Raw genomic sequence first — 72089 nt, forward strand, 5'->3', positions numbered from 1 at the left:
AATAATTGTCTCACCCTCGACAACAAATTTTCAACCCAATTGTGATCATAAATTTTTTTCAAGTGAAAAGTAAGAAGTTCCAACTTGCTACGTGGATCAAGGAGAACTGCAATCAACAACAACAAATTCATCATATCCAATGAACCCCAATACTTATCAAATTTTATTCTCATGCTAATGACCATGCTCATCAAACAAGTATTCTCACTCTCACACAGTCTAACCAACTCTTTTTAGAGCCTACAAATCTCTAAAAAACTTGTATTTGTTGTGACATGTAAAGAACCAAAAAATCGACAAGTGACATCATAAAACATCTTCAAAAATTTCACAAAAACCCGCACTGTCTCCCACTCGTCAGCTCTAGGAGGCCCAATGTTTCCATCCTTAAAGTAAGAAAGAAAATTGTAGTCCTCACTCTCTATTTGCCTAAAAGTCTTTTCAAATTTCTCAGCAGCCTCTAACATCATGTAAGTTGAATTTCATCAGGTTTGCACATCAAGGCACAACATTTTTTTACAATCAATTTTTTCCTTTTCTGTACATCTCTTAAACTTGTCTAATCTTGCAGGGGAGGAGCGCACATATCTAACCGCATTTCTAACTATTGTAATGGCATCATCACACTCCTTAAGACCCTCATTTGCGACAAGATTCAGAATATGAGCACAACATCTCATGTGCATATACTTCCCCTCCAACATATTCTCTATAAAAAAATGTCTCAAATATGCAATTGCAATATTATTTGAGTTAACATTATCAACAGTAACAGTAAATATTTTATCAATGTCTCAATGAAGGAGGCACGATTCAACATATTTTTCAATGGTTTCCTCTCGATGATTAGGGATTAAACAAAAATTAATGATTTTCTTTTGCAATTTCCAATCACTATCAATAAAATGGGCAGTTATGCACATATAATTAAGATTTTGTACCGATGTTCACGTATCGGTAGTTAATGAAATCCTCATTCCCCCATCTTTAAATAACTTTTTAAGTTTGGCTTTTTCAGATGCAAATAGTTTCATACAATCTCTTGCAACCGTCACTTGACATGGCACTTTAAATCTAGGTTCAAGCAACTAAATCATCTTCTTAAATCCTTGCCCTTCAACAATTATAAATGGTAATTCATCGAGAATTACCATCTCCGCAAGCGCCATCCTCACAGCCTCCTCATTATATTTATGGGTTACAAGATTTCTTAAAGAATTATCAGTCTCTCCAAACCCCTCCGAGGATACCTCACCTGCCAATGTTGTTTCATATTTATCTAAAGGCCCACGTTTATGAAGATTTTTTGGACATGAAGGTAGATGGTTTTGCATGGTTGAAGTTCCGTTCCTCTTCGAGTGGCAAGCATATATATTGCCACAATAATTACACCTAGCCTTAGGATCATCTACGGAACAACACTCAACTTTTGTAAAATGATCCCAAACAATTGACGGATCATTCCCCTTCCGTTTCTTAGGAAGTGGACAATTACTACTATTACGGGCACTTGAAGCCGGAGGTTTTGGTATTTGGGAGTTCGAATCAAGATCAATTGGACTTGACGAAAAATCCATCTAACATGTAAAACCAAGAAGAACAAAAAATTACCATAATTGTCAATTACACAGCAGCTAGTTTGCAACGTGGCAAACATCACAAACCTAAGATTCTAATCTACATTTTAGATCGCTCATAAATCTCACAAATTATTTTACTTTCAATAAATTATGAACATTTATTGTCAATAAACATTACAAATTATTTATAACACATCATAAATTTTACTTTCAATAAATATCACAAATTATTTATAACACATCATAAATTTTACTTTCAAATTTCAATAAACATCACAAATTATTTTATTTTCAACAAAAGTGTCAATCTATAAAATTGATTCACTATTTCAATCATCTTCAATCAGTGAATGCACACTGCATCTTAAAAAACCACCGATTGTTCATTGTACAAACTACAAAACTATAAAACATTTTCAATCCGTGAATGCACCAAACCAAAAAACACAAACCCTAATCCACCGATTGGTCCTCTTAGTCTCTTATCAAAAAAAATTTTCAAGAAAATCACTAATAACTAATCAGACTTATAAATCTCACAAAATACTTATAAAAAAAATAAATGTGCCTCACAAAAATTAAAATCATATGGTTCATACCTAAAAAATAAAATTGAGGCTCTCGGGCTGTGCCGTTTCACGGAGGAACGTTGAGCGGTGGAGGCTGCACCGCTACTGGACGGTGGACTGCTGGGCGTCGGTGAGCCGTGAGTGGCTGGAGTCGCTGGAGCCTAGGCTGGTCACTGGAGTGGAGTGGAGGCAACGACGCTGAGAGTCTGAGTCGAAATCGAAGAGGGAGGGGGAAAGAAACAGGGCTGGGGATTAATATGCCCTACTTGGAATGGCGCCGTTCCCTTTATTTTTTTTTTCTAACCTGAAACGGCGTCATTTAATGAATGAATATATTTAAAATATATATATATATATATATATATGACGTCGGCAAATTTTTCGATTTTTGGATGGTTCAAACTGGGACCGAACCGGCCGACGCTGGTTTTGATAAATTACCACTGACGGCCGATCGGTTCCCTGCCGGTTTTGAGCTCCGGCGGCCGGTCTGAGTTGGTCCCGATTGATTTGCTGGTTTTCTGTACAGCCCTAGTTGTCAGAAAAATCTCGCCGCAAATAATTATATTAGATAATTTCTTATTTATCACGAGTTACAATCTGTGAAAATTAAAGGCATTTTCCCACCAATTAAGATCATCAGAAAAAGTTTGCACATTATTTTTTTTTTTACTTTTCCCACAAAATTAAGCTCATTAGAAAATGTTTGCAGATAATATTTTTTTACAGTGACATATGCATTCATTAGTGACGGAATCAATTAGTGACGAAAAATTAACAATTCCTGCGAATAGTATTTGGTAGCAAATAATTACATTTTACTACCAAATTCATGTCGTTAGAAAATTCTCATTGCAAATAATTATATTGGGCAAAATTTTATTTGTCACGAGTTTTAATTGGCGAAAATTAAAGATTTTTTTTTCACAAAATTAAAATCATAAAAAAAAGTTTATAAATAATATTTTTTTACAATGACATATACATTCAATAGTGACAAGATTGGTTGGTGAAAATTAATATCACAACTATTCATGGTATTAATTGTAACGCTCTAATTAGGGAGTTCCATTAAGCCACAATATCTAACCATTTATACTCCAAAAGAATTAGCTAACATACAATTAAAGTTAGTACCAAGAGTCGAGGAGAACGGAGTTGAAAGTCGTTAGCCGGAATGGTATATATCCGGTCACGTGCATTCCAAACCAAGTATAGTCATAGTTGGGCCCATCTATCGTAAGTGACACGATTTAAATCTCATATTTATAAATGAAATAAGTTCTAATATTATTTATAATGTATCAAGAGAGGTTCAAACCACATCTGGACACATATAATCTAAAATAACTTATCAATAATACAATTAAAAATCTATTAGAATAATTATAAAGAACAAGAACTTCTTCTCGCAGAATCCTAACTGCATACACCACTTACCATTAGCACTCAACGTGGGATTGATATCACATTAACACCCGGCCCTAATTAATTAAAAAAATGCTAATTAACAGCTAGCCCCTCAAATACACCCATGACATCTTCTCAGATTTTATCAATTTCCTATATAAAAAAAGTATACAGCTTAAAATTATCGATAGTGTATTTTTTTTTTTTAAATGTTCAAAAAACTATTACTAATAAATTTTTATTTTTTTTAAAAAATATTTAAAAATAATAAAAATAAACTAGTGGTCACGCCCAGGCAAGAGCTAGCCGCCGACTAGCAGGACCTAATAATTAAACGTGTAGACACGAAACTAGGAATAAAATCTATTTAAAAAGGAGCGCTAATCACGCCCAAATTAGTTTTCTTTGGAGCGACCGGAGTGTACGTACGCCGTTTATAAAATCCACATTAATTAAATATATGAAAAGCCTTCAAAATGCCTTAAAAAAATAGTGACCAAATTGACCAGAAAATTAGTCTGTCATTCGCCAAATGTTGGACGGCAAAGGGCCCCTGGCCTCTAGACGTTAAAAATAGATTTGAATCATGTATGCATGACATGCATACACACGTAACCTTAGGCAAACAAGACGTTAAAAGACATCCGTAAAAATTAAGATACTTAAAAGGTTGGTGTGAAAACCGACCACATCGGTGCGGTTTTTGATGAAAGTCGCCACCTACCGATGGGTAGGAGAAATATCGGCCGAACCGAATCTAACGGTTTTTTAGTGATTCTCAATGGTGTAGAGGTTCATTTTAGAGAGGAGAGAGAGAATGTGAGAAATCAATAAAGAAGAGGAGAGGATGAAGGGCCGGAAGGCGACGGGCTAAAATTAAAGTGACGCTGTTTGACTTATATTTTTTTTAATACGTTATATGTAAAATGATATTGTTTGGTTCATCATTTCACTTATATTTTTTTTGCATCCGTTACATGTAAAATGACACAATTTCACTTAAATATAGGTGAAAAGACGTCGTTTTATCTAAGATAAATATAATATATATATATATATATATCCAGTCGGCCGGTTCGACGATTTAAAACATGTTTAAACCTGAACTGAACCAGTTGACATCGATTTTGAGATATTTCTACCGCTGGTCGACTGGTTCCGTACTGATTCCATACTCTAATGGCCGGTTTGACTCGGTTACGGCCGATTTGGCCGGTTTTTATACACCCCTACCTAAAGGCATTCGTTGATGGGGATTATTCCACCCGGCCAGCTCCAGGCCAATACTGATATACAAGAGGTACTGAGGCATTGCAGCCATCCTGCAAATTAGGGGTGGGTCGTAAATTGTAATGGTCCACCCAAAAGCCTTCGCAGGCCGAGTACTGGTGCTTGAAAGGCCGACGTTGCATGCAATTCGGCCACCGGCCTGATTTGAAAACCAAATTTGGAAACATTCGAAAAAAAGTCAAAAACTTGGGATCATTTTAATTAGTATATAATTTAATCCAAACAAAAAACAATTGTTATTGTAAATCATTATAATTAATTACTAGGAATAACATAATTATTATAATTATTTAATTGTTTGATCAACTTTCTTTTTCTAAAAAAAAAAACTCAAAATTAGTAAAATCATGTGTCGAGCAACCTTTAGATCAAACAATATTTCACATGCATGAAAGTCAAGAGTACTAGTAATGCTATATACAGTCATGAAATGTGTAAGTATCGCATAATTTTTTTAAAAAAGAAAAAAATTTACTATTAAAAAATTAAATATTATTATGTTGGCCCTGCATTTATTCACTTTTTATAAAAGGATTGCGTGACGTTTATACAATTCACAATTGTAAATATCATTTTTCTTAATATAAATGGACGAAGAGGTCAAAATGCTTGTATTGGAAATTACGCATTTGAACTAAAGCTAATATTATATATGTATATAAAACTTCTTGGCTTATTTTTTTCCTGAAATAGATTTTTTTTTCATTAATTTGATTAATGAAGCTGCCGGCCCGGCCTGTATAATAATTAAAGGAATACTCTAGCTTTAGATTACTTCATATATATTGATGATCAGTCGATCATGATTAGCCAGTTTAAATAAAAATCAATTGGATTGATTTTCCCAATTATCCCTCATATATATCGTGGAATGATCATGAAGCTGCCGCGCGTCTATATATGGAGGAAGAAGACGTACGTGTTTCTCCTAATTATTTCCATTTATCAGATCACGGACTAATTAACTGTAATATTCATGTAATTATATATGAGATCGTATATATCTCATTATATGGAGATCATCATCATCATCACGGACCGGAAATCAATAAATTTGGACAAGATAAATCATTACTATATATTGACAAACCTTTTTTTAATTTCTTTATTTCCAAACCATACAATAAATCACACAAAGGCCGTGAAATATGGAAACCACACACAATTATAATCTTCTACGTATAATAGTATATTAATTGTAATTAAATGCCTAATCAACCTACAAACGACGAGTATTATATATGACTGTATGAGCAGGCCTTACGTACGTACACACCGGCCTAGCTTATTGATTTGAAGAGCACGTACACCCATTAAGCTGGATCGTAACTAAATGCACACGCCATATTAAAATGATGGTGCAAGCTAGCTACTGATCATCCCTTGGCGTACTGACTTCATTATTCATGCATGTCACGCACCTAAAATATAATATACTCTGTAATATTGCATGCATATACTATATATATATTGTTATAAATTTTTCCTCTAGAGTGGAGCAAGTGCTGGTGCAACTATTGGTGCAATTGTGAACTTGGCAGATTTCACGGGTCCTGGTGCAACAAAACCAGAGCTCCGGAACTCGGACATCCCTCTCCTTGGATTATTTGTTTGTACTTCACATAATTTGGGAAGAAACACACCTACGCAGTACCCAAAATAAGAAAGAAACTCATGTTAATAAATTCCTACATATGATTAAGCTGGTAGCGATAATATTGCTTATTAGCTTCGCTGGAAAATATAATTAATTTGATCTTAATTAATTACCTTCACCAGCAGCAAGATTGAAGTATAGATCAACAACGTTAGGGCAGCTCTCGTAGCACTGAGGTGAGCAAAGCTTTTCGGTGAAGCGAGACTCTAAGAGAGAATCCGATGAGATTCCAAGTGTTTTTCGGTCAAGCCCACAGGCTTTGATGCACTGTTCAGTCTCGATCAAGTCATTCAATTTGTCGGCGTCAATTTCCGATGCACGGCATGTGTATGCTTCCTCTCCGCTCCTTTTCACATGCTTCTCAAGCACGCAACGCTTGCCTGAGGATGACACCGCGAACGCACATGTTTCCTGGTCTAGATGCTCACATGTTATTCCTCCTGCATGCAAATTACGTACCCATGACCAGCATAATTAACTTCAAATTAGAATGAAAGAAATCATGCCTAAATCCAATCTTTGTAGCCGCGTTAAGAAAAATATCATGAGTGCCCATATATGTATATATTATGCGTACCTAGCGTGCCTTGCACAGAGAAGGCAATCACAAGAGCCAGGATCGCCAGGGTACTCTTCAAGCTAATAGTAGAGGCCGCCATGGCACAGTTGATCTGTTGAAAAAGTAGATACCGGCGGAGGCCTGAAATAAATATATAGCTCGATCGTTTTTGTAAATTAAGGTAGTACTGGCCAACTACCGTAGAGAACTTGTGCTAATTCTCTAACGTACGAGCTAGCTAGCTGGAATGCTGCGTTAGAAACTTCCTGGATAGTTAGGAGCATATTTATATATAATCTCTTCAATGAATATCGCGCGCAAGTACTGTACATGATTTGGAAAAGGGGAAGGCCGGGGGCCGCGAGGAACAGGCCCAGGAGGAATTCTCAACATAAAAGAAATAAATTAGGTCGCAATTATATTGAACCTTACTTTAGATGTTAGTGCAAGTTCTAGTCGGTGGTGTGACCCTAAAGATGGCCGCTGATCCCGATCAAATCAGGTCTCCGCAATTTGTAAATGACATACCCCACATGCAGAAGATGTCTGTTAACTGGTCAATGCATGACTCCCGCTATCAGTGGCGGATCCATGCATGTTTGGTTTGCATGCATGCAGTAGCATCCATGCATGCCACAGTGCATGCATTTGAAGACATATATGCAAGATCCGCAAATTAAAGAGCTAGCTTTTCTAAATTTTGTTCTCTTGATCTGCATCGCAAGTCGATCATGCAAATCGATTATTGGAGTTGATCAAATTTTCTACAATTTACAATTTATAACTCAAAGACTATTATCTACAATATGGAAAGATACTAGGCATAATATGCTGTCGTACTGGGCAATATATATATATGGACCTCAATATTTATCGTAACGGTATCTACATATTATATAGTGTTATTCGAATTGTTAAAAAAATATTTGAATAAAACAATTATAGAATATTTTAATCTATTCATTGGACTAAAAACTTTTCAATTCCTGGTAGGGATGTGTACCTTTCTTTAGATCAATAGGGCATTTAAGCTCCTAATTAATTAGAGCTGAATTAGGCCGTGAGTAGGTCGATCGATAGAGAGAGCCGTGTAGGACACAAATTATTGCATAAGGAAATTTCAAATGCTAGAGCTACAAGATGCTAGTTTACATCCAGTCTACTACATAAAGTTACGTCAATTTATAAATTTATTTTTATAAAATATTTTTATGACTAAAATATTTTTTTTCTATGCTATTCATAAGGTAGTGGGTCAAGTGACACATTAATTTGAACATGGATTTATATTCCCATAAACTCATGTTTAAATTATAGGATTTAAAATAGAGAGATTTGTAAAGTGTACATATAAGATTTATTGAGTATCTAATCATGTTTGATAGATTCACTCTTATAAATAATATAAAATTATTCACTTTATCATGTGTAGCTCTTTATAATAAGTCTTAATTAGTTTCAAGCAAGAAATGAATGCAAGAAAGGAGTGTCTTTTCTTGTCTCTCAATGACATATATAAGACTGGCCAACTTTAAAAAATTTGATAATAATTTAATATAGAAAACTTTTATATATCTGTTTCCTTCAACAAAGAATTAAAGAAAAAAAAATAAAGAGATTGTAAAATTATCACTCGTTCTAAAATTAAAAGATTATAGAGTTAAGATTTGAAATCATAACATTTACTTTGATATGATTATGTGAATTACTATTTATTTTAAAAGTTTAAGTCGATGAAAAGTGATAAATTTAATTATTTATATATTATTCTTAACGTGGCTGCAGGGTCTATTAATTAATAAGTAAATTATAGTGTTCTATGTACGTACGTACTCAATTCGATTTTTCATTCCGTTAATTGCGGGACAAAGCATATAAATGATGTCTTATTGGGGGGCATGAATAACGGCACGGAATTAGTCGTAAATAGACTAGACTTGTTTTTTATAGGATTTCAAACTTCGGCAGTTCCCACTATCATGGGATGAAATTACGTCGGTCATTATGCTCATCCTTCTACGTGATTTTAAAGAGAAATGATAGTTACAATTGTAATGAATATATACGTAAATATTACATAATTATTTTGAAAAAAATTAATAAATAAATATGAAATCGATATAAAAAAAATTAATTTTTTAATAATAGATCTCTCTTTTTCAAAACGAGAACATGACGGTTACACACTTTACGTATGATTGTATATAACATTACTTAAAAATTAAATTTTTTTTTTATGTGGAACTTGTATTTACTCTTTTTTTTAAAAGAATTGTACGGTGCTTGTACACTCACGACCGCAAATATCATTTATCAAATTATTAAGTGGTTGAATCAAATTGCTAGTTGAGAAACGCTTAGTAACTTTAGTTCACATAGATATTTCATAAAGGGTGATGCTATGTGCACCGGCCGATGAAGTGCACTTGTGTGTTTTTGTTTTTAAATTAGGTGTACGAGTTCTTGGTCTCCCGACATTTTCCTTTCATAAAATTACATTATTAATGTGACTTTGTTAGGAACCCAATGAAAAGAACAGTAATATAAATAGTAAAAGAAGAATCAAGAACAAGAGAGATGAAGATAATGGCTAAGCCTTGGGGTATTCGAGGTCCATAATTCTTCCCAAATGAAATTAACAAACTGTTTCAGCCAAATATTCTCGATCCCCACAATGATTCCCTCATCTCCCTTATATACTAGAAGATGATCTAATTCAGTACAATCAACTAAGGCCATGGGCCGAATTCTAACTAAACATTAACTAGGCCAATGGACCACTAAACCACTTTTTATTCATTGAGCCCAGCCCACTTAATGGGATTCACAACAAATTCTCTCCATTTAAAGAACCTTGTCCTCAAGGTTCATTTTCACTAAACAACTTATATCAAATGCGGTTGTGTGTTCTGTGGCACCAATTATAAGTTCGGAAGCTCGAAAGAATTGTGAACACATGTCTGACTTGTTAGCTTTGCCTTTCCCTAGCATTCTTGCACAATCATAATAGCAAGGCTTAATTTGGTGAGTGAGATGATCAACCAAAAGATTTTGAGGCTTCCAATCCTGAAGGCCAACTCCAGTACCCGTGTGTATATAAGCCAGCTTGCACAAAATCTGAAAGGTAACTCCCCTTGCATGACATATGTAGCTTATATTCGCACCAGATTTACCAATTACAGAATCGACATATAATAGAGGACTTTGCATGTCTTGCATAACCTTCGTATCCACTGGTTGTTATGGCCACCCAATTGATGAACGAAGCCCCACAAAAGCATCACTTCCATACGTAGGAGGCCCCTGATGATGCTTGCTGTCCGCATGAAGTATTTCAGCAGGATGGTAATAATTTTGATTATGACGTGGAGATTGCTGTATATATTGAGTATTAGGAGTAAAACCAGGTCCTGCACCATCACTAATTGGAAAACCTTGAGTAGGTGGGCCCTAGGATTGGTGTGGAGGAACCTCCTGATTAGCTCAGACATTTAGCAGTTTCATTTGAGTTTCAAAGACCCCAACAATACTACAGTCAACCAAGAACTTCCTAAGATGATTCAAAATCAGTTCTATTGCTTTGTGCACACCAGAGGGTTCCCCTTGTATCTCAATTGACTCTTTATCATTTATCCACTGGGCAGTTGATAGAGTTGATGTGAACTTTCCAATGTTCCATAGTCCCATGTCAAGCTAATTTGCAAAATAGTATCTTGTACCAGGAATATCTGTTGTATTTGGTGTGCAACTTAGATCAAAAGCATCCAAAAATCCAAAAGGACCATAATCAATGCTGAGACCCTAAATACTCATATTGTTAGTATTTAGTACACCATGTGTAAAACCAACCCCCTGCCAGCTCGCACTCAAGGTAGCAGTACGCTCAGCAACCTCCACTGCCCAAGTTGCATACATGTTTAATGTTAGATCCACAACCGAATGATCCTTGTGGTGTGTGCCAAAGGATAAACTCTCACTTCTATTCATGTTTTCCATACGAGGAAAATGGTGCCTGATTACATAGTCAGCCAAGGCGTGAATGATTCCAAGGTCCTTTTTTCCTCTAGAGATATGTATTTGGTATAATCCAAAGAGTATGAAGGAATGAGCGACTCTGCAAACAATTGCCCCAGATTCTTCCTTCGGATTGTCACCATAAAACATGTCTCTTGTCACATGTTTTCCTGTTGTGACAAGACACAGGGCACGAGTCATTGAAATTCCTAGACCATGCCTTGCTTCACTGCAAAGGAATTCCCTGATGCTAATACAGAGAATTGCAACGCCATCTACAACCTGACTGTAAAGAGTCCTCCCCACCCCGTCAAACTGTAGTTCCCATCTTTCAGACCTTGAATTGATTAGCTCTCCAAGCGTTATTGCCCGACCATCATCTAGTTGTCCAAAAGCTCCAAGAAGTGATGCCTCGCCCAAGAATAGAGGCCCTAGGTCGTTCCATCCCATGAGTTTTTGAGAGGGAGTAATAACGCAATCAACACCAAGCTTGCTTAAGTAACTATAAAAAATCTCCTCAGACATATCATCGAACAGTTGCCAGGCCACACGAGCACACCCAACAGCCTTACCCACATGGTCCATTATCGTTCCACCCTTTCCCGTGCGTACACCCAACTCTAACTTTGGAAATTCCTCTGGTTTGTATCACCAGTACCACTCCCCTCTGGTTTAATCAGACCATGAAAAGCATCCCAAAATTCCACATACCTATGGACCATTCTCTCAAACACAGTTCTACTCCCACTTCGAATCTTTGAGCAAGTAGAAGCAAGAGATCCATCAAAGGTCTCCCGTCCTCTATCAAAAGGCTCTAACACACACCTTAGCAGCAATACATCAAACAAAAGATGAGCCAAAAAATTCTTACCCATTAATCTCTTCATATCGATAACTTCCATTCGATCAACTTCAGCTAGCATGTCTTCACCATCTTCACAAACAACCATGACTTTGGCAACCCCATTGAGATCCAACGGCTCAACGTGATTGTTGGAAACAGAGTTGCTTCCACCGACGAAAACGTAAGAGCCGTCAACCCCGTTGTTCTCTCTATGTAGATCCTGGTAGCTACCCTTTTTTCTCAACGTCACCTTTTGGAACGTCACCAACAGCACACACATCCACATCTGCGGTCATTGTTACAAAATGGAATGATGTTGAAAAGCCCTTTGAGTCATCCTCAGAAAGAGCCACCACAAACTCATCGACCTCCATCGCTGTTGCCTTTTCTTTTCCTTTCTCCACAATTACATCTTCATCCTTTGCTCCATTTTCGGCACCATCAGGAGTTACAACCATATCTACACCATTTTTTTTTACGATTCCATTTTCTTCTTGCACTATCAATGGTTGTGAATCATCAATTGAAGCCGTAACTACTTCTTTCTCTTCCACTAATTTTTTTTAGCCGAAGTCTTCGCCAATTGTGACATTTCCTCCAAGACACTCAACAACAAACTTAGATTCTTCTTCGTCCACCTGGTATTCAACAACTGCTGACCTTCGTTTCCTAACCTTTAATCTCACTAATTTTTCCATAACATCGTACTGATTAGTAATATTGTTCTGCGTTTCCACCCAATGAAGCATCATATCTATCAAGTTGTTAAAACTGTTATTAAACCCCTAAAGACTCTTGTCATTAGCGTCTACCGTTTCCACCCAATGAAGCATCATATCTATCAAGTTGTTAAAACTGTTATTAAACCCCTAAAGACTCTTGTCATTAGCGTCTACCCGCAGCTGTAAGGCCTCTGGTTGCTGCTCGAAAAATAGTTCATCCTCCATGGATCGTTATCTCTAAATACCAATTGTTAGGAACCTAATGAAAAGAACATTAATATAAACATTAAAAAAAGAATCAAGAATAAGAGAGATAAAAATAATGGCTACGCCTTGGGGTATTCGAGTCCCCAATTCCTCCAAAATGAAATTAACATACTATTTCAGCCAAATATTCTCGATCCCCACAACGATTCCCTCCTCTCCCGTATATACTAGAAGATGATCTAATTCAGTATAGTCAACTAAGGCCATGGGCCGAATTCTAACTAAACATTAACTAGGCCCATGGACCACTAAACCACTTTTTATTCATTGGGCCCAGCCCACTTAATGGGATTCACAACAGACTTGTTGAAATACATTTAATTATAATTTTTCTTTTCGGTAAAATAGATTTAATGTATTATATTTAATTACATCAATTTGTGCATTTTAATTTTATAAAATTTCTTTATAGACATAACATTTCTTTTGATTTTAATATGTTCACGCCCATATGAGCATTTTTCTCAAGTCTAACGTTTAAAATGGGTAAATTTCGTATAAATATTTTTAAAAAAATAAGATTATTATTATTATTATTATTATTATTTTATTTTTTATAAAAGGTTGAGTATTTTCCCAATGAATTTTACTTTTCTTCGAAAGACTAATTATAAGGACAATTATGTATATATACATCTTGGATTTGCAAAACATGTTCCTCAACTGAAAAATTACATACGGACGTACGTAACATGCGGCACTGCATGATTAATGTTGAAAAAAAAAAAACCGAGCACCCGTGACAATATTGGACATCTTTTTTCCCCATGAAGTATGAAGAAGATGCAATTTAAATTGTGCAATGGCACACCAGTACTGGCAGAGTCGCCATAAGATAGCTAGCGACCGACATGCATGCTTCGACAAGATCTACTACACTAGCCATATGAATCTGCATATATATATATATATATAATATAGACAGTACCTCACTTGATGCACTGCTTTCCCATGGTTCGTTCATCATGTAATGTTTCGTAGGTACCCTGCTGTTCGCAGATGATCAATACAAAATAAAGACACAAAATAGCAGCATATATATTGGTTGACAAAGCCGCTTTGGAGCGGTCTGGCTGTTTTTATTAGAGAAGCAGCCCTCCTATTATTAGTTGCCACATCAGATATCTCACCAAATAGAGAATAGATGCACCCACAGCAAATCACAAACCTAGGTAACCAGATCCCCTCCCTTCCGCCTCGATTCGATTCCAAACTCACCATTGCACACCGACGTGGATTTTTTTGTTTTTCAATCATTGTGCATCATCGTTGTTTTTCTTCTCTTCCCATTTGAATTTCGCCTACATCCCGCGAAACCCACCCTCCTCCCAGCTTTTTTCTTTAGGCGAACAGTTAAAAAAGGTTTACCGCAAGTTGTTACCAAAGTTCTTCATTTCCTGGCGAGTCGTCTGTTGTTTCCTTTTGGGTTCCCAAAGAAACTGTGTCTGCTCTCTGAGGTTTCGCCGTGAAACTGCTCAGAAAGGGAGGAATGTTCTTAGGCGTCCGCCTCAAGAAAAATTATGCAAAGCTCAATCCGTAAAAATTCCCCAGCTTCCAAAAAAAAAAGAAAAAGAAGAAGACTGTATTTTGGAGAGGAAGTTAACATCCTTTTTATCCTAGTTTTTCGGGGGGCTTCAGAAAAAGCAAAGGTTTCGTTTTCAGAACTTCTTTTTTTTTGAAGCTCCTTGAAGAGTCTCTGGCTGCATATCTTTGATTTTAATGCTTCAGAAGGAGAGGTAGGGGGAGGGGCTTGATCTTGCTTCGGCGAGGAGAGGCACTGCAATTGTTGAAATTCACCAACTGGGTCTCTGTTCACTTTCTGGGTATCGCTTTCTTGTACATCTACGGAAACCCATATGCTCCTTCTCCTCCTCAGAGTATGGCTGAAGATTCTTCCAAATCCATATACGATTTTACGGCCAAGGTACTGGGTTTTGTTAATCTCTTTTTGGTATCTCAGAAACTGAGGAAAAGAGAAGGATAAATTCAAGTTCACTGATTTGAATGTTTTTGAGTAACAAAAACTGAAAATAATTTGTACTTTACTGTAAGTGAACAAAGAGTTTTTGTGCGAGAGGGGCTGTGGATGGCGAGGAATCAGGTGAAGTGCGGTCACACCATCACTAAGTTGTGAAGCCTACATGGCAACCAATTATTTGAGGGCTGTTATTTGTAGGTTATCAGCCCAACCGGTCCTAAGGTTTTCTCATTGGTTGAACTGTCACATGCATGCTAGCTCAAGGAAATTAAGAACCGAGAACTAGTACTATGATTGATGCATGGCTTTTGTCATTGATCATGATCATGAAGTCATTTCATGCATGTGATCAACAGTTACTCGTGAAGAAATTATATACGTGCCATATATATTATATATATATGCCATATATATATATATATAGGTTTTAATGGTATATTAATGTTGTTCATGAAAGGATTATGAGAGGAGAATATCAGCCGGAATCCATGAGAAGCATGAAATAATTACTTAAACAAGATTTTGACCTACCACTATGACTAGATCGAGTCCCAATCGATCATTGGCTGATCATGACCAGCACATGATTATGATCTATAAATTAGTCGAAGAGAAATAATATTTGCAGTCATGGATTGCGTAAGTGCCGTGCATTCCTTTTAAAAAAAATTGAGTTAATATGAGACCCACATAAAAAAAAAGGACTTTTTAATAGTGGACCTGCTCTTTTTTAAAAAGAATACATGACATTTGCACAATCCATAACTGTATCTAACATTATTCATGAGTACTATAGTATATTAATACAAGCACATGAAAGAATATTAACAGTCAGATTATGCATGATTAAACTAATTGATGAATCAACATATAGAGAGATCTAGAGTACTGTGTTGGATTTTAAATAAAATTTGATAACACCTAGATCTCTTGTCAAACCCATGTAGAAATATAATAAAAGTGCATACCGGTAGTCATTGGATAGAAGAGCGCAGCGGTATGATCTTCCACGTCCAATATTCATTTTCTAAAAAAAAACTCGCAATGATGGGATGTGTAGAGTAGAAAGTGAATCTGAAATGGGGACCATGACCTTATATAACACCCAGAATTCTAGTTTTTCCCATCATAAAACAATGGAATTATATAGATCTTTAATGAGTCTCTATACATGAATTGGGCTCCTACCATTTTACGCTCAAAACCTGACCAAAATCACAGGCTTCCAGAGATGTGTTGGCCCAATTATGTCACTTTATTGTTCACATTTATTGGGCCTTACAAATATTATCCAAACATATTAGACAATTATACAATGTGGAATTCATAATCTATATAGGTCCATTAATTTAAATAATACTAACAATCTCCCACTTGAACCACATAGATTTCTGAAAAGAAAAAAGTTAAATGCAGTCAGCGTGCGTAACTGCGGGGGAAGCGCTACTAATGTGAAACATGTGAAACACACCGTTTTGTGGGGTTTGCAGAACGTTTCGTTTCATTTGAGTTCATTTCTCCCCCACGACAACAAACAATTATTCCAGACCCTTCGAACTCTCCCTCCCTCCCTCAGTTTCACCTTCCCCCGCCCCCTCCCCCCTCTCTGCGTTTCTTCTGAAGCCTCCCCTCCCTCCCTCCCTCAAAGCCTCCCTCCCTTCGTCCGCAAACAGTCCTTGACACGAAGCTCTCCCTCCCTTCGTATTCATCTTCTTATTCCCACGAAGCCTCCCTTCATCTTCACCGTTTACCCTTCCTCAGGTATAGAGAAGCAGTAGAGGTTTTAAGAGAAATGAGGTCAGAAGGTTTAGTTATGGATCAATTTACTTTTGGTAGTGTCTTGATGGCTTGTGGGGGTCTTCTGGCTCTGGAAGAAGGGAAGCAGATTCATGTTTATATATTTTTGGTAGTGTCTTGATTTTGCTGTAATTTTATTGTCAAGATGTAGAGAAGGATGCGGATGCAGAGAGGGACGTAATTAGTATATAATTTAATCCAAACAAAAAAAAATTATTATTGTAAATCATTATAATTAATTACTAGGAATAACATAATTATTATAATTATTTAATTGTTTGATCAGCTTTCTTTTTCTAAAAAATAAAACTCAAAATTAGTAAAATCATGTATCGAATAACCTTTAGATCAAACAATATTTCACATGCATGAAGGCTAGGAGTACTAGTAATGCTCTATATAGTTATGGAGTGTGTTATAAGTATTGCGTAATCTTTTCGAAAAAGATTGGACTCCACTATTAAAAAATTAATTTTTTTCATATTAATCCTATATTTATTCACTATTTATAAAGGGATTGTGCAGTATTTATACAGTCCACAACTATAAATATCATTTCTCTTAATATAAATGGACGGAGAGGTCAAAGTGCTTGTATTGGAAATTAGGCGTTTGAACTAAAGCTAATATTATATATATATATATATATATATATTTAATTTATTGCCTTATTTTTTTTCCTAAAATAGATTTGTTTTCATTAATTAATTTGATTAATGAAGTATAATAACTAAAGTAATACTCTAGCTTTAGATTACTTCATATTGATGATCAGTCGATCATGATTAGCCAGTTTCAATAAAAATCAATTGGATTAATTTTCCCAATTATCCCTCATATAATATCGTGGAATGATCATGAAGCTGCCGCGCGTCTATATATGGAGGAAGAAGACGTACGTGTTTCTCCTAATTATTTCCATTTAATATCAGACGGAGTACGAACTGTAATATTCATGTAATTATATATGAGATCGTATATATCTCATTATATGTGGATCATCATCATCATCATCATGACGGACCGGAAATCAATAAATTTATGGACAAGATAAATCATTACTATATATTGACAAACCATTTTTTAATTTCTTTATTTCCAAACCATATAATAAATCACACAAAGGCCGTGAAATATTGAAACCACACACAATTATAATCTTCTACGTATAATAGTATATTAATTGTAATTAAATGCCTAATCAACCTACAAACGACGAGTATTATATATGACTGTATGAGCAGGCCTTACGTACGTACACACCGGCCTAGCTTATTGATTTGAAGAGCACGTACACCCATTAAGCTGGCTCGTAACTAAATGCACACGCCATATTAAAATGGTGGTGCAAGCTAGCTACTGATCATCCCTTGGCGTACTGACTTCATTATTCATGCATGTCACGCACCTAAAACATAATATATATACTCTGTAATATTGCATGCATATACTATATATATATTGTTATAAATTTTTCCTCTAGAGTGGAGCAAGTGCTGGTGCAACTATTGGTGCAATTGTGAACTTGGCAGATTTCACGGGTCCTGGTGCAACAAAACCAGAGCTCCGGAACTCGGACATCCCTCTCCTTGGATTATTTGTTTGTACTTCACATAATTTGGGAAGAAACACACCTACGCAGTACCCAAAATAAGAAAGAAACTCATGTTAATAAATTCCTACATATGATTAAGCTGGTAGCGATAATATTGCTTATTAGCTTCGCTGGAAAATATAATTAATTTGATCTTAATTAATTACCTTCACCAGCAGCAAGATTGAAGTATAGATCAACAACGTTAGGGCAGCTCTCGTAGCACTGAGGTGAGCAAAGCTTTTCGGTGAAGCGAGACTCTAAGAGAGAATCCGATGAGATTCCAAGTGTTTTTCGGTCAAGCCCACAGGCTTTGATGCACTGTTCAGTCTCGATCAAGTCATTCAATTTGTCGGCGTCAATTTCCGATGCACGGCATGTGTATGCTTCCTCTCCGCTCCTTTTCACATGCTTCTCAAGCACGCAACGCTTGCCTGAGGATGACACCGCGAACGCACATGTTTCCTGGTCTAGATGCTCACATGTTATTCCTCCTGCATGCAAATTACGTACCCATGACCAGCATAATTAACTTCAAATTAGAATGAAAGAAATCATGCATAAATCCAATCTTTGTAGCCGCGTTAAGAAAAATATCATGAGTGCCCATATATGTATATATTATACGTACCTAGCGTGCCTTGCACAAAGAAGGCAATCACAAGAGCCAGGATTGCCAGGGTACTCTTCAAGCTAATATTAGAGGCCGCCATGGCACAGTTGATCTGTTGAAAAAGTAGATACCGGCGGAGGCCTGAAATAAATATATAGCTCGATCGTTTTTGTAAATTAAGGTAGTACTGGCCAACTACCGTAGAGAACTTGTGCTAATTCTCTAACGTACGAGCTAGCTAGCTGGAATGCTGCGTTAGAAACTTCCTGGATAGTTAGGAGCATATTTATATATAATCTCTTCAATGAATATCGCGCGCAAGTACTGTACATGATTTGGAAAAGGGGAAGGCCCGGGGCCGCGTGGAACAGTCCCTGGTTGAATTTTCAACATAAAAGAAATAAATTAGGTTGCTATTATATTGAAGCTAATTACTTTAGATGTTAGTGCAAGTTCTAGTCGTTGGTGTGACCCTAAAGATGGCCGCTGATCCCGATCAAATTACGTCTCTGCAATTTGTAAATGACATACCCCACATGCAGAAGATGTCTGTTAGCTGGTCAACTTGCATGACTGCCGCTACCAGTGGCGGATCCATTAATGCTTGGTTTGTATGCATGCAGTAGAATCCATGCATGCCACGACACGTGCAATAAATGCATGCATTTGAAGACATATATGCAAGTTCCGCAAAAGATCAGCTAGCTTTAATTTTCTAAATTTTGTTCTCTTCTGCATCGCAAGAATATCATGCAAACTGATTATTGGAGTTGATCAAATTTTCTACAATTGATTATAACTGAAAGACTATGATCTACATTAATATGGAAAGATATGTATAATTATATGCTGTCGTGGACAATATATATGGACCTCAATATTTATCGTAACGGTATCTACATATTATATAGTGTTATTCGAATTGTTAAACAATATTTGAGTAAAACAATTATAGAATATTTTAATCTATTCATTGGGCTAAAAACTTTCAATTTCTGGTAGGGATGTGTACCTTTCTTTAGATAAATAGGGCCTTTAAGCTCCTAATTAATTAGAGCTGAATTAAGCCGTGAGTAGGTCGCGATCGATCAATAGATTAGAAAGCCGTGTAGGACACAAATTATTGCATAAAGAAATTTTAAATGCTAGAGCTGCTACGAGAAGTATGATCTAGTTTACATCTAATTTATCATATCAAACCACGTCAATTTATAAATTTATTTTTATGATCAAATCTTTTTACGGCTAAAGTATTTTTTTTTTTTATGCTATTCATAAGCTAGTGGGTCAAGTGACACATTAATTTTAACCTGGATTTATATTCCCAGAAACTCATGTTTAAATTATAGGATTTAAAATAGCTAGAGAGATTCATAATTAAGTGTGTACATATAAGATTTATTGAGTATCTAATCATGTTTGATAAATTCACTCTTATAAATAATATAAAATCATTCACTTTATGTGTAGCTCTTTATAAGCTTCTTATAAATTATTTTCAAGCAAGAAATGAATGCAAGAAATTGGAGTGTCTTTTCTTGTCTCTCAATGACATATATAATACTGGCCAATATTAAAAAATTTGATAATAATTTTTAAAAACTTGTATATATATATACATATATATATCTGTTTCCTTCAACAAAGAATTAAAGGAAAAAAAAATAAAGGGATTGTAAAATTATCACTTGTTCTAAAATTAAAAGATAATTATAGAGTTAAGATTTGAAATCATGACATTTACTTTGATATGATTATGTGAATTACTATTTATTTTAAAAGTTAAGTCCATGAAAAGTGATAAATTTAATTATTTATATATTATTCTTAACGTGGCTGCAGGGTCTATTAATTAATAAGTAAATTATAGTGTTCTATGTACGTACGTACGTACTCAATTCGATTTTTCATTCAGTTAATTGCGGGACAAATCATATAAATGATGTTTTATTGGGGGGCATGAATAACGGCACGGAATTAGTCGTAAATAGACTATACTTTTTTTATAGGATTTCAAACTTCGGCAGTTCCCATTATCGTGGATTCATGCATGGGATGAAATTACGTCGGGCATTATGCTCACCTTTCTATGTCATTTAAAAGGGAAATGATATTTATAATTGTAAATGTGTAAGCGCTATATAATTATTTAAAAAAATAATAATGAATACGATATCTACATAGAAAGAATTAATTTTTTAATAATAGATCTTATTTTTTTTCAAAGCGACTGCACGACACTTGCACACTTCATAATTATATGTAGCATTACTAAAAAATTAAATTTTTTTTTTCATATGAGTCTCTTATTTGCTCATTTTTTTCAAAAGAGTTGCGCGGCACTTACATATTCACGATTATAAATATCATTTATCTCAATAATTCCACATACAACCATGAAGTGTGTAATTTTTTAAGAGTGAAGTCCACGATTATAAATATCATTTATCTCAGTAATTATAAATATCATTTAAGAGTGAAGTCCACTATTAAAAAAAATAATTTTTTTCATGTAGATCTCATATTTTTTCAAAGCGATTACGCGACAATTACACAATTTACGATTTCAAATATATTTTCTCTTTTAAATAAGGTACACGACTTATTCTGTCTCCCAACATTTTCCTTTCATAAAATTAAATTATTAATGGGACTTGTTGAAATAAATTTAATTATAATTTTTCTTTTCCATAAAATAGATTTAATGTATTATATTTAAGTACATCAATTTATAAATCTTTTATAAAATCTCTTTATAGACCTAGTATTTCTTTTGATTTTTATATGTTCACGCCCATATCAACATTTTTTTCAACTATATTTTTTAATTCATTAATTTTAAGAAATATCTTGAGAAAAGTAAGAAAATTGAAAAAAAAAAAACTCATTTTCTTTTGTTTTAATAAAGTGATAATATAGATGCTGATTTTCACTTTTTTTATAATTAAAATTTAAAGAGGAGTTTTTCGTTTTTCCCCCCTCTTCAACCGAGGTGGATCTAAAGGAAGGTTATTCATCCGGCCCGAGTAGCTTGGGCTTAAGCCGAACATAGGGAAAAGAATCCTCTTCGTATGCACCATTTCATTAGTGGGGCCTCCATGCACGACGTAGGACGTGTTTCATATTGAGTGGCCCAAACAAATCAAAAGTTAAAAAAAGAGATGAGTGACCATAAACGTGAAAAAGCCTTCTTTTTAATTCGTTCGTACACCCTTATGACTTTCGCTCGTACGGTCTTGTCCGAGTGGAATTCGTTCGTGTTGAATGGGGTAACTCTCGTATAAATATTTTTAAGAAAATAAGATTTTATTATTATTATTGTTATTATTATTATTATTTTTATTTATTTATAAAAGGTTGAGTATTTTCCTAATGAATTTACTTTTCTTCTAAAGACTAATTATAGGGACAATTATGTATATATACATCTTGGATTTGCAAAACATGTTCCTCAACTGAAAAATTACTTGTGGAATATACGGACGTAACATGCGGCACTGCATGATTAATGTTGAAAAAAAAAAAAAAAACCAAACACCCGTGACAATATTATTGGACATTTTTTTTTTTCATGAAGTATGAAGAAGATGCAATTTAAATTGTACAATGGCACACCAGTACTGGCAGAATCGCCAGAAGATAGCTAGCGACCGACATGCATGCTTCGACAATATCTACTACACTAGCCATATGAATCTGCATATATATATATATATATAGACAGTACCTCACTTGATGCACTGCTTTCCCTTGGTTCGTTCATCATGTAATGTTTTGTAGGTGCCCTGCTGTTTGCAGATGAATACAAAATAAAGACACAAAATAGCAGCATATATATTGGTTGAACTGTCACATGCATGCTGCTAGCTCAAGGAAATTAAGAACCGACAACAAGTACTATGATTGATGCATGGCTTTTGTCATTGATCATGATCATGAAGTCATTTCATGCATGTGAACAGTTACTCGTACGTGAAGAAGTTATATACGTGCCATATATATATATAGGTTTTAATGGTATATTAATGTTATTAATGAAAGGATTATGAGAGGAGAATATCAGCCGGCATCCATGAGAAGCATGAAATAATTACTTAAACAAGATTTTGACCTACCACTATGACTGGATCGAGTCCCAATCGATCATTGGCTGATCATGACTAGCACATGATTATGATCTATTAATTGGTCGAAGAGAAATAATATTTGCAGTCATGGGTTGCGTAAGCACTGTGCATTCCATTTAAAAAAAATTGAGTAAATATGAGACCCACGTAAAAAAAAAAAAAAAGAACTTTTTAATAGTGGACCTTCTCTTTTTTAAAAGGAATACACGACTTTTACACAATCCATAATTGTATCTAACATTACTCATGAGTACTATAGTATATCAATACAAGCACATGAAAGAAAATTAACAGTCAGATTATGCATGGTTAAACTAATTGATGAATCAACATATAGAGAGATCTAGAGTACTGTGTTGGATTTTAAATAAAATTTGATAATACCTAGATCTCTTGTCAAACCCATGTAGAAATATAATAAAGAGTGCATAGCGGTAGCCATTGGATAGAAGAGCGCAGCGGTATGATCTTTCACGTCCAATATTCATTTTCTAAAAAAAAAACTCACAATGACAGGATGTGTAGAGTAGAAAGTGAATCTGGAATGAGGACCATGACCTTATAAAATACCCAGAATTCCAATTTTGCCCATCATAAAATAATGGAATTATATAGATCCTTAATTGGTCTCTACACATGAATTGGGCTCATACCACTTTATGCTCAAAACTTGACCAAAATCATAGGCTTCAAGAGATGTGTTGGCCCAGTTATGTCACTTTATTGTTCACATTTATTGGACCATATAAATATTATCCAAACTTTATATTAGGCAATTGTACAATGTGAAATTCCTAATCTATGTAGATCCATTAATTTAAATAATGCTAACAATCTCCCACTTGAACCACATAGATTTTCGAAAAGAAAAAAGCTAAATGTAGTCGGCGTGCGTAACTGTGGGGGAAGTGCTGCTGATGTGGAACATGTGAAACACACCGTTTTGTGGGGTTTGCAAAATGTGTCGTTTCGTTTGAGTTCATTTCTCTCCCACGACAATAAACAATTCTTCCAGACACTTCGAACTCTCCCTCCCTCCCTCAGTTTCGTCTTCCCTCCCTCTCTGTGTTTCTTCCCACTTAAGCCTCCCATGCCTCCCTCCTTCCCTCGAAACCTCCCTCCCTTCGTCTGCAAATAGTCCTTGACATGAAGCTCTCCCTCCCTTCATCTTCATCTTCTTCTTCCCACGAAGCTTTCCTTCGTCCTCGTCGTTTACCCTTCGTCATGTATAGAGAAGCAGTAAAGGTTTTAAGAGAAATGAGGTCAGAAGGTCTACTTATGGATCAATTTACTTTTGGTAGTGTCTTGACGGCTTGTGGGGGTCTTTTGGCTCTGTTAGAAGGGAAGCAGATTCATGCTTATATTATTAGGACTGATCATGAAAAAAATGTCTTTTTGGGTGGTGCTCTTGTTGACATGTATTGCAAGTGTAAAAGAATAAATTATGTAGTAGCAGTTTTCGTGAGAATAACCAGTAAGAATGTTGTATCATGGACTGCAATGCTTGTGAGTTATGGTAAAAATGGATACAGTGAAGAAGCTGTTAGGATTTTTTGTAATATGCAAAGAAAGGGGATTGCGCCGGATGATTTTACTCTGGGGAGTGTAATTAGCTCATGTGCACACTTCGCAAGCTTAGAATGGGAGTCAAAGAAGATAAAGATGCTTACCACCATAGTGAGAAGCTTGCGATTGCCTTTGGGTTAATTTTTATTCCTGCTGGCCTTTAGGTTGATTTTTATTCTTGCTAACCTTCCCACAATGTCACAAAGTACATTTCTAAGATTACCCAAAGAGAAATACTTGTAAGAGATTATGCCTGATTCCATTTATTTAAAGATGAAATATGTTCATGCGGTGATTTTTGTGATGGGGTTCCTTATTGCAAGATCTACCCACGAATAAGAGCAGGTCGAGAGACCCAACACTGAAGATCTTTAAATACAAACTTAAACAAGTATTTTTCAGACCCACGAGAGACCCAACAGAAATGTCGTATAGACTCTCTTCGGCCTCAACAATTCTTCTGCAGTTCTTCAGACCCATGAAGACGAAGACCCACTCTTTCTTCTCTTTTGGTCTATTTTCTATTTTTTTTATATACTAGCTGACGTGGATGCCGATTCCTCGAGTGTTACGCGTCCCAACCGTCCATAGAAGAATTTTTCTGAAAAATCAAACACTATAAACATTATGAGCTCAAACTACAATTGCCAGATTTTATGGATATCATCTCAAAACAATCTGGTTCACTGAATAATATTAGTATAGAATCATGGCAGTCATTGTCACATTTATCATGACAGGACCCATCCATGGTCACAAACACCAACATCATCAACAAAATAGATCAAGTACGGATGTGTAGCATGAAAATTTCATGTAATGTGATAATTTATCATGTTTAATTCCAACTGGTCCCTACATCATTCTTTCAAGCCTTATGTATTACCACAATTTTAAAGAAATGCAATCTTAAAGTCATCAATAAACCAAAACACGGTCGTAATAAGTGTCAAATAAATCAAGTACATAACAGACAAACTCTAATATGCTCCTTAAACACTTGGTGGCAAGCCCTTAGTGAGCGGATCCACAACATGAGAGTTGTACTAATGTACTCAATTGACACATGATGATTCTGAACCCTTTCTTTTAAGACAAGAAACTTTCTGTCAATGTGTTTAGATTTTAATGAACTCCTGTTGTTCTTAGAAAATAACTCAGCGACCTTATTATCACAATAAATCTTTAGTGGATTCTCAATACAATCCACGACTTGAAGACCAGTAATAAAATTTCGCAACCATATTGCTTGATTGGGTGCCTCATAGCAAGCAATAAACTCTGCTTCCATGGTAGAAGAAGCTATAAGCGTCTATTTGACATTTTTCCATGACACAGCTCCTCCAGCCAACATGAAAACATACCCTGAAGTGGATCTTCTACTATCGAGGCAACCAGCAAAATCAGAGTCTAAGAATCCAACAATCTTTCATTTCAAAGTGTTTCGAAAGAAATTTCTTGGTTTCCTGTAACAGGCCTATGTCACTACTTGCCAGTAGAATGTTATCGACATATAACACCAAAATTATAAATTTGCTCCCACTGATCTTATGTTAAATACATTGATCCACAATTTTTTTTCCTTAAAACCAAAAGAGAAAACTGTTCGATCAAACTTTCAATACGATTGGCGAGATGCCTGCTTTAAACCATAAATGGATTTCTTTAATTTGCAAACCAAATGACTCGATTATTTGTTCTCAAAGCCCTCTGATTGCATCATATATATCGTTCCTAAATGTCACCATTAAAAAAAAAAAAAGTTTTTACATCCATCTGATGAAGCTCAAAATCATAATGAGTTATAAGTGCCATAATGATTTTAAAAGAGTCTTTCAATGAAACTGGAGAGAAAGTCACTTTATAGTCAATGCCTTCCTTTTGAGTAAAGCTTTTTGCAAGATGTGCTTTATACCTTTCGACATTGCCTTTAGAGTCTTGCTTGGTTTTGAATACCCATTTACAACCAATTAGTTTAATACTGTCAAGTAATTTGACAAGGTCTTGAACGTCATTGGTCTTCATAAACTTTAGCTCATCTAGCATTGCACCTATCCACTTTTGGGAGTTAGCAATTTGTTTGGCTTGATTGTAAGAGATTGGATCATCTTCCAATCCTATATCAAACTAATGCTCTTAGAGATAAGCAATGTAATCATGTGAAATTGCTGATCTCTTCTCCTTATTTGATCTCTTTAATGACACTTCTTGTTGAAGCTGCTCAAGTTCTTCTGTATTAGTTAGAAGCAACTAAAAAATGATCTGATGATCCGCATCCGCATCCTGTACTAAGACATGTGTGACCATCTCATCACCCTCAGTATTTTTCAGAGGTATTTCAATATGTTCCTCCTCAAATACAATATTTCTGGGTTGTGAACTCCCACTATCTTGAATACCATCATTTTTGCAAAAGTAACAGGCAGAAACCTTATCATGCTCTTGCTGCACAATTGGTTGTGAATTCCTAGCATCCGCAGTTACCTTTATCATTTTTCTTTCTTTTCTTGGTGCCTTGATTTCCATGAGGGAAAACTTCCATGTGAGAACTTTCTGTCATTTCTTGTTTCAATCTCTCTTCCTCTTGCACACAATGAGCAATAAGCTCATTAAGAGTCTATTTCTCCCTTTGAGTATTATAATTAATTTTGAAATGATCAAATTGTGCAGGAAGAGAAATCAGAATGAGATTCAAAAGAATTTCATCAAAAAAAATTCAAACTTGTATAAGTTATATGTGTTTTTTAGGGGGCGATTGACAAAGTGTGTGGTATGTATGAGTATAAGTAATATGTGTTTTTTGCACGTGACTACATGAAAAGCAATAATCATATGTCATAAAATTGTATACAAAAAATACATGTCTATAAATCATCTTATAAGATAATTTTCCTTAGGATTTCTGTAGTTTGCTAGAGACAATTACAAAAAGAAAAGAAAATGTTGCTCATCAATGGCTCAGGCAGTCAGGCTCAAGATAAATTATAATCATCATGATTCATAAACTTCTAGATCCATGGATTTAGAACATTAACAACGAAGATGGAAGGAAATAAAATAGAGTTGTTCTTGTAAGTAAATAATAATAATGTACATCAGTACACTATACATGTTTAGATTAACATACCCGAAACTGTAAATCTACTATTACTGGTGGAGACTGCTTAAGGAGAAAATCAACCGGAAACTATGTCTATGCATTTGTGTTTTGGCTCTAGCGTTAGTGTTGTAGAGAATGAAAAAAAAAAAAACTTAAAGAGACGTTGTGCAGTAGAGAAAGAGAGAGGTATCGGTGATGGGTTGATGGATTGATTAATCGTGTAAATTGTAATTGTGAGAATAATCACATGCCAAAGGCTATGTAGCCTGTGTAATTTTCATTGTTAGAATTGTTCAAATTAAAATTGAGTTTAGTTAATACTTAGTCACATGTCAGATCACTAAAGTCTAGAGTTAGAGTGAGGGTGTTTCTGTTTTTGAGTATTGTAAACTCAAGAGTGTCAGGTGAAGTGAAAAGTTAGTTGTTAGAGTCTAGACTAAGGGTGTCAGGTGAAGTGAAAGGTTAGAGTGGAGGGGGGGACAATTTGAGTAAAAGTTTTGGAGGTCCGAGTATTGGGAGGGCAATTTCAATTATATAAACAAAAATTATAATTATTTATATACTATATTAATTTTTTTTTTTAAATCTGGGGGGCAACCTTGTATACAGTTCCGTCCCTGCATAGATAGATATTATATATATATATATATCATAGTTCATGTAACACCGTGATTTTTTTTTCTCTCTTTTTTGTTTTTTTGTTCTAAAGTTGCTTAAGAGAGGTGAATGGAACAGTAGAAATTCAGAATGATTCAAGGATGCAGTGTTTTTCATGCACCCAATGGTTCATGCTGATCTTCATGAATATTCTTGTAGAGACATACTATATAATTAACTTTGTATCGTGAATTGGAGGACATTAATTATATGGAGGTTGATAATATTCTATGATATATAAACCCTATATATATATATGCAGGATTGGGTCCCTGCAGAGAGGGGAATACTGCCCCTTTTGACCTCAGGAGTAGTCAGGATCACCCGGCCGGGCTTTCCATCTTCATCATCAGCTTCCAGCTTTGAATTAAAGATTCTGATCGAATGCCAACAAGGTTAAAAAGAAAAGACATAAAAAAAATAAGAATAATTGAGGGCCCAACCGGGTTCGAACCGGTGACCTCTTGATCTGCAGTCAAATGCTCTACCACTGAGCTATGGACCCATTTACATACTACTGAAGCCGGGTTTTAAATATAAAAGCCTTCGTACACCTCATCGACAATCACTTCGGCAACCTCGTCCCTATATTAATCTTTCTCTCATGTCTTTGGAAGGCCTATTATCACACATGCGTTCTTCGGCATATGATCTTATACGCATTCTAAATATTGGATTATGAAAGTCTCTTAGTAATTAGCAATTACCAACCAACAAGCTAGAGTAAAGCCTAATAAGTCATAATGATGTCTCATTAATTAGTTCTTTAATTTAGTCTCTTTGTAAATATTTATATTTATAGTGTTGTACATCGATCTATATCAGATGAATGACATTCCATGAGATGGCAATAAGGGGCTAAGGCGCAAGCTAGGCATTGTGCATGAGAATTCAGTAATTGAGATATCTCCAACACTAGTTTACTTCACCGTAGTCAATTTCAATGGCTCATTAATATAGCTATGAGAATAGCATTGGTTATGAGTGTTGCATGGGCTTCAACTTTGGAAGAAATTATATATATAGTTTTTAAATTATAAAAAAAGATGTGATGATCAGCTTATGGATGGAAAACAATATTAGATAGATGTGAGAGGAAACACATGATTATCTAACGAAGATTGATGGATCACATCTGTCCCCTCTACTTCAAATATCTTCCTGGTATTGTTCATGTTGTGGTACTTAATTTGCAAGACATTGATGTCGATGAAAATCTGCATGGAGACATGTGGTAAGCTGTCAAGTGTAAGTACAGTGCCCATCCTATATATACTCTGATAACAGTGCCCATAAAATAAGCATTAATTGTAAGGCATCAGTAGCAGACTTTCCATTTATATGTCCGATTAGTGGGTGGTTATAATACGGTAGTACCTTTTCTTGGTCCCAAGTGCATTTGGGCAGGGCAAGCCAGGTTGAGATCATGATGCTGGAGCCTGCTTACTTATAGGAAGGCAATTGGGTGGCTGTTTCATTTGACTTATTTGCTAGATAGATACTTCACTCTCCTATTGGATTGATTTGGAAGAGCATGAGATAAAAATTAGGGAACTCAGGGACATCGTCCTTTACCTTGAAGAATGTATGATCCTAATTAGCTAGTTCTATTAATAATCCTTTACATAACAGACTATTTATAGAGGAGTACTGCTGCATGTACCTCTTGTGTAATGGTAGAAGTCTCAAGTTTGTCGAGTGTAAAGTACATGGCCGGCTAGGATTCTTGAGAGTGGCTGCTATTCATGCATGCAAACATATTGAAAGTTAGTTTATGCCTAGATCCTGAACTCTCAATGAACTGACTAGCTAGGTACTGGCCTCTTTATCCTGGAATAGTTGAATTAAGGCACCTATCTAGTCTAAAAGAACGATTCAGATTAATTATTTGTGCTGCATTTACTGATCATGTGCTAAGCTGATTTATGTATACAGACGTTACACTACTGATGAATTGCTCCAATTTTGAAATGGGGAAAACATTGTGTTTGTGTCCAAAGATGTGTTTCAGTCCAAACAACTTGAAGCTAGTTTATCCTGGAATAGTTGAAAAATTTTGTTCATCAGTCATTATTTACTATTTTATACTCTATATTTTATGAAAAATATCTCTACATCCTATGGAAAAAAAAAGAAAGAAAATATAGATGTGTGAGTAATTAGTGACTGATGTATATCATTCATTTTTATAGAAAATCAAACCGTTAATATTTGAATACGTCTATAAAAAAACCCTTAATTAAATATAGATACGAATTAGATGAGCTGGAATGGGAGGCGAACTAGAGCTAGCCTGAGCCAAGATATATTTCATTCTTCTGTTACTATAATAAAAATAATTATTTATAATTAAAATGATTATTTATGACGATAATGTATATTCTTGTCATGAATAATCATGAATAATTAATTGACTATGTATAAATGATTTTTGTAGTGCATTATTGATATAACTTTATGTGATTACGAATTCTTCATCGATCATGAAATGTTTGCTAACTTTCAAAGTACCTAACATCTACCCCATTCTCCAGTCGTCATCGTTTAGGTATTTAAACATATTCTTGGTTGACATCAGGGTAATATTTTAATTACCTATGGGGAAAAACTGAAATAATTACAATATAATACTCTATATATAATGGGAAGTCAAAAAAAAAACAATTCTTCTAGATATTTGAGTACTTGTAAATTGAAATCACCTCTAGCTAATTTCAAACTACAAGAAAAAAAAAAAACATGATCTATGTCGGGACCACATTGTGATCTCAACTACATAAATATTAGTATTAAACTTGACTCTGATACCATGTCAAGAACTCAATCCTTTGTATTCAATAACGTGATTTTTACATTGATCAGAGTTGTCAAAATAAATAGATACAAAGAATAAATCTAAGGTAACGGCCTTGTTTGTTTTCCAAAAACATCTCATCTCATCTCACCTCATCATTACAACTTTCCCAAATCCCCACACAAAATAAAATAAACAATTCAACTTTTTCAAATTCCAAAACAACAATAATATTAAAAAATATATTCTAACAATATTTTATTCAACTTTTTAACTTTAATCTCAACTCATCTCATCTCATCTCTGAAAACAAACGAGCCCTAATTTAGTATGGTATGAATTTATAATTACAAAAGTAACGGCTAATTATCCTAAAATCATGTTGTTAAAAAATGGAGAAGATCTTGACTTGATTTATGAAAGTAATCTGTCAATATATATGTTGTATGATATAATATATATAGATATATATTGTTTTAATCTTTATATATACGTGGATTACACTAAAAAAAGATTATTTATTATTATTATTTACAACAAAATAACTATTTACGACTAGAGGAAACTCATTTTAATAGAAAATTATCATTTTTATTGTAAATAATAGCTACATATCAACATTTTTCTTATAGTGTGAATTTAAAATGTTGCTAGTTGAATATATATATCCATCATTATATATTCAATACCGGCAAAATGGTCATATATATATATATATATATATATATATAATGATAAACTTATAATCAGTCTACAACTGATCATCGATTATATTTAAACTCTATTTAGGATAAGAGCACTAGTACTAGTCATGCCAACTTAAAATTATTTTTCAATAACGTGTTACATGAATTACATTAGTTATTTTGAATAAATTGTAAAACACATGTAAAAAAAAATTATAAGTGCATCATTATCTTATATATAATATATTGGCAACTGGGCAATTGGGAGGGCGTCTTCGATTTTCTTGTGTTCTTGCTTCTTGGTCGGAAAGGACATGCATGTGTAATTAGTGCTTCATGTTTTGATCGAGTACTCTGTGGTTTTGTATCAAATGTTAAACAATATATATATATAGAGAGAGAGAGAGAGAGAGAGAGAGAGAGAGAGAGATGATCATATAGGTACAAATTAGAAAGAAAGAATATTATTGAAGGCGCAGCAGCTAGCAGCCACCATGCACTTTAACGACGGCGCCTAACTGATAAAACACATATATCCCAAATTCCCCAGCCTTTTGTCAGTCAAACACCCAGATCAAGTACTATTAATGCATCTGCATCATCCTGTGGCCGGTCGTCAAACTAAATTTGTTGACTAATCCGGGCGTCCACGATCCCAGTACTACTGATCGATCATGGGATCAAGAATTCAGAAAATTAAGGTAGCTGAAACATATAATATGATCGATGATCAGTTTGATCATTAACGTTTCTTTTTAATAGTGAAAATATTTCATGTCATGTTATTATTATAATTTTTTAAAATTTATATATAAAATATAATAAATAATTTAACCTTTTTAAATCTCAAAATAATAATAATAATAATAAATAATATTTTAATTTTTATCTAAAACTATCTTATTTGATCATCTCAGTATGATCAAAACTGCATCTAATTAATTATTTGCAGATTCAATAATATTAGTAAGTACTGAATTTATTTACTTTTAGGCTCGTTTGGATAGTGAGATGATTAGATAAGATGATTTTATATGAAAGTTAAAAATTGAATAAAATATTATTATAATATTATTATTATTTTAAAATTTAAAAAAATTAAATTATTCATTACATATATTTTATATAAAAATTTAAAAAATTTATAATAAAATAATGAGATAGATAATAATTCTTGATACAGCGAGTTTAGTCCAACGTCGTTAATTGAATTAGCTACTTCAATCGCATTACAAAAAAACAATACACTTTGGACAATGAGTACTACTGTCGTGTGATCAGTGCATGCTTCAAAATTCCCGTACCACATGAAGAGATAAATTAAAAGAGATCTAGCAATAATTATATTATCAATCATGTTTTGCTTAGTTTGATATTGATCATCTGGTCTTTTCCAACGTCAGACTTCATATTGATGATGATGCTAATTATATATATATATATATATATATATATATATATATGCTGATCATCATGTCATGTTTTATTAATTTGAAAAAAATATGGGATAGCAGTACTTCATGTTTATTTATTTCAACCTATTTGCATTGCATTGTTAAGGACTTAAATACTACTGCCTCCACACTGATCTTTAGCAATATGGGATTGGATGATGTTGATGATGATATCAATCAAATGTCATGCATGCATGTATCATGAAATATAGATAAAACAAATTAATTAGCTAGGAGGGTGCTAGCTAGTCAAAGTCTTTGATCTACTGATCATTTCTCATACGGCTAGCTAGCCTGCAGGCATGCTCAACGCGTTGCAAGAATATCATGTTCAATCTTATCTTATGTATAATCTCCTACTAATTCTTACTTTATTTTCCAGCAATAAAATTAAGCCCAAATTATAGGCCGGCAATGACCTATTTATATGTTGACGTACTACTACATGCACCTAGCTCTTATAGTTTTGACCTGATATATTATATAATTATCATCATGATGATCACATGTTTCATTATGCATGCATGGACTACAAATTATGCTTGACTTACTAGAGTCTAGGTATTAATATGTTGATCTGATCATATTATATATTGAGCAGGCTGATCATCATGAGTTAGGCTAATTAATTTGCCAATGAACCAGGCCACCAGCCAACATTTTATGGGAGGAGTTTTAGTTATTTAAGGAAGTACTTAACTACATGTTTCAAAGTTGTGACCCAATAAAGAAAAAAAAAAAACTAGTGTTTGTGTGGGAACTGATGTTATATCATCTCATCTCATGTTATCTAAAAAGTTCTCATAATTTTATTCCCAAACGTAACTTAAATACAAAAACTTTTCAATTTTAAATATTTAACTTTTTCGTCTAATCATTACAATTTTTCCAAACTTCCTAACAAAACATGCAAAAAAATTCTACTTTTTTAAATTTCAAAACAAAAATAATATTAATAAATTATATTTTAACAATATTTTAATTTTATAATTTTTTTTTCCTATTTTTTTTCTCTCATTTTCCAAATCTCAATGAAATATTTTAACTCAAACCATTTCATTATTATTCATAAATTATCTCACTATTATTTATAAACCGAATCTCATGATCTTACTTTTCAAACGACCAAACCCTCAAATTTTGAGTGGATATTGGAAATTTAGATAATCTACCACGTATTGCAAATATATAGTCGACTTTAAATATTTCTACAAGCTAGCCTAATGAAGCGTCATCCATGATGAGTAGCAATTCCAATTCCAATATTTTTTGGGGTTAGTCGCAAAGCAACAAATCCTTTAGTATCGTGCTACGAAATTCATGATATATAGTACTCGATTGGTCCCTGTCTGGGCACCACTTAAAGTGTGCATGCTTTTGATCTTTTGAAGGCAGACCAAATTTTATATTTCAATTTGAATCTGGACATTTGGTTTTTTCTTTGTTTTTCTATCCCAGCCTTCCTCCATGCATGCATCTAATTATTATAAGAAATCGCTTAATATTTGTAACTTTTTGAAATTATAATTGATCTAATATATCATCAGTATATACCGATGTTTAATTATATATATATATATATATATAAACAATAACAAAGCTAGCTATATATGCATCATCATTACAAGAAAAATTCTTATTTATGATCAATTATATACGATGAGAATGATTATTTTTATCAAAATCAATACTCGTTCTCATCGCAAATAAATAATCATAAATATTTATATTTCTGTATGTATTATAATGATCATGTGCATATATATCACGACTGCGACATTTTTTTTTTTTAACAAAAGAAAACGTTTCACAACTTTTGGCCTGTGATGCTGAAAATAGCTAGCTAGATAGGCATATCTAATATATTATATAGATCGATGGAACTTCATCTTATTAACCACATTCAAAATCAACCAGACTTCATATATATATATATATATATATATAATCAGCTTGAGTACGGTTGCAAAATCAAACTACATGTATAGTACTTGATCATGTGACGCCAGGCATGATTCCGATCTTTCTGTTTGCTTAAGTTAATATTATTTTGAAGATGAGAAAGGCAATTAATCAAGTAGAGTTCTAAATAGTAATTAATTAAGCTCTATATTATTTATATATATATATATATATATTTGATCGAATTTAAAAATTAATTAGCTCATGATCATGATCATGATGATCTTATTTAGCGCGTTTGTTTTGATCGATCCAGGCTAGGCCAGGTTTTCTTTCTGAGCCAAACAGGTAGATTATGGAAAATGCTACATGTCCCGCTGGGGGCTCCCGCTAGGCTATAGTATTTTTTTATCTATTTTTTCTAGTTTTTTTTGTATAGATATTTTAAATAATTTTAAATATTTTAAAAAATAAAATAAAAATTATAATATTATTAAAAAATATTTTATTAATCACGAAATAGAATAAAAAATCATATTTATTCTACTTCGTGATTTAAGGAAATATTTTTTAATGATTTTCTTTTTACTTTCTGATTAAGGAAGTGTTTTGTAATAATATTTTAAATTTATTTTATTTTTTTAAAAATATTTAAAAGTGTAAAAAAAATCTATATAAAAAATAAATTAAAAAAATACACATAGAAAAGTACATGCTAAGCCCAACGGGAGCCCCTAGCGGGGGCTGTAGCATGTCCATTTTAAATATTTATAAAAATCATAATATTATTAAAAAATACTTTTTTAATTATAAAGTAAAATAAAAAATTATTTTTTATTTTACTTCGTGATTAAGAAAGTATTTTTTAATTTATATTTTTTTACTTTCTGATTAAGAAAGTATTTTCTTAATAATATTTTAAATTTATTTTATTTTTTTAAAATATTTTAAAATATTAAAATATCTATATAAAAAATTATATATTTAAACAAAACACATGTAAAATAATACTATAGTCCCCAGCGGGAGCCCCCAGCAGGGCTGTAGCATCACCCGGTAGATTATATTAGAAGTCATGATGATAATCAGTATCATGATCAATGTCTAAACACAAGATGAATTGAGTTGAGTTGAGTTGAGTTGAAATGAGATGATAAAATATTATTAGAATATTATTTTTTAATATTATTATTATTTTAAAATTTGAAAAAATTAAATTATTTATTATATTTTATATTAAAATTTAAAAAAATTATAATAATGAATTGAGATGAGTTTGAAATCTAAACTCACATACGTACGTACGTACGTCGACCGATTTATATACTGCCGCTTACATTTTTGTCTTCTAATTAACATGAACTTGGTTTTGCATGTATTTATTACAAGAAAAATAAATTTTTGTGATTAATTTATTACAATTAAAAAATTATTTATAATTAATTTTAATTATAAATAATTATTTCGTTAAATTATTAATTGTAAATAAACAAATTTCTTATAGTCGTTAAAAACGTTAATCTTAATTAATTACCTTTCCTTAATTTTATACGTACATGACTTCAATAATTTTGATCTCTTTTTGAAATTAAGGAAAGTAATAAAGGTCGAATAATTTGACTGACTGACGTGACGTAACAGAAGTGAAAGATCATCGAGAAATTAAGTGGTAGAGTTACATGCACCTCCGGCCAGCCAGCCAGCCAGCCATGCAGAGATTAAAGTAAACGTGATATGTAATTCTATTTTAAACTAATTGTCTAACGACGTTGTGTCATGCTTGATGTCACATTATATATGTTATGATCAGGATTAATACATAAAATCCCTAGATTATTAATTACGTACGTACCTTTTACTTAATTCTTAGTAAAGTTTTTAGGTACATCCAGATCATCATGCATATATATTTTTTTTAAAATAATTTGAATAAAAATTTTAAATAGAAAAATCTCGTATAGATCTTTTGTTAAAAAATAAATTCTATTAAATTTTTTTACACATTTTAAAAATAAAGTTTGGACTGAATTTATTTATTTATTTTGCACAGCTTTGATCAAAGCGACGTCTGACGTGCAAAAATACTCATTGGTAGAGAAAACTGCTACACTCACATAAGATTTCTACTGAAAGGTAAATGTTTTTTTTTTTTTTTTCAATCATTTTTTTAAACACTTTAAATATTTTTAAAAAATATAAAAAAATCATAAATTCATTTAAAAACATTCCTTAATTACTAAGTAAAAATAAAATAAATAAAATAAAATAAAATACAATTTCGGTAAAAGTTTTCGGTAAAACATTTACGTGGGAATAGTATTTTCCACCATGTAAAACTAGCGAGCTAGGACGTACGGCTTCCACACTGACGCGATAGAACCTGGTGATTAAGCAGCTGGGAACAAAACGACAAAAAAAGGAGTTGATATATATATTATATTGATGAAAGAGCGAAATACAAATTAATAACTCTCAAAATCATGTTCAAATTAAACCTCTGTTTATCGATCGACGGGTCAAATTAAGCTCCGACATTCTTGAACCTCAATCTCTTCCTATAAATACCCGTTTCATTCTTGCTTATATTCACGAACACAAGCAAGTCCGACATTATATTAGTGCTTTGAGAGAGAAAGAAAGAGAGAGCTAGCATAAAGAAAGCGCTTTTAGAGAGAGAGAGAGAAAGATGGAGTTTCTCGAGCTTTCTCAAGTTATTATCATAGCCATGGTGATGCTTTTTCTCTCTGTGTCCGGGAGAATATTGTTTTCCTGTTGGATTAAACCAACCCTGGTGTATCAAAAGCTTCGGAAAAAGGGATTTGGAGGTCCAACTCCAAGTTTTCCGTTGGGTAATATCACTGAGATGACTAAGAAGAACGGTGGTTCTTCATTGAGGTCCTCGAATATTACCCACCATGATATACACTCAATTGCTTTCCCCTACTTTGCACGATGGCAAAAATTGCATGGTGAGCTCTATGATCTACATATATATATTATATATAGAGTTGAGAAAGTTTCGGAAAAGTCTTAACTAAAACAATTTAATGATCAGAAGAATGATAAAAAAAAAACATAAATATAATGCTTTCAATTCTGAACCATATTGATTTCATGTTTTATTCAACGATATTATATGAGTATTTTTATACAATTTTCATATGGAAATGATTAATGATACGATTGAATGGATACGGGAATTAAACATGCATGCATGCATGGTACTTATACTAGCTAGTGGAATTCATCAACTATTCCTGCCAGAGAGGTTTTATAATCTTCGCGAGACAAATTAATTAGTAAGCATATATATATGTATGCATGTATAGATGGATGTTGAGCGTAAATAGATCAGCCGGTTATGAAAGATCATGCATACATATAGATTACGTGCAAATTAAGATGATCATATATATATAGAGTGCTAATATGTGTATATAATTTGTATTATGTGTGTGTCGTGTAGGAAAAGTGTTCACGTACTGGGTGGGGACGGAGCCCTTTTTATACATAGCAGAGCCAGAGTTCCTGAAGAAAATGTCAGCAGAGGTGGTGGCAAAGAGTTGGGGAAAGCCCACTGTGTTCAGAAATGATAGAGACCCCATGTTTGGCAATGGTTTGATTATGAGTGAAGGTGATAACTGGGTTCGCCACCGCCATGTCATCACTCCCGCATTCCACCCAACCAACTTGAAGGTCTCTCTCTCTCTCTCTCTCACACACACACACATCAATATGGACAAGCTAGTAAATTGATTGGAAATAGAGAATACGTAAACACGGTTTTGGTATTAACATTAGTACTTAATTTAGCCCTTTTATATGGAATTAAAGAGATCTAAAATACTGGTACTGTTTTTTGTAGAATCTAGAATTGAATTCCATATATGGTTTAACGTTCCCTAAAATTAAGGACAAGAATTCACAAACAAGTTTCTTTTATGTAATGATTTTGTTCAAAATAAAGGAAAGAGAGAGACATATATAGGAGGGGCTGCAAGCCCAGCAAACATCCAAAAACGGTACTGCGCAGTTGCTAGCAAAAATAAAAAATAATCTTAAAATGGTTCAAAAACATAATCTTAAAAGTCTCATAGATGGCTGCATGCCGACGAGGCAGTTGTTGATGACGACAAGGGAACAACACGATCGATTTAGACTACGAAATAAACCCTACTAGATGATCGAAGAAAAAAACCCTAGAGTTTCAATAATTTAAAAAGCTGAAAATGAAAAGGCCGGAGAACACAAAAAATTAAACCAAAGCGGCCAACAGAGATCTGGGTGGCAAAGGAGGAGCTGGAGCTCCTCCCCGGCCCCTATATTGGAGGAGGACACCGGAGTGGCTCAGGCAGTACTGCCGCCGTTGTTTGATCTTATGTGCATGCATGGGAGAAGCTGCATGTGCTGGGCGCAAAGGGTTTTAGTTTCTTTCGTCCCCGCACAAATTTTATTAAATCTGGTGTTAGAATGACCTTCTTTGTTACGAGTACTAAGCTAGTTATAATCTATTATCCTTGATTTAGTCTGTGAAGTAACTATTTGTCTCAAAAATTCAAGTTGATAAGAAAATATAGATTTTATTTTTTATTTTATGTCGATCACGTGTGGTGGAATATTTAATTAAATGGAATAGAATGTAAAGTCAGGATTTAAATTCAAGACTTTTGTTCTAATATCATGTGAAATCATCATTTATCTCAAAAATTTAAACTACTAAAAAGAAGTAGATTTTATTATTTATTTTATATCTTAACATAGTTGAGACGTTTTATTTAGCCAATTCCAAATTAATTACCTACTTCTAAATAATTTGTAACTTTTCAAATTAAATTTACTCTCTTAAACAATGGATCTTCTTGTTTTCTAGGTCATGGCTACGTTAATGGTGGAGTCCACCACTAGAATGCTTAATAAGTGGACCACGCTCATCAATTCCGGGAGACCGGAAATTGATGCTGAAAGAGAGATTACGACAACGGCAGGGATCATCATTGCTAAGACAAGCTTCGGAATGAGTTACAACAGTGGACAGGAAGTGCTCAAAAAATTAAGAGCCCTGCAAGTGACTCTCTTCAACTCTAACCGCTTCGTGGGGGTCCCTTTTAACAAAGTCTTGTGCCCTAAACAAAACCTAGAGGCCAAAATGCTGGGAAAAGAAATCGACCGACTGCTTTTAACAATCATAACTGATAGAAAAAAATCGATTGAAGAGCAACGTCATCCTTCACAGGACTTGCTAGGAATGTTGCTTCAGGGGAGTCGTAGTGTAGATGGCAATCCAGGGAAATCCTTAACAACACAGGAACTTGTAGATGAGTGCAAGACTTTCTTCTTTGGGGGACATGAGACGACAGCATTGGCAATCACTTGGACATTGCTACTTTTGGCAACGCATCCAGAGTGGCAGAATCAGTTGAGAGATGAGATTAGAGAAGTAGTTAAAGATAAAGAAATTGATGTCGATATGCTTGCGGGACTAAAGAAGGTACGATATATATATGTTCTTTTCGTGTCTTTCAATTAAATTGGATGAAAACTAATTATTATTATTATTATTATTATTATTATTATATAAGAGTTCAAGATGACCATAAAATTTTATAATGACTAATGTGTAAATAATAATGCAGATGGGATGGGTGATGAATGAGATTCTTCGACTGTACCCATCAGCACCAAACGTACAAAGGCAAGCCAGAGGAGACATAGATGTAAATGGCCTAACAATTCCGAATGGAACCAACATATGGATCGACGTAGTGAGCATGCACCACGATCCGGCCGTGTGGGGAGAGGACGTGAACGAGTTCAAGCCTGAGAGGTTCAAGGATGACATATATGGTGGGTGCAAGCACAAGATGGGATACTTGCCTTTTGGTTTTGGGGGAAGAATGTGTATTGGTAGGAACTTGACGTTTCTGGAATACAAGATTGTCCTAACCCTAATCCTCTCTAGGTTTTCCTTTACTCTCTCCCCAACCTACTCCCATTCTCCTTCTATTTTGCTCTCTCTTAGGCCTCGGTATGGGATGCCCATCATATTTAAACCCCTTTAGACCCTGCTAGCTAGCTAGCTAGCTGCTAGCTAGAGTACTACTTCGACTTAATTACCAACTCAACATATATATACATATATATATATATATGATCTATATTATGTTATATCAGTACTACTAGTACTTGCAGAATTATTATAATACATGCACTTGTACCCTCCAATAATATCATTAATATTACTGAAAGTCTCTTGATCATGAGTTTATATATATTTATAATTACAATTTTTGGTGACTATAGTTGATAATTCAACTATTAGTTATAAGTAGTACGTACGTACTGATGTTAAGCAGGCTAGGTATCGAGATTAGGCTTTGATTGAGAATTAGCTTTATAAATTTGTCTATTTATCTATTTATTTTTTAGTAAGGAAGTAGTCATGGGGTACGGGAACTCAATCAATATCCGGGCCGGCCTCTGATGTCATATATGCATCCTGAAACAATAAATAACTTATGATTGATAAGCAATAATATTTATGCAAACCCTAAAACATGATCTCGCGCGATTCCCAAAATGAAATTGAGTTATTTCCCGATGCTTATTCGTAATCAGGAAAATTATTTTAACTTGTGACTCAATTAAATTCACGGGCATATATATATATATATATATATATATATATATATTTATATTTATACACATGATGATCAAAGTTAATTTCAGCATTTGACTGATCACTGGTAAACTGATCACAACAATTAACAAGGATCTTAGAATGAACAGGATCATCTTATATAATATTATTAAGTACTTATATATATTCCTCTTTAATGTAAATTAATCATCTTCTTCTTCTTCTTCTTTTCTCGAACGCGCGTTAACGTATGACTGGTTTGATGTCTAAAAGGTTGACATGCATGAGGTGCACGCCATTATTAATATTAAAATATAGCGAAGGCTAAAACCAAAGTCTTGTCATTAATGGGAAACCAATGCACTAGTTCGAGAGATAAATGATGATACAATACGATCATTTGATTTATTTTTTTTTTTTTAAAAAAAACGATCGAGCAGTTCTTTGTTAATATCTTCCTGGCATTTGAGTACGTAGCAATAACGGGTATTCAATTTAAGAGCTTGGTTTCTTTGGATTGGAGTCTCACGAACGAATGTTAAAGCTAGCTAGGATTGAGATCACTCTGCCTCCATCATTCTTATCGGACTTCTTTTCACTAATTTGATCACCTGGTTAAAAACCATGCATGGCCATGGTTAAAAACCATACAAAATAAACTAAGAGGCGTTGCAAATTTCGGCAACCCTACCAATTAGTCACGTCATGCATATATAGCGTATTTAGGGGTGTTCATCCGGGTTCCAACTTGGGAACCTATGTATACCCAGACCGGGACCTGGGTTTCAAACCCGGGCCGGAACCCGGATCATGTTGGTCTGGGTCAGACTCGGGCTGAAACCCAGGTAGATCCGGATCAAACTCGAGCCAGAACTCGGGTGGATCTAGGTTAGTCCGGGTCAGACCCGGGCCAAAATCCGGGTGGATCCAGGTTTTTGAAACCCGGAAATTCGGGTTTCGGGTTGTACCCGGATTTGTTTTTTAAGAAGTCATGTTCATTAAACGCATAATATTTGTGTTCTGAAAATGCTAAATGCATATAAAAAAAAAAAATCAAATATTCATCTATGCATGCAACATAATGCAATCCACTACATATTACACTATCGGTATTTATAATTACATTATCAAACATAAAATTACAAGAAATGAGTTACAAAATTAGCAGCACAATCTTCCCATTAGTGATTTAATCTCACACCAAAGAAGCTCCCCAAAGAAGCCTTTGCTAACATTTCATCAAGAACTTTTCTAAGCTTGCCTAACACAAATTGATTCATTCTAGTTGGGTTATCTTCTATCTCTTTCTCAGCAAGATAGATACATGTAAAAGAAAATTGTGACAATGCTAAGCATAGATTCCAGTCAATGTTTCCAATGTCAAAAGTGATCAACCCCAAAAAGACCCAAAACAAAAGTGTTCTATTCAATGTATTCATGTGAAAACAACACTTGTCACCATTCTCAAGAAATGTCACATTCTTTAGGTACAGTGCATCTACATGAATCGTTGTGAAATTTAAAGTCAAAAATTCAGCATAACAAATATAAAAGTACTTACACTAGTTTTTTTTAGCATGAATGGGAAGAGAGACTCATAGTAGTCTCTGTTGAAGATGAAGCTAGATGATCATCTAAAAAAATATTAAAAGTGAGTTAGATAGATAATAAATCGAGATAAATAAATATTAAAAAAATATTTCAAGTTTCAAACTTACTTTCAAGGCCCATCGACTGTACATATTTTTCCAATTTTGAGTGCAAATTAGGGCTTCGACAATCTTTGGAGACAATGAACTCCTAATAGGATCCAAGATGCGTCCTCCAATACTAAATGCGGACTCCGAGGCAACAGTGAAAATATGGGTGGCTAACACATCACGTGCTACCTCAGTAATGACAGGATAATTGGTGGCATAAACTTTCCACCGATCCAAAATATAAAAACTGGGTGATTTTTGTGTACACCCCTCAAACAAATACCGATCTAATTCTAATCTAAACTCCATAAAGCCTTGCTCCTGAAGGTATTTCTCTAACCTGATATCAAATTTAGTCGAGGTAGTAGTAGAAGTAGAAGTAATGTTTGGCCTCCCTTGAGCCACATTAGAACTCCCCCCACTACTCACACAAAATTTGTTATACTGCTCAATCAAGCGGCTTAACAAGAGTTAACCTTGGCCTTTATCCTATCTACCAACTCATCCCCTTTGCACTGTTTCAACCAAAACTCCATTGCTATCATTTTATATCGATTAAGCACAAAAGTAACATATATCATCAAGTTGAACATATATGTGCTACCCCAATACTTTTCATACTTATGCCCATGGTCCTAGTGATAATATTATGACTATTGCACATATCATTTGATGTATTTTTAATTGTGCAGAGTTCTTGGAAGTATACATTAGTTGTCACATACAAAGAACCATAAATGTTCAATGTAATATCATAAAATATTTTTAGCAACCCTACAAAAATATGTATTTTTTTCCAATCATCAACAGTGGGGTTCACGAATTCACTATCCACACACATATAATAGTGTTCAAAGGCTTGTTCGTATTTTTCAGCGGTACTCAAAACCAAATATGTGGAGTTCCATCGAGTAGGAACATTCAAGCAAATCATTCTCCCACTAATATTTTCCTTTACCGCACAAGCCTTGAACTTGGCAAACCTTGACGGTGAAGACTTCATATATCTGACGGCATCTCTAATCCTTGTTACAAACTCATAAACATCTCTCAAACCGTCCATAACAATCAAATTTAATATATGGGCAGCACATCGCATGTGAAGAAACTCACCACCCAATATGGTGCAATCACTATCCTTTATTATCCTCTTCATGTAATCAACAACAACATCATTAAAGGAGACGTTATCAGTTGTGATGGTCAAGATCTTATTAATCTTTCAATCATACAACCTTAAGTCTAATACCCTCCCAATAATTTCGCCCTTATGGTTGAGAATTTGGCAAAACTTTATTATTTTTTTGTGCAATCTCCAATTGCAATCAATAAAATGTGCAGTAATGCACATGTAGTTCATAGTTTGCACCGATATCAAGAATCGATGGTTAGACATATTTTTTAACCATCCAACAATTTTTGTAGTTATATCTTTTATTCGTTATATAGCTCAATCAATCTCTTTTTAAAAGTGATTCGGGATGACAAAACAAATCGAGACTCTAAATCAGACACGAACTCAACAAAACCTTCGTTCTCCACAAGCCTAAAAGGCAATTCACACCTAATAAAAAACTTAGCGGTTGACATTCTAAGTTTTTCTGCATCATACTTCACTAGACTTTGTGGGCGGGCTACACACTCTTTCCTCTACATCCCTCTTAACACTAGATGATTGATTTTTTCCAACTCCTTTAAATCTAAGAGGGGAAGTCTTACATGTATTCTGGAGGTGGTGTATCATAGATGAAGTGTCATTCTTGTAGTGACAACTATATAGCTTAGTGCAATAATTGCATTGAGCTTTTGGGTTATCATGGTCAATAGGTTGCACTTTAGTAAAGTGTTCCCAAACCATCGATTGGTTACTAGGTGTTTTGTTTTTATTGCTTGGGTAAAGGTGGGATGGAATGGGTAGGTTGTTATGTATATATAGATGAAAGGATTGTAAGACTCCCATGCTCCTCCACATTCACTAGAATAGACGAGGAGTTACCACTAACCCCTTGGATTGTATCGATATTGCAACTCACAGAATCTTCTTTCATCTGTTATTTAGTAATAAAAACCATCACACACAATATAATAAATAATCAAATACTAATAATCAAATATAACAGAACCTACAAATAATAAACGTCTTTCTGACCATAACACCAAACCACCATACAAATTCAGCATCCAGACTGTCAAACAATACTCTCATTATGCTAACAATGCTCACAATCTACAGATTAGTCTCTGCTTCCCAACCCAATCAAACCCAACATGGATCCCCACCCCAGACCACAACTACAACTCTACAAGCGTCAAGCAGAAAGCAAATTTGAAGAACATTATCCAGAATGAAACAAAACCCTCTAAACAAGAACACTACACAGGGCATGCATGAGCAAGAAGTGAAAAAAAATAACTGAAGATGGTACAATTTCCCATATAAAAGCATAATTTTCCTTCACACAATGAATAATTTCATGACTTAGCTTTTTTTTTTTTTTTCTTGGAAACTTCATACGAAAGTACTAATTTCGGAATATTAGGCATTAAAAGCAAGTGGGTTGAGAAGTTTGAGAAGGAAAGTGTACATGAGTTGAAGAGTACTACTGCTTATGCATAGATGATTTTTTCACTAATTACCCACATCTCAATCGAAAATAACTTTAGTACTGAAAATTATGTCCACAAAGAAATAAATGCATGGAGAATCACATACCTCACACAAAACTAACCCAACACAAACCCACATTAGAACAAGAGAGATGATGGGGTCACGAGAAAATGCCTCAAGCATTTGCAAACTCAGTCATGAAATTTGAGCATAAAAAGTTAAAAACTGACCCAAATCGAAATAAAAAGAAGAGAACAAACCTTGAAATCAGGAGGATGATGGGGTTTTTTCGATCGGCAGTTCGGCACTGAGGAGTGAGGCTAGGGTTCATTAACAAGAGAGAGAGAGAGGGCTAGAGGGGGGGGGGGGGAATGATACATTGATACGGGAACTAACCGTTGTGTCAAAACGACGCCATTTTGGTTCATCAAAACGGTGTTGTTTTGATGCTGGGTTTGATTTTTAAGAAAAAACCCGGTACCCAGCCCGAGTTTTGCAAATCGAGCTCCAGACCGGGCCGGGAAAAAATTTGGCCCAGATGAATAGTGCTAAGCGTACTAATAATATTGTGTTAAATATCAAGTAATTATTATGTAATCTTTAAATATAAACACCGTTATACTCTTGTTCCATCACATCACGTGATAACAGATTAGAAAAATTAGTGATTATATTAAAAAATGTTAATAATTTCTGATAAAATGGTAGAAGTCCTATTTCATCTGTACAAAGAAATTACTTAATAATTACTTTGAGAACTATGATGCCACTATTTCCTAGGTGTACATTACTCGTATGCACTATAAATTACCCATTTGAGTCTGATCAGAGAGAACGAAATGTAACAGAATGAACTAAATTTATGGCTTAAGAAACTTAAGAAATGACTAGTTTTAAAAAAATAAAAAACCTTTTACTGTTTTACTTTTCCTTTGATGTATGTTGTCCGATTAAGGTTCTTGGACCATCCACTGCGTATTGGCAGAGTTAATCGTACGCCAGACACTCGATCAACACAGAATTAAGCATCAATGTACATTACTCGTATGCACTATAAATTACCCGTTTGAATCTGATTAAAGAGAACAAAATGCAAAAAAAGGAACTAAATTTATAGCTTAAGAAACTTAAGAAAGGACTAGTTTTAAAAAAATAAAAAACATTTTACTGTTTTACTTTTCCTTTGATGTATGTTGTCCGATTAAGGTTCTTGGACCATCCACTGCGTACTGGCAGAGTTAATCGTATGCCAGACACTCGATCAACATACAGAATTAAGAATGCTGGTCTAAAAACAAGGATTAAAAATAATTAAAAAAAAAGTTCACATCTTTTTGTACGAGTTATCACCTTGATGTCAAGATCACTGTAGTTCTTTTCGAAAAATAAATGGATCAAGTGGATTTTCTAAGGCTATACTTAAACTAAAAGACTAACACGCGACTGACTTTCTTTTTTCAGCAATCGTTTTGATATCCAAACATTAATGTTTACACAGATTATGACTTTTATATGTGAGTTATCATGGCCTGCTCATGATATCAAACAGTACTACAGAGAATGGTCATTTTATTATGTTATGATAAGAACGTCTACGCGTAAAGAAGTCAAATCATTGGAATCAGACACCTGATCCGAAATGAAGCATTCTTTAAAAAAGTGGCAAGCTTGCGGGAAAGCGCACAAACATCCACTGCCTCTCATATGTTGCCAAATGACTCCATCCAATTTCATCAAGCAGAGAGATCTTTAGGTCGTAGAGCTTCTTCTTTGGAGGATCCCCATCTTCTTGGATTATGTCATTCAATACCTGATTCAGTCAAAAAAGTAACAGTACTTAAGACAAATAATTGATCCATTCAAGAAATTATTCAAATACTTGATTGACGAACCCACCATATGCATGTGTCTTATGATGATGGTACTCCTAAAAGTCGTCAATCATATGAACCCTTCATATCATCAGATAAGATACTTTGGTTATTTCTTATGAAGCTTTTATTAATTATATTTAATTGGAGCAACTGGATTTTACTTGTCATAAATATGCCATATAAAAATAAAACTACACTTCCAATTATAAGGGTGAATCAACAGGCCTGCCGGTCCGAAAAGAACATATAACTAGACACACGTATCTGAGATGATGCCGCCCCCCCATCCCCATCATCCTGTTTCACAGGATGGCAGATTAGGTATGAAAACGGGATAAAAAAATAACAAAAAAAAAAAAAAAAAGATGCATGCATGCAATTGTAAGGTAATCTTTTTTATACAGGGAAGCCATCACCACTGTCTTGTGATAGAGAGAGCTTACATAGTGTCTTCTCCTTGTCCAACAATATAAATGTTAAAACCACAAAAAATAATGGAATAAAAAGTCTCATGGTCCTCGCAGAAAATATATGACAGAAATTGTGAAGAAAAATACCTTCAATGCTGTTCCAAGCCTTCCACTACGTCTCTCATGTAGCACTAGGAGGGTGCCATATTTAGAGGACTTCACGTCAACCCATCTCTTCAATTCTTTGAAGTTCTCTTCAAACACATCTGGCCGAATATCACTAGTCTTGTCCACATCTTTTGCATCAGATGAAGCCAAATCTGATGCCTTCTCACCCTGAAACAATTAAACAAAGATGATGATGATAACGCTAGTATCAATGAAATCTTTCTTTTTGTTCCTACTTTATTTTATTGGTAAATTACACACACCCAGTGGGTCTAGAATCCAGGCTGTGCTGTCTCCTTACAGGCAAGGAAATATAATGCCATTTGAACTAGAGCTCAATGGCATAGTGCTCGACCCTTTTTTATTGGTGTAAACAATTATGTATTTACTTGCTTTTCAACATAAAGTTACAAAAACTCTAACTAAAATTAGGACCTGAAAAAACTATATAGATGTAAAAAAGAAACGGGTCTGAAAAGGGGAACTGACTTCAACAATGAGAGGGATGAGAGACATGAGTCCCATAAACCAACAAAACTTTCATGTGGGGAGTGACTACAGTTGTGCCATTAACAATACATATCTCTAGAGATATGGATCAAATTGGTGGCTGAGATGAGGTATGAGAAGCTGTACTTGCATTACATGCCAATGGCCTCTAATTAATTAGTGCTATTTCTTAAAAACGAAAAAAGGAAGTCAGAGAGTAAGACATAAAGAATCGTAATCATATCTCTGAGGAAAAGATACATTTTTGTTTGACCTCGTTTAGAACTTGAAACAATAAGCCACAGCGCAGTCAATCACAGCTCTCAAAAGGTGACATTTCTTACGTTCTTAGTAATCACTTGCGTCCATAAGGGAACAACTCAGTGTCATCTATTACCTTAATTTTTTTTTTTGATAAGTAAGAAGTTATATTAATCCACGTAAAAAGGCAATGCCCAAGTACACAGGAAGTGTACAAGAAAAAAACCTAGTTACAAACTATGCGCTACGGAAAGTAGCATAAAAGTCGTTAAAATTCCTCTCATTCAATACAATAGAAGAAGCCCAAAGCAACAAAGTGTGATAGAAAAAGGCCCTAAAACCATCCGGAGAGTGTTCCATATTTTCAAAACATCAGCCATTTCTTTCATTCCATGTGCACCACATTAAACATAGAGGTACCATCTTCCAAACAGCTATAATGTGACAGTTGCCCCTAATCCCTCTCCAACGTGACAATAAATCCAAGACCCTCCTGGGCATCACCCATGCAATACCAAGCCTAGTGAATATGTCGTCCCGTAAAGCCTCGACTACTTCGCAGTGGAGAAGTAGATGGTCTGCTGATTCGCTGCTGTGTTTGCACATAAAGCACCAATCGGTTAAGTAGAGGCCTCGCTTTTTCAGTTTATCTATAGTCAATATCTACCCATGGGATACCAACAAGACAAAAAAGGCAACTTTAAAGGGTGCATTGCTCCTCCAAATGCTCTTCCAAGGAAAGGCATTGGTGGGATGAACCGTCAAAAACTGACTGAAAATTTCTTGTTCCCGGTGAGTGTCCATATTAGTCCGTCTTCCCTACCTGCTTGTACTTTCAACGCGTATAAAACATTGTAGAAATCAACAATGTCGTTCACCTCCCAGTCCTGTACAGCTCTAGAAAAACTCACTGACCAATGAAGAGAATTTGTGGAAATGCTCATATTATCAGCCACAGAAGCATCCTTGTCTGACGCAATCCTATAAAGCGAGGGGAAAGCATTTTCCAAGGCCACATCGCCACACCAGATATCATGCCAAAATCTTATGCGCGTGCCCCTTCCCACCTCAAATCTAAAATTACCGAGTAGGTCTTCCCATCCATTTCGAATGAATTTCCAAACACCCACCCCATAGGCCCCTCTTACTGCATTAGAGCACCAATCTCCCCAAATACTCCCGTATTTAATGTTGATGATGCTTCTCCAAAGAGTGTCCCCTTCCTTATGATACCGCCATAACCACTTTCCAAGTAGAGCCTTGTTGAAAATTCTCAGTTTTCTAATCCCCAAACCACCGCAAGACAAAGGGGTGCAAACTTTATCCCATCTAATCAAATTGAATTTTTTCTCATCTTCTAGCCCTCCCCACAAGAAATCACGGAAGATCTTTTCCAGTCTATTTGCCACCCCTGCAGGTAAAGGGAACAAAGATAGAAAGTATGTTGGAAGATTAGAAAGTGTGCTCTTAATAAGCGTGATTCGGCCGCCTTTAGACAAGTAAATTCTCTTCCAACCCGCCAGTTTGCATTCAATTTTCTCAACAATCTCATCCCACATTGCCTTAGATTTGTGGGGGGGGGGGGGAAAGGAAGTCCCAGATACTTCATAGGCAAGAGTGACACCTTGCAGCCCAAGATGACAGCCACTTCACTTAGATTGTTAACCAAGCCAACTGGAACTAGCTCGGACTTTGATAAGTTCACTTTAAGGCCTGAGACAGCTTCAAAACATAGAAGGAGGGCTCTCAAGGAGCGAATCTGATCGGGGTCTGAGTCACATAGAATCAACGTATCATCGGCGAAAAGGAAATGTGCGACTGATAAGCTTTCATGCAAGGAACTACCCACCGAGAAGCCCGAGATGAAACCCCTATCCACCACCCCCTCCAACATTCTACTCAATACATCCATCACTATAATGAATAACAAAGGAGATAAAGGGTCCCCTTGTCGCAAACCCCTAGAGCTGTGAAAGAAACCTTCGGGGGTACCATTGATCAAAGTGGAGAAACTAACAGTTGTGATGCAATGTTTTATCCACTGACACCATCTTTCCCCGAAACCGTGCCTGCCAAGAATGTACAACAAGAAATCCCAATTGACATGATCAAATGCTTTCTCCATATCCAATTTACACAAGAAACCTGGGGTGCCGCTTCTAACTCTAGACTCCAAGCATTCATTAGCAATAAGAACAGAGTCTAAAATTTGTCTTCCTTTAACAAATGCACTTTGTGACTTCGAGATGATCTTTCCCATAAATTCACTTAGTCGCTTCGCAAGAACTTTTGATATGATCTTATAGACCCCACTCACCAAACTTATGGGCCGGAAATCATGTACCTCCACCGATGTTGCCCTTTTCGGGATAAGGGCGATGAAAGTGGCGTTTAGGCTTCTCTCAAATTTCATGAAAGAGTGAAATTCGAGAAAAACTTTCATAAGATCCTCTTTAATAATGTTCCAACAAGTTTGGAAGAAAGCCATTGTATAGCCATTGGGGCCTGGCGCTTTATCTTTGACCATCCCGTTAAGCACACTAAGTACCTCGTCCTTCTCAAATGACCTCTCCAACCAAGCCGCACTTGCTTGATCCATTGAATCAAAATCTAGTCCGTTTACCTTGGGTCTCCGTTGATATTGCTCCATTAAAAGCTTGTCATAAAAATGAACAATGTGATTTTTTATCTCAACGATGTCCGTCAAAACCCTGCCTTCTGAATATACGACCTCAATGGCATTATTTCTACGATGAGAATTAGCAATTCTATGGAAAAACTTTGTGCACCTGTCCCCTTCCTTCAACCAAAGGGCTCAAGATTTTTGTCTCCAAGAGATCTCTTCCATAAGGGTGATTTTTTCCAGCTCAGCTACTACTACCATTTTCCTTACTCTTTCATCCTCCGAAAGAGTCCCCCCCACTTCTTTCACATCAAAATGCTGCAGCTCTTGAGAGAGAGTGAATCGCTGGTCATTAATATTCCCAAAGACTTCCAAATTCCATTTCCTTAGATCATTTTTCAAATCTTTTAGTTTCCCAGCCAAAATGAAGCTAGGGATGCCCGTGAGTTGATAGGAGTTCCACCATGATCTAACTTTCTCCGAGAACCCATCGACCTTTAACCACATGTTCTGAAATTTAAAATATCTCCATCCCCCGTTAAGACCCCCACAATCTAATAAGAGGGGGAAGTGATCGGAGCAAACTCTGGAAAGCCTTTTTTTGCAAAGGTTGGGGAAGTGGACCTCCCAGGAGGAAGAGACAATGAACCTGTCCAACCTAGACCAAGCCCTCCCGTTAGACTAAGTGAAATCTCCTCCCGCCAGAGGAAGATAAACCAGTTCCAACTCAAAAATAAGTGCTGAAAAATCAGCCATGGCTGAGCCCATGTTCGAATCCCCTGATCTTTCACTCGGAAACCGAGTGACGTTGAAATCGCCTCCAATACGCCACGGGATATCCCACCAACTACACAAACCAGCTACTTCGTCCCATAAAAGTTGTCTTTTATTGTCAAGATTTGGCCCGTAAACACCTAAGAACCCCCAAACGAAACCATCATCTACATTTGAGAAAGAGCAAGCTACCGAAAATGCACCAACGAAATCCTCCACCAAATTGACTACTCTCTTATCCCACAACACTAATATGCCCCCTGAAGCACCCTTAGAGACAAGGGTGGTCCATCTCACGTAAGGACAATTCCACAATCTTCTTATTAATTGCCTATCGATATACTTCAACTTAGTCTCCTGCAAACCGATCACATCTGGCTTCTATTCCCGTAATAAGTTCTTTATTCTCAGGCGCTTGCTTGAATCATTCAAGTCCCGAACATTCCATGAGAGGATCTTGGGCTTCATGGACCATCGAGGTTCACCCTATCATTGTGTCTTCCCTTGCTCGCGCTTCCTTCTCTTGCATCATAGTTAATGGAGCAAGCAAGCCTCTTGAGCTCCCTATCTTTTTTAGCGGCGGATTTAGCAAGCTGTGGCTGTCCTGCTTTTATGGCAATGATGAAGGCTTTAAACTGTTCCTCATAACCTTCACATGAAATCCCAAGATAGTGTCGAAGAACATCAACCTTTTGTAATACCCAATCAGGTTGTAATCCCACCCTTGAAGGCACTGGTGGCAGCGAGCATAGAGGACTAGGAACATCTCCAGGATCCCCCAGATCCGTGTCATCTCCATACTCCTTACAAACTAGCTGTAGATCAGAACCGCGTGAAGACTCATCATCTGAGAGAGCCCCTTCAATCGATGACTCATCATCCCCTTCTTCCACAGTACACAGAACCATTGAAGGGGTTTCCAAAACATCGGAAGAAATAGGCAATCCCTGAGCCCTAATGAGAACATCTGAGAGTTGAGAAGGACCAGAAGTGTGCAAGGGGATGTCTAAACCCACATCCCAAGGCAGCCCAGTGGAGGTCGAAGCCTCCATGCAAATTTTCCTCTCATCTGAGGTCGGGGGTGAGCCCAAAAAATTAGCCAGAGACCTAGAAGGCACCATCAGCACTATCTGTGACCTGGACGAGCACGATAGCTCTTTCTGAGTCGCCGAGGAGCTCAAAATGGTTCTCTCAGCTGTCAGCGGTGGGTCCATCCTGATAACCAGGGGCCCGGGTGAGGCCGTCGGCATTTTTTGGGCCATCGGCAAGCTCAAAAGCTCATTCTGTGTCGTTGGCAAGATCCCCGAGGCTATGGTGCAAACGGTGACACCAGCCGACACCTTCTGCCTCAAGGAGCTTTGCTTCTATGTTGCCATGAGTTCGCCGACGACCGTCAGTGGGTTCTGTGCCGCCGATGAGGCGGCAAGGTCAACCGCCAGAGGGGGGGAACCTTTATAGCCCAGGTGCTGGGACTCACGGGCTCGAGGGTGCCCCTTGGCAATCCAGGGGGCTTGAGGCCTAATGGGCCTGGTGGGCGCAAGGGCCCCTTGAAGCCCATACCAGACACTCCAACTTCCTTTCCCACCTCCATTACCAAGTTAAGTCATGCATCCACTTTATTCATCAGCACCGAAACTTCCTCAAATACACCAAACAACTGTGCTCTGACAGCCCACAAAATACCTTCCACCTCCCCCAATTTCGTACACGACATTCCACTACCTATGCAGTGAGAATCACTTGCAACACATAGCTCCTTGCCTCTCGACTCCATGGAAGAATTGCCTCTTGCCAGTGAGGTTGCTGGTGACCTCAAAACAGAAGCAAAAGAGACACCATTTAAGGGAGAAGATTTCTCTATAACCACACCACCCCCACGTAGGCTAGCCATCCTCTTGAGATGGTAAGAAAAACATTCCTATCCATATCCCTTCTCACCTTCAGGAACAATCAAAAAACCCCTCCTACCATTCCAAAACTCCTCCAAACGCAAAAAGCAACCCCTATTGTTTCTATGACGTTGGAGTATGAGAAAACCATTGTCCACCCACAACTTTCTGAAAAACTCTTGGCACCCACGTGAAGCAAGAGCTTCCTCCACCATCCTTGCCAACCATGAAGCTAGCATCCCATTAATGAAGAGAAACAAAACCATTTTCCTGCTCCTCTCAGTAATACGAAAGCTATTAGCAGCCACCTTCACAAAACTGAAGGTTTTAGACTCCACTGAAAAGCTTCCATCAACATCCATATTAAAACAGCAGCAGAGAGAGGGAGAAAAGAAACTAAAAAAAGGAAAAGAAGAAAAACAAAGGGTGGAAAAGCAGAGAATCAACTCCAGCAAGAAGCGCATGAGAAAGGATTACATGCATGCATGAGAGGAGAAAGAAGTGTGTACGGAGAGGGGAAAAAAAAAAGAGTGAGAGAAAAAAACAATCCTAGTTGACTACTAGGGACCATTGACAAAATAATTTGTGATGTATTACCTTAAATAACACACATTAGGTTGCAAAAGATGAAACAAACGATAAGGATTCCTATCTTCAGAATTTGGAATATACATTTTTTTTTATAAGTAGAATTTGGTATATACATATATCTTACAACTTTGAGTTGTGCCTCCTAAGCATGAGTCAACGTTTTCCAACAATAAGCTTCACAACTTTTTCAGTAATTATGGCCAAGCATGGCCCACACAATTAAAAAATGATAACTAAAGCAAGGTGATTGAAAGCCTAGATCTACGACTGCCTTTCAAATTGAGAGTTACGATTGGTGAATTCCTTTTTTGAATTTTGTACTCAGAAACCCATATGGTGGGGTTGACATGATGGTGTGGAAGTTATAAAATAAAAAATGCAATGGTGATTTTGATGTTTGATTGAGAGAGAAAGGGGGGTTGAATGGTATATTTCCCTTTGAAGAGTATTTGAGGTGCAAAGGTACCATGGATGGCCTTTTTTCTCTTCTAGGGTAGATTACACTCCTACCACCAGCTGCCACTCCCCCAAAACCATTTGAATAACCCCCGAATTAAAGAATATGTTAAAATTTCCTTCCTCAATATAAATCATGTCTTACATGTAAATTGCATGCCTGCCCTTGTAATATAGAATGATCCAACTACCCTCAAAAGGGATTCAAGTGGTGCTAAAATCCCTAATTCCTATCCAAACCTCTTTCCAACCCGATTTCAACCCCAGCCCACTGGATCCTACCCTCACTCTTTCCTTAGTCTGACTGCTCTCCAAGACAAGAAAGATGAGGGAAAATTAAACTGGGTCGGTGCACAATTTCTTCATTAGCTTCTCGCATTCAACACAAAGGGCTAGTCAGTTGAAAGAGAGGCCTAGTCAGTTGAAAGAGAGAGGGGGGGGGGAGAGAGCACAATGAACTTGGATTTATTTTTTTTTATGAATAAGAATAATTTTATCAAGACTAGTAACAAGGCAAAGCGAAGTACACAAGAAGTATACAAATACTGAACCTAGTTACAAGTCAGGAACTAGAAAAATAAAGTTGGATAAATTAAGACAATGAAAGTAAACAGAAATTAACTTCCAGATTTCAGAGTCGATCAAAAGAAAATGAAGTAAAAATAAAATGGACGTTAAATACTGGCCAAATGATAGTGATTGACCATAATGTAATGATTGGAGAATTTGAACAGTGGTGGGTGGGGTATTGGACTTTCGAGCCGCTGGGGCATTGTAGTGGTAATTTCAGGCAGCCACGAATTGACTGCGGGAATCCAGGATGGGTGGGGATTTGTAGGTGGTAGGCAATGGGTGTTTTCAGGTGTAGATTGCTAGACATGGGTGCTGCTTGATTCTGAGTTTTTTTTTTTTTTTTTTTTGGGTATTATGCTTTGAGGTTAGGGAAATGGGGTTGCTTTTAGGAATTTTGTTTATAACCCTATGCATTTTTAACATTTGGACCTGGCAGTAGAACTGGTTTTCCTTGTTAGGGGTAGAAAAGCATTGCATAAATTTTGTTCAGTTTTTTAGTAGGTGCTGATCGTGGTTGGTTGGATTGTGCTTGTTCCATCAGTGGCCAGGCAAAGACCATGATTTTTTAAAGTGATTGCAGATTGGGTTGAAGAAAGGTCTTTACAGAGATTGAGTGTTTTAATGCCACTTGTAAACAGCTTCAAGGGTTATATGGTCCTTTGGCATTGTAAGGAAGCACATAGGGCACAGACATCAAGATTTTCATACAAAGTAACAATGAGATTGGAGGAGACGGGGGGAGGGGTGGGAGGATTACAAATGTGATTGTAGTTTCAGGAAGGAATGTGTAATTTACCCTTCTTTTTCATAAACAGCTGCTTTGGGGGGAAGATTTTGACAGTTGATAATCTCATTGCAAGGAATATTGTAATCATAAATTGGTTTTGAATGCACAAATCTAGTAGAGACAAGTGACCATTTGTCGTTAGACTGCTCAATCACAGGGCTTGTGGACACTTTCTTTTTTGCTTTTGTCCAAAAGAGGTATATGGCTGCCACAAAAGTTGATTAAATTGAAATGGAATCCAAGTCTGCATAAGGAGGATATTTGGCACAAAAGAAAAATCATACTTTTCAATGGGTAAGCTTTCCTAACATCTTTATGTGAATGAAAAATGTATTGGGACGTCTTCAATCTTTCTCTTGTACACATCTGTTACCATCTGTCTACTTTAAATCTCATTTTCTGTAATAAATTCGTTCTTTAGTTTGTCCAAGACAAAATTAGACAAGTTTTACAGAATATTACTTTTTTTTTGGTCGGTAAGTTTTATAGAATATTACTATCTCACATACATGGTATTCTACATCACAATTGGTCAAACATATAAATAGTAATTGTAACATAAACACTCTTACCTCCAGGGATTCGATATCTAGTAGCGCCAATCCTTTTTGGTACAGTGCATCTGCTAATTGATCGCGGGTTATCTCCATCTTCTTCTTGATTTTCTAGATTAAAAGAAGAAAATATTAATTGGTTCTTTCAAGAAAATCTAACATATAAGAGTGTCATAAGGTCCACAACAACGTAAAACAGAAAGTTCAGAGAAGGAACTACTAATGATGAGCCTCAGAGGATTTAGAAATGGAAACAAATAAGAGAATTAATTTGATAACTAGTTCAACACCTCTGCCTCCTCATCTTCGGGGTCACTTTTGAGCGAGAAAAATTTTGCCAACTCGTCTTTATCAATACTATCAATCACGTCATTTGCAGCATCAATAACCTGCAAGATGAACTTTGTAAGCGCAAATAAACCTTCTATTTCACATGAGTGTTCATTTAGGAATGTATATATTTTAGAATGCCTGGAAGATTTATGATTAATCACATTCATAGGAAAAAGGAAAAGATGAAATAAAATAAAATTAGCAAAAAACCAGTGCATAAGGAAATCGATAAACATTTTGCCCAATTGCAAATAAAGTTTTTATCGTCAGTAAAACGCGAAATGTTTTTCAAGGCATTTAACGCACTTGCATACTGAACTCTATCAAAAAAACTGACGCACAGATAAGATAGGATTGAATTTGGTCAAGCTCCAACTCAGTCAGCTAGTACAATTAAAACCTTGAACACCCCACATATATGCAGGAAACTCTGATAGAGTTGGCATCGGAAGAGTAGTCAAGATTCTGTTATTTCGCTCTGCCGTTCACCACCAAATTCAAATCATTTCTGACTTAAAGGGTTAAGGTCAAGAACAAAATGCAGGAAGCACATTCCAAGCAACTTATCAGAGTTGGTGCTTGACCTTGGATATTGAAAATGATTTATTAAATTTCCAAGATTCTACTCAGCATTGCAATTTGCCTCTGAATATATAAAGCTTTGCTATGAAAAGTTCATGGAGAGAGCAATACAGCCAATAGGTAGAGCCCATCTTACTCCATGTAGACAATCTCTTGAGGCCTCTGGCCTAGGTGGAAATGTAATCTTTTTTTTTTTTTTATAAGTAAAAATATTATATATATATCAATAGGAGTAACCAAGTACACTAAATGTATACAAGAAAACACCTTGCCAATATTAGAAAGCCCCTAATGACCCAAAAAGCCCGTGAAAAACAACCCAAAATACACCAAGCCCAACCCAGCAGATGTAATCTTTTTAAAGCAGGCAAGCCAAAATTGATTGGTCAGTACAGTATGGACCTTGTTTCTACTTGAACCAAGAGGGAACCACACGAAATATTAGGACTGCGTGGTACCCAGTGGAAGCTAAGAGTCTGATTATGCCCATATTCATAACCCAGTGAGATCTGTTTCCATTGATGTATGGGCTAATGAAAGAGAGTCCAAATTGTTTTTAACTCAAATCCGTATTGAGGTAGTGACATACAATTATAAATAATATTTTTCAGAGAATAATGTCTAATGGAGTAAAGAGTTAAGTTCATCAGGAATGCACAATTTTACCAAATTTTTATTTTTAGGTTAGGTTAGGTCCACTTGTATCAAGAGAGAATTTCCTTCAATCTTTTCTAAACAAGTTGTACTTTACCAACAGTAGTTAGTAGAGATAATGGTTCATATTCTTTTTTTTTTATAGGTAACAATAGTTCATATTCTCGTTACAAAGAAAACCATGCCAATGAGTGCTAGATCAAATGGTACCTCCTCCCTTATAATAATGGATTAGAGATGTGATCCTGGTTTATGAAAAACTGGATGTGCATGTAATTTGTCAATTCAAAGAAAGAGAGAAACCCAGTTTTAAATCAATTTGAGGTATGCACCCATCACATTGCTGGCTTGAGGAGGTACTGCCCCACCACTGGTGAAAGAGTCAATGGGAAAACCCAAGACAAATTCATCAGACAACAACTATACCATATTCCATCGCAGGCTATAAATTATAATGAACTAATCTCCATCTATCAATATTTTTTTTATCAGTAACTCCATCCATCAAAATTAAAAGCAAGATATCACATGCATGTTGATTATATGCTTGATAACTTACCTCTTCATCATGGCATATTTCGTCCTTGACATTACTCCGAGAAAGCAAAGCTTCCAAAATCTTTGCAAGCAAGGGAGTGTACTTCGGATATTCAGACTGCCAAAGACAGATTATACACATGGATTTTAACATCCCTAGTATAATTTTGGTAAAAAAGAGACAAATGCTGATGCTCCACCCACATACCAAACAGAACTTTGTTCTCAAAAGGTGGGTAAATCAGTTACCGTACAGTTGTCACAAAATTTAAGCTGATAAGAAATGGTAAGTCCAATCACTTAACAATTACTCTAATACTTCCCCTCGTGTGAGATTTTAACTTCTAATAGGGAGGTAGTGTTGAGTTGGGATTCGAACCTAAGATCACCTATTTAATTTTTTTTATCAGTAAATAACTATTTAATACCATGTTATATCACCAATTATTCCAAAAATCCACGTTTATAAAAAATGGCGAATTGAATTACTTAACCATTATTTTAAGAATGAAAAATAGTTGAATTTTTTTTAGAAGGTACAAGATTCTTCAATTTGATACGTAAAACAAAGCCTCATTGAGAAATAAGCATAAAGGAAGAACTATAGTAGCCAGGATGTGTTCTACAATATCCCCCACAATTTTTTTATAAGATACAATTTTATTCATAAGAGAAGAGGGTGTATAATCCCATTAAATAGGAAGTATACAAAAGACCCACCTAACTAGAAAAAAAAAAAAAAAAGTTCTCGAAATTCAAGAAAGGTAGATATAGAAGACTAGACTACTGTGGACCGCCTTTCCAACATGCTAGGAGATCCACTACCTGGGATGGCATAACCCACTCTATCCCAAATAGGCATAGGCCAACAGACGTGTTCCATAAAGCACTAGTAACCTCACAGTGTTGTAGTGGATGATCCACTATTTCCCCATTCTTCTTGCACATGGAACATCGATGTGCAAGAAGATAAGTTTAAATGTTGAAAAAATTAAATGATGTATAACTGCCTTCCCTAAAGTGCGAAATGTTGGAGGAATATGAGCTTAAATGTTCCAGCCGACTGGAATACCAACTCGCCTAGCATGCCTTAGAGAGGAAGCACGTAAAAAAACATACATATAGCTGCTGCTAATTACAGAATCCAACCAAGTTGTAGATTTACAAATATAAATTTTACTCGAGATTAAAAAAAAAAGTTCTAACCTTAAGAGAGGAAGATAACTTTTTCCATTCCGATTGTTCATGATCACTGTCTTGCTTTAGGCTTGAAAGAACTTTAATCTTTGCATCTCGAACCTGGTTTGACAGGTGAGTAACAACATCATGTCTCAGTAAAGGGTGTATAATACAAGATTTGCATCTATTCTATTAATTGATGCACAATTTGATAATTATTAATACAATAGATGCAAAAAAGAAATTTTTATATGATCAGTAAATAGATGCAAAAAACAAAAATAAAAAATTAATCGCCCTGAAGCTTAGGTACACCAGCATCACATGAAAATATCACACTTCTGTCTCACCTCTTCCTCTAAACGTTCAAAAACAGTCTTGGAGCAAGTTGAGGATGAACTTTTTCCCTTGTCTTCATCAAGCTGTCAGATGTATTTTAACAAAATGGAAATCGATTAGAAGTTAGTGTATTTAATGAAATGATAAACAGGTGCGTGTATTCAAGATGACAAAAATGTGTGAATCTGTCTTAGACCATTAAAAATCATATAAAATAGGAAAAAAATACACCACATCACGTTCTTCAACCTTATTTGGTGGCAGTATATAAGAAAGCTGATATGATGCAGGATTCTTTTGGGGATTTTTCCCCACTTCTTGACCAGCAAATGATAGCTTTCCATATGAGATTGCTCCCAGCAATACAGATCCTTGTGGGGAATTCTGCACAAATATTACAAGTCCCATTAACACTTCCTCTTATACTTTTTTTTTTTTTGATCAGTAAAAAGAGATATTATATATATATGAATGAAATAAACATAGTCCTTGTACACGGGACGTATACAAAGGAACTCCTAAAGACATTCTAAAGGCGATAAATTAAAGACAAGAATTCCTGAACATTGTCCCCATGTAATACAATATTGGAAAGCCAACACATTAGAGTGTGGAGAAAAAAATTCTTCAACTCAGTACTTGTGCGTTCCTTATCTTCAAAACAACGGGCATTCCTTTCCGTCCAAATATACCACATAATACACAGCGGAATCATCTTCCACACTGCTGCCACTTGACTGCAACCTTGCAGCTTTGACCAACATCCCAGCAAATCCACCACCCTCATAGGCATAACCCAGGCAATGTCAACCCTCAGAAAGATCTCATCCCACAACACCCTTGTTACCTCACAATGTAGTAATAGATGGTCCACAGATTCTTCATTCTTCTTACACAAATAGCACCAGTCCAATATTACGCATCCTCTCTTCCTCAAATTATCCGTGGTCAATATCTTCCCAAGTGCTGCACTCCAAACGAAGAAAGCTACTCTAGGGGGCACACGAGCCCTCCAAATATTCTTCCAAAGGAACGGAGTAATCTCAAGTTGTGTTGTCAAGATGCTATAATACACCTTGACTGTACATAACTTATGGTTATTAGACCTCCACTTCAAACTATCTCGCTGTGTCACTGGGATCTCCGTGGAATATAATAAGCTGAAAAATTCTGAAACAATAGATAATTCTCAATCATGTAGATCCCTATTAAAAAGGATATTCCACAGATGCGCTCCATGAGAGAATATACGCACTTCAACCACTGAAGCTTCCCTATCAGCTGCAATACCGTATAAGGTCGGAAAAACACTTTCCAAAGCCTGGACTCCACACTACACATCCCTCCAAAATCTGATACGACTGCCCTCACCAACTACAAAACGAACTTGATTTACAAAACATGGCCACCCCTTCCTTATATGCTTCCATAAACCCACCCCATAGCCCCCGCTTACTTCCTTAGAGCACCACCCACCCCAATCGACACCATATCTAGCATCAATAGTGTCCCTCCACAATGACCCCCCCTCCAAATGATATCTCCATAACCATTTTCCCAATAAAGCTTTATTGAAAATTCTCAAATTACAAACACCCAACCCCCCATTCACAACTGGAGCGCATACAGTCTCCCATCTAACCAAATGGACTTTCTTCTCCTCTCCCATTCCACCCCATAGGAACGTCCTAAAGAGTTTCTCCACCCTGTTCACCACCCCTACAGGCATAGGAAACAAAGATAAAAAATAAGTGGGGAGATTAGTAAGAGTACTCTTGATAAGCGTGAGACGGCCCCCCTTCGATAAGTACACTCGTTTCCAGCCAGCCAACCTTTTTTCTATCTTCTCCACTATCCCATCCCATATAGCTTTATTCTTGAAAGATGCTCCCAAGGGGAGACCCAAGTATTTCATTGGAAAAGAGGACACCTTACAGTCCAAAAGACTAGCTAACCTGAGAATATTAGAAACCGCACCCACAGGAACCATCTCAGACTTGCCCAGATTCACCTTTAGCCCCGACACTGCCTCAAAGCAAAGTAGCAATGCTCTTAAAGTTTGGATCTGGCTACTCTTTGCTTCACAAAAAACTAATGTATCATCTGCAAAAAGAAGGTGGGATATGACCAGAGTGCCACCCTCACCATTACCCACCTGAAAACCGGATAAGAAACCTCCCCCAACCGCAGCCTGCACCATCCTACTCAAAGCCTCCATAACTATGACAAATAAAAGTGGAGATAAAGGATCTCCCTGCCGTAGGCCCCTTGAACTAGCAAAAAAACCAGCAGGTGTACCATTAACCAAAACTGAGAAACGGGCGGTAGAAATACAATGACGCATCCATGCAATCCACCTTGTCCCAAAGCCACATCTCTCAAGCACATATAAAAGGAATTCCCAATTCACATGGTCATAGGCCTTTTCCATGTCAAGCTTGCACAGAACACCTGAACCTCCCTCCCGTAATTTGTAATCCAAGCACTCATTTGCAATAAGTACTGAGTCTATAATTTGTCTCCCACGAATAAATGCGTTCTGAGACTTGGAGATAATGTGTTCTAACGCCGGACTAAGCCGGTTAGCAAGGACCTTTGAGATTATCTTGTACACACTACTAACCAGGCTTATAGGCCGAAAATCTTCAATAGACGAAGCCCCACTTTTCTTAGGAATAAGAGCAATAAAGGATGTATTAATGGATTTTTCAAACTTCTGAAAGGCGTGAAATTCATGAAAAACCTGCATAACATCACCTTTTACAATATCCCAACAAGTTTGAAAGAACCCCATTGAAAATCCATCCGGCCCCGGCGCTTTATCCTTTGTCATGCTAGATATGACCTTGTGGATCTCTTCTTCAACAAAAGGTCTCTCCATAATACTCATTCTTTGCGAATCAATTTCCTCAAAATGCAGAGCATCAAGCTTCGGCCTCCAAGTAACCGATTCCGAGAGAAGAGACTCATAATACTGTACTATGTGATTTTCAAGCTCAAAAGGAGAAGCTATCACCTGAGAGCCTGATTGAAGTGACTCTATGACATTGTTACGTCTATGTGAATTAGCCACTTTGTGAAAGAACTTTGTACATCTATCGCCTTCTTTCAACCAAAGTGCCCTAGATTTTTGACGCCATGAAATCTCCTCCGATAGCAAGACCCTCTCCAAGTTTGCCATAACCACTCCCTTCCTCAATAACACCTCCTCCGTACTATCTCCCAAAGACTCTTTATTCTCAAGTTCTTGCAATTCCTCCAACAGTGAAATCTTTTGGTTGTCAATGTGACCAAACACCTCCAAATTCCACTTCTTCAAGTCTTGTTTCAATGCCTTCAACTTACTTGCCAGAATGTAACTTGGTGTACCGACAAACTGATATGAAGACCACCAACCACTAACCCTCTCTACAAACCCATCTGCTGTTAACCACATATTTTCAAATTTGAAATACCGTCGCCCCCTATGAGTACCCCCACAATCCAAAAGGATAGGATAATGATCTGAACAGACTCGAGCTAGTCTTCTCTGGCTTGCTTCCGGATATTTAGCTTCCCATGAAAGAGATACTAAGAATCTATCCAATCTCGACCAAACCCGCCCATTTGACCAAGTGAATTCACCCCCTACCAAAGGGAGATCCATAAAATCTAGGTCAAATATGAACTCGTTGAATTCCTCCATGGCCAAAGAATGACAACAGTGCCCTGACCGCTCACTAGGAAACCGGATAGTATTAAAATCACCCCCCATGCACCACGGCACCTCCCATAAGGAATATACACCCGCCAACTCCTCCCACAACCTTCTCCTGTCCCGATCCACGTTAGGACCGTAGGAACCTGCAAATGCCCATTCCCATCCATCATCCACATTTTTAAATAGAGTCGCAACCGTAAACTCTCCGACACATTCCTCAATCAACTCAACCACTCTTTTATCCCACATAAGCAATACTCCACCTGAGGCTCCCGAAGAGGCCAAATAGGTCCAACCTACATATGAACACCCCCATAAACCGCGCACGAATTTCCTGTCAATAAAACGTCTCTTTGTTTCTTGCAAACACACCACATCACCCTTCCACAACCGCAATAAAGCTTTGATACGAAGTCGCTTATTACGATCATTAAGCCCCCAGACATTCCATGATAAAATCTTAGGCTTCATAAACAACTATGTTACCCCTCCCCCTCGATCTATCCCTTCCACCACTCCCTTCTTTCACATCATAATTAATGGAACAAGTTAGCTTTTTAAGCTCCCTATCCCGCTTAGAGGCTGATTTTGAATGACTAGCCTCAAGTGCTACAAGGAGGGCCTTAAATTGTTCTTCGTACCCTCCAAACGAAATCCCAATGACCTCCTGAATTTCCTCTACTTTTTTGAAAACCCACTTTGACGAAGAACTCCCATAATTACTGGGTGGGAGTGTACACAAGGGTGTTAGAATGACCCCCTCCTCAGCATTACTGGATAATGCCAATTCCGAGCCACAAACGACTTCTGATTCGACCCTGGGTTCCACTGTGTACCCCTCAGAGACACTTGGTTCCACATCAACACTTGGTTCCCTTGCGTACCCCTCAGAAATACCCAACTCCAACGATAGCCCCTGTTCCAACGAAACATACTGCCCAGTAGACACTGCAGTACCTCCCTCCCCCACACACAACTGTTTCTGAGCATCCTCCAACACCAACCCATGAGCCAGCAACGGACTAACCCCACGCGGAGGTTCCTCATTAACTATCGGAGCCCTCAGTAAGGAGAACCCATGCTCCGACGAGTAAGACTGCACCGATATCGCTGCTGTGCCTTCGTCTACCACACACGACAACTTCTGTGGCTCCTCCACTGGCAACCCACAACTCGACGAATAAGACTGCACAGATATCGCTTCTGTGCCTTCGTCTACCACACACGACAACTTCTGTGGCTCCTCCACTAACAACTCCCGGCAAGGTGCCTGAACCGGCACACCCTGATGCTCGTCGAGGACGGTCGGGAGTTTCTGTGCCGGTACAGTAGCCGTTCCGGCACAAATCAGCGTCCCAGAAGGCTGATCTAGACACTGACCCGAAATATCGAGTGGTGCCCGAAACACCTTCCAGGCCTTATTTGGGCCTACGCCCTGACCCGACCCCTTAGCAAACCCAATCTGCTTCCCGTCCCTTTTCCCCTTCACCAGCCCAGCCTGCTTCCCAACCCAGCCCATCTTCCCTTCCCTTGAACCCAACTCCCCCTGATCCGATATTTCCTTCACTTCCTTCCCCTTAACGCACCGTTTAAGCTCAATTAATTCTTCCAACAACAGCCCCACTTTAATCTCCATATTACTAATAGCCCTTAACAGAAATTCTTCATCTGTTTCACTGCCTCTGCACGATCTCTGCACACTCTCTGGCACTATAGGCACCGCTCCACTCACCTCTTGCTGCCGTACTTTCTGCACTTGAAGGGCCTCGCTGTACGACCTTGAGGCGTCAACCAACAATGAAGGAGCACCACCTTCTCCCCTGGACTCCTTCTTCTTGGCTGCCTGCAAAGGCCATGGGAGTGCCATCACTCTGTTTCTCACCCCCAAAACAGAGGGATGAGCCATGAACTCCTTCAACATATCTCCAAATTTCCTCCACCCCTCACCCTTCCTACCCTCTGGAACCACTAACATACCTCTCCTCTTTTCATGTCCAAAATCCGAAATGGAGAAATACCTTCCATTGCGGTTACAACCCCTCTGTATCATTAAAACTGCATTTCCAGTTCTACGAGTTCTAAAAAACTCTGAGGAGCCCAAAGATGCAGCACACTCCCTCACCATCCAACCCAACCACCCCAAAGCTTCATGCTCTAATGAAATGTATTTCTCCACACGCCAACTACTCTCAGTGATTCTCCACCATCTATCGTTCTCCCTACTGAACACAAAAACCTTCTGTTCAATGAAGACCTCTGTGCACATACCCATCTTCACCATTCAATACACTATCACGAGAATCACCAATCTAAAACTTAACACTCCACTGGACTACATGCTAAACACCACAGAGAACTACCACCATTGACAATCCAAGCTCCAAAAACAAGAACAGAAAAGAAACCAAAAAAAAGAAACACAAAGTGTACGGAGAGAAAGTGCTAGAGAGAGAAAAGTGACACCAACTTTCGGGAATCACCAGCAATGCTCCATGCAAAAGAAAGAAGAAAAATCACATTACTTCGCAATGCTCCTCTTATACTAAAAGTGGAAAACAAAAACAGAAAATGATATACCTTGGGGAGCTTGTCTTTGGATGGAGGCCCCAAATAAATAGCTTCGTTTTTTCTAACAAAGAGTTCATTAAGTTAAAATAACGACTAGTTGGAAATAATAAAATAAGTAAACCATATGAATAAATCGTTCAGGGGCATACCCCGGAACTAAAGTTGAGGATTTAAAGCTACCATTTCCAATGACGGGGCCATCTGGTTGAGAGAAAAAGCTCAATCGAATGACATCCTGGATTAAAATGAAACCACTGGAACAGTTAATGGAGGTTTAAAACACTAGAGCATAGATTTGATAAATAAAACAGCAGAAGCATATTATTTCGTACACTCAAAATTCAAAAACTTCTAAAATGCAGAAACTATACAGGAACACATAACAAATTGCAAGGATTTCCTTAAAACTACTAAAACTATACAAGAACATGTAATAAATCGCAAGGATCTCCTTAAAAATTATTAAGCTCATTCAGTGTGAACCATATCATACACGGGACAATTCCCTGGTCAAAAGAAAAGTTCCTCAACACATACATGTGTATGCGTCTGTATGTGTATGAACCAATAAAAGAATGTATGGGTGTACAATTCAAATGCATGCCAATATGTATAACAATGAGCGTAGAAACATGGTTCTTTCCAAGGATTATCACACAAGTAGATTTGATTGGAGTTAGGGAACAATAAGAATAAAGTGGTGAATACCTATTTCTGCTAACCAAACTATGCATATATTTTTTATTAAGTCAGAAAGGTACTTATAAAAAAAAAAAAAAAAGTCACAAAGGTTAACACCCCAGTACTACTAAGGAAGTATATAAGAGATACCCCTAAAAAGAAGAAGGAAATACTTATCAAAACAAAAAAAATAAGGAAATAAATCTAAGAAATCCTGAAGAAAAGAAAAAGAAAAAGCAACACTATTGTGGACCACAATCCATTCACCCTCGGTGTAAAGAAAGAATGGATTGTGGTCCCCAATAGAGTTTCTTTTTCTATTTCTCACACTTCAAAGCTACACTCTTTTCTCACTCCCCAAGTACATCACATCCAACAAGGGATCATTTTCCATAATAATGCAGAAAGGCGAGTATCAAACTAGGAAATCCACCACTAGAGATGGCATGGCCCCAGTAGCCAAAGATCAATTTTAATAAATTACTTGCTACCTCACAATGGAGTAGAAGATGATCCATTGTTTCCCCACTCTTCTTACACATGCACATAATCAACCACTACAATTTGCCGCTTTGTTGCACTATCCAAGACAAGAATCTTCCTGAAGCTGTCGTGCATACAAAAACTTTTCACTCTACGGGGAGCTTTGTTTTGACAAATACGCTTCTATGTGAAACGGGAGTTGTCATGAGTACAAAACCTGTGGTAAAATGACTTTACTTCAAACACTCCTTTCTTAGATGGACCCCAAACTAATTTATCTTTACCACCTCCTTTTATAAGTGGTCAGAAATTTTAGTAATGAAAACAATAGGCATGGCCAAAGTACATAGGACATCTACAAGAGAAACACCAAACTAGGATTTCCAGTTGATACAAGAAACTCATGGAGACTTGGTCCATCAAAATCTACCGCAACTACAGATAATCTAAGCAGCTTTTTTTGTTTGGAAAACTTCCTTAAGGAAGATTCTCACCATAGATAATCGGAAACGTAAAATCATTGTGATGAATTAGTGCTGCATGTGCAAGAAAAATGGGGAACAGTAGATCACTTGTTACTTCATTGTGAGGTAGCCAGGAGAAAGAGTCAACCCTCAATAATTTTTTCTATTGCAGAGTCAACCCTCGATAATTAAGTATCTAGATACTTTAGCATGTTTTTATATACCAATGACCGTAGCCAACAAATAGTGAGAACCAACAAATGAGGTAGAAAAGCTTGCAGGCAAGGAAGGAATTGTATGCATACAAAAATGCTGCAAAGGCTATAAGGCTAGTTCAAAAGTATGCTCAAGGCTACATATTTATATGCAGACTCTAATGGAATTCCATACTTAGACCAGTTTTAGTCTTCAATCACAAAATATTTTTCAAGGAAACAAAACTAAATAAAGAAAAGGTAGAATAATAAAGGTTTGCGCAGGCAAAAACATAATACAAACAAAAATAAACAAAATGTATAGAATATATTCCTCACGTATAATGCTATAAACCAGATGTTTGAAATATCAAAGAAAAGCACACATAGACTCTGACAGCTATTCAAAGCACACGATACTCCACCTTCTCTTCCAAGTTTCTCTCAATGAACAATACCAATTGCTTCAATTTTTCCAAATACTGCACATTGTCATGCCTGAAATAAGATAATTGACATGAGAGGAAGGAAGTTGGCATGGAAGCACCTCTTATTAAACAATATTTTGAAATTATTCATTCAGTTCTTCAGTTGTAATATAAATCTAATTTTAATTGTTGTAGCTTCCCACTTCTTAGGAGTCAGGATTATACTTATAAACGATATTGGAGTGCTGGTACTAGAGTGCTAAATAAGGTGACAAATCCATTACCATTTTCCATACTAGAAAGACAATCAGATGATCAAATAGTAGCAAAATCAAACACGAATAGACACAAGTTTCACCAAAGAATAAAAAGAAACAAACACAAAAAAAGAAGCATGCCTTGGTGCAGGTTATGTACTGCCTTGGCGAGCCCATACCTTAGATATAGTTGAAGATTAAATTCACCCTTAGGAAGTTTTGAAGAATTTGGATAGGCATCACCCATTGCATATACACGCTACAATTGGAAAGTAAAAAGTTGAAAAAAATAATGGAAAATTGAATCAGCAGGTTTACACAGAATAGGAAGTACACTACCATTGAAACAGAAATATAAGGAAAAGGAAAGGCCGCAAGAACATAAAGGGATATAAACTTCAATTGCCACGCCACTTGAATTTCAGAACATGGATTTGTAATGCAAACATAGCATTATTATTTCAGCATATGTTGCCGGTTAAACACTTACAATTGAGAATGGTAATACTACCCCCCAACATCAAAATATAAGCAAAACCGAATTTCATCCTACAGAATTTTCAATGTACCTTGTTTGTGTCAGAGATCATATAAAATTGAGACTCAAATTTAGTGTCATATATGCGGTTGTTAAGTAATGGTATTTGAGGTTTTACTTCAGCTGCATCTTCCAATTTGAACTTGTAACTGAAATTAGAAGAAGCAACGGATCAATATAAACTCATCACAGCCAAATGAAGCGCTCAAATGAGTAAAAATACCACCAGAACTCACACTAATGTCAATGATAGAGTCTGTTTGCCTGAGGGTAGTTTGTCACGATCTGTTGCAAGAGCACTAAGTTTAGACTCAAAAGGACGATATGAGGTTCTTACCTGAAAAATAAGATAGGTAAAAGATATTTCAGTATAAGTGATCGCATGAAAAAATTAATTGGCAAAAATGTATGATGGGATTAACTTCACCTTGTTTAGAAGAGCAACAGGTGCAAGTTTCTCAGATGCCAGTAGAGCTTCAGCATCAATTCTAGTAGGTGCTTCACTTCCATCAAGTACTACTTCCTCTTTATTGATGTTAATCCCATGAAACACAACCTAGGAAATAAGATAAATGCCAAATGCCAGATGAATTCTCCTGCTCTTAAAAACAATACAATAAAATTATAACCCTATATTCACCACAATGAATGCATGCTACACAAAGAGTTCTTCATTCATAAATTAAATCTTTTAAAAGAAAGAAGCGAAGGTCTGTAAGAAATCATGAGAATGCTATAACATAATGTTGAGCTTGAAAAAAGAGCAAAAGGCAAAAGGCATCCAAATAGAGATAATTGATAGCATGACCAGAACAGTTTAAAAAATAAAAAGTACCAAATTTACAATATATTCAAAGTTGAGAAGAAGCATGCTACCTCAAATTCAACAACGGTGGTTCCATGACTTCCTATGCCACTTGACCAAAACTGAGCTATAGTTAATTCCATTGTCCGACCACCCACAACGGGGAAGGCAAAGCTTTTGGTAGCAGGAGAAGAAAATGTTACAACACTCTCCCACTTTTTAGGCCTTTGCAAAGGACAAATCTGAATATTAAAAAATGTTAAATCAGGTCCAGAAGGTCTAATATAAGACAGGTCTAGCAAGTCTCCCACTTTTTAGGCCTTTTTAGATGATGTACCTGAACAGCATCTACAAAGAATCTTCGGGTCGTATCAAATCCTGATGTTTGTATCGTTGCTTCAACCCAACTAGCACCATGTGGCACTTCTATATATCTCCTCTCTATGTGGCCTAATAACTCAGAAACCATTAAAAAGGAATTAACTCCAGTAATTAGAATAGACCCGATACTTGATGAAGGATCCCCCATCAAATTCACTTCCCTTTAAGTGAACCAACTCAAAAACAAAAATCAACTCAACCTTAATAATATTGGTATTAAGAAACAGGATAAAAGGCCAGTCGACATTACACCTGGTTGAAATGGCATCCTTGAAAATGAAACCACAGGTGGCCGATTCACTACAGCCATAGCCTTTGTAATAGTAATTGGGATTCTGAACAGAGGGCCACGCCATGGTGCTTTGCAATCAACTCCAAAGAGTTCAAAGTAG

General features: G+C 36.1%; 5 protein-coding genes and 1 non-coding gene across 6 annotated transcripts in view; 2 read left to right on the top strand and 4 right to left on the bottom strand.

Annotated features, from left to right (window-relative positions):
* Positions 1-5928: 5928 nt before the first annotated feature.
* Positions 5929-7337, bottom strand: LOC108996754. Its single transcript, XM_035694966.1, has 3 exons — positions 7084-7337; positions 6620-6946; positions 5929-6492 (listed from the first exon to the last, which is right to left on the bottom strand). The coding sequence occupies exons 1-3, from the start codon at positions 7163-7165 to the stop codon at positions 6338-6340; spliced, it is 564 nt and encodes a 187-aa protein (XP_035550859.1). The 5' UTR covers positions 7166-7337; the 3' UTR covers positions 5929-6337.
* Positions 7338-17821: 10484 nt separating this feature from the next.
* LOC108996744 lies at positions 17822-19165 on the bottom strand. The gene is made up of 3 exons (XM_018972765.2): positions 18913-19165; positions 18449-18775; positions 17822-18321 (listed from the first exon to the last, which is right to left on the bottom strand). Exons 1-3 carry the CDS (start codon positions 18992-18994, stop codon positions 18167-18169), a joined length of 564 nt encoding a protein of 187 aa, XP_018828310.2. The 5' UTR covers positions 18995-19165; the 3' UTR covers positions 17822-18166.
* Positions 19166-24167: 5002 nt separating this feature from the next.
* LOC108996753 (putative pentatricopeptide repeat-containing protein At1g68930) lies at positions 24168-24728 on the top strand. The gene has a single exon (XM_018972771.2). The coding sequence runs from the start codon at positions 24168-24170 to the stop codon at positions 24726-24728; it is 561 nt and encodes a 186-aa protein (XP_018828316.2).
* A 4049-nt stretch (positions 24729-28777) lies between these two features.
* TRNAC-GCA lies at positions 28778-28849 on the bottom strand. Its single transcript has one exon. It is a non-coding gene; the product is annotated as a tRNA-Cys (tRNA).
* Positions 28850-37866: 9017 nt separating this feature from the next.
* On the top strand, positions 37867-41239 carry LOC108996752 (cytokinin hydroxylase-like). Its single transcript, XM_018972770.1, has 4 exons — positions 37867-38149; positions 38647-38876; positions 40051-40668; positions 40814-41239. Exons 1-4 carry the CDS (start codon positions 37867-37869, stop codon positions 41237-41239), a joined length of 1557 nt encoding a protein of 518 aa, XP_018828315.1.
* A 6311-nt stretch (positions 41240-47550) lies between these two features.
* Positions 47551-72089, bottom strand: part of LOC108996808 (tripeptidyl-peptidase 2-like) — a 48527-nt gene continuing 23988 nt past the window's right edge. Inside the window, exons 17-34 of the mRNA XM_018972823.2 lie at positions 71950-72089; positions 71654-71766; positions 71388-71558; positions 70939-71067; positions 70748-70848; positions 70543-70660; positions 70153-70232; positions 69714-69786; positions 67616-67701; positions 67476-67527; positions 61448-61582; positions 61210-61281; positions 60887-60979; positions 59703-59798; positions 57865-57963; positions 57593-57685; positions 48557-48745; positions 47551-47935 (exon numbers count right to left, since the gene is read on the bottom strand). The exon at positions 71950-72089 is cut by the window's right edge and continues 39 nt beyond it. Coding sequence (XP_018828368.1) covers positions 47777-47935; positions 48557-48745; positions 57593-57685; positions 57865-57963; positions 59703-59798; positions 60887-60979; positions 61210-61281; positions 61448-61582; positions 67476-67527; positions 67616-67701; positions 69714-69786; positions 70153-70232; positions 70543-70660; positions 70748-70848; positions 70939-71067; positions 71388-71558; positions 71654-71766; positions 71950-72089 — 1999 coding nt within the window. The 3' untranslated portion in view covers positions 47551-47776. The remainder of the gene's footprint in view (positions 47936-48556; positions 48746-57592; positions 57686-57864; positions 57964-59702; positions 59799-60886; positions 60980-61209; positions 61282-61447; positions 61583-67475; positions 67528-67615; positions 67702-69713; positions 69787-70152; positions 70233-70542; positions 70661-70747; positions 70849-70938; positions 71068-71387; positions 71559-71653; positions 71767-71949) is intronic.

The sequence above is a fragment of the Juglans regia genome, chromosome 10, assembly GCF_001411555.2.
Source record: "Juglans regia cultivar Chandler chromosome 10, Walnut 2.0, whole genome shotgun sequence".
Classification (NCBI taxonomy): Eukaryota; Viridiplantae; Streptophyta; class Magnoliopsida; order Fagales; family Juglandaceae; genus Juglans; species Juglans regia.

What these genes read in the sequence shown, in the direction of transcription:
- LOC108996752 (XM_018972770.1), top strand. Translation starts at nt 37,867, where the DNA reads ATGGAGTTTCTCGAGCTTTCTCAAGTTATTATCATAGCCATGGTGATG. An exon ending in ACGATGGCAAAAATTGCATG is followed by an intron (nt 38,150 to 38,646) that starts GTGAGCTCTATG and finishes TGTGTCGTGTAG; the next exon opens with GAAAAGTGTTCACGTACTGG. An exon ending in TCCACCCAACCAACTTGAAG is followed by an intron (nt 38,877 to 40,050) that starts GTCTCTCTCTCT and finishes CTTGTTTTCTAG; the next exon opens with GTCATGGCTACGTTAATGGT.
- LOC108996744 (XM_018972765.2), bottom strand. Translation starts at nt 18,994, where the DNA reads ATGGCGGCCTCTAATATTAGCTTGAAGAGTACCCTGGCAATCCTGGCT. An exon ending in CTTTGTGCAAGGCACGCTAG is followed by an intron (nt 18,776 to 18,912) that starts GTACGTATAATA and finishes ATTTGCATGCAG; the next exon opens with GAGGAATAACATGTGAGCAT. An exon ending in CAATCTTGCTGCTGGTGAAG is followed by an intron (nt 18,322 to 18,448) that starts GTAATTAATTAA and finishes GGTACTGCGTAG; the next exon opens with GTGTGTTTCTTCCCAAATTA.
- LOC108996753 (XM_018972771.2), top strand. Translation starts at nt 24,168, where the DNA reads ATGAAGCTCTCCCTCCCTTCATCTTCATCTTCTTCTTCCCACGAAGCT.
- LOC108996754 (XM_035694966.1), bottom strand. Translation starts at nt 7,165, where the DNA reads ATGGCGGCCTCTACTATTAGCTTGAAGAGTACCCTGGCGATCCTGGCT. An exon ending in CTCTGTGCAAGGCACGCTAG is followed by an intron (nt 6,947 to 7,083) that starts GTACGCATAATA and finishes ATTTGCATGCAG; the next exon opens with GAGGAATAACATGTGAGCAT. An exon ending in CAATCTTGCTGCTGGTGAAG is followed by an intron (nt 6,493 to 6,619) that starts GTAATTAATTAA and finishes GGTACTGCGTAG; the next exon opens with GTGTGTTTCTTCCCAAATTA.